The 71,504-nt window shown below is 39.9% G+C and overlaps 4 protein-coding genes across 5 annotated transcripts; 1 reads left to right on the top strand and 3 right to left on the bottom strand.

The window, feature by feature from the left end:
• The first annotated feature begins 24,635 nt into the window (after positions 1-24,635).
• Positions 24,636-33,915, top strand: siae (sialic acid acetylesterase). Its single transcript, XM_040009188.1, has 10 exons — positions 24,636-24,830; positions 25,109-25,270; positions 25,533-25,687; positions 25,885-26,023; positions 26,284-26,452; positions 26,587-26,669; positions 26,748-26,881; positions 27,075-27,229; positions 31,016-31,202; positions 32,454-33,915. The coding sequence occupies exons 1-10, from the start codon at positions 24,776-24,778 to the stop codon at positions 32,715-32,717; spliced, it is 1,503 nt and encodes a 500-aa protein (XP_039865122.1). The 5' UTR covers positions 24,636-24,775; the 3' UTR covers positions 32,718-33,915.
• A 10,394-nt stretch (positions 33,916-44,309) lies between these two features.
• tbrg1 (transforming growth factor beta regulator 1) lies at positions 44,310-51,174 on the bottom strand. 2 transcript variants are annotated; one of them, XM_040009198.1, is made up of 15 exons: positions 50,834-51,174; positions 50,554-50,691; positions 49,824-49,881; positions 49,634-49,716; positions 49,366-49,402; positions 48,948-49,010; positions 47,579-47,815; positions 46,496-46,566; positions 46,166-46,407; positions 45,938-46,074; positions 45,657-45,803; positions 45,424-45,521; positions 45,169-45,279; positions 44,880-45,022; positions 44,310-44,589 (listed from the first exon to the last, which is right to left on the bottom strand). In XM_040009198.1, exons 2-15 carry the CDS (start codon positions 50,670-50,672, stop codon positions 44,501-44,503), a joined length of 1,635 nt encoding a protein of 544 aa, XP_039865132.1. In that variant the 5' UTR covers positions 50,673-50,691; positions 50,834-51,174; the 3' UTR covers positions 44,310-44,500. The 2 variants fall into 2 exon arrangements, with proteins under 2 accessions (XP_039865132.1, XP_039865133.1); XM_040009199.1 differs by lacking the exon at positions 48,948-49,010.
• Positions 51,175-58,180: 7,006 nt separating this feature from the next.
• mmp20a (matrix metallopeptidase 20a (enamelysin)) lies at positions 58,181-63,257 on the bottom strand. The gene is made up of 10 exons (XM_040009201.1): positions 62,744-63,257; positions 61,913-62,163; positions 61,035-61,183; positions 60,825-60,950; positions 60,516-60,677; positions 60,278-60,395; positions 60,054-60,196; positions 59,688-59,844; positions 59,173-59,276; positions 58,181-58,708 (listed from the first exon to the last, which is right to left on the bottom strand). Exons 1-10 carry the CDS (start codon positions 62,852-62,854, stop codon positions 58,608-58,610), a joined length of 1,422 nt encoding a protein of 473 aa, XP_039865135.1. The 5' UTR covers positions 62,855-63,257; the 3' UTR covers positions 58,181-58,607.
• Positions 63,258-64,752: 1,495 nt separating this feature from the next.
• On the bottom strand, positions 64,753-70,728 carry mmp20b (matrix metallopeptidase 20b (enamelysin)). The gene is made up of 10 exons (XM_040009200.1): positions 70,503-70,728; positions 69,478-69,716; positions 68,496-68,644; positions 68,071-68,196; positions 67,817-67,975; positions 67,553-67,715; positions 67,273-67,406; positions 66,149-66,305; positions 65,485-65,588; positions 64,753-65,012 (listed from the first exon to the last, which is right to left on the bottom strand). Exons 1-10 carry the CDS (start codon positions 70,635-70,637, stop codon positions 64,912-64,914), a joined length of 1,467 nt encoding a protein of 488 aa, XP_039865134.1. The 5' UTR covers positions 70,638-70,728; the 3' UTR covers positions 64,753-64,911.
• Positions 70,729-71,504: the final 776 nt, after the last annotated feature.

Here is a 71,504-nt window from a genome sequence, read left to right as displayed (position 1 = left end):
AATTATTCTTGCCAATCTCAGTTCTTTTCTGGCCTACAGCAGACGGGTGGGAAATCGTTATTTTGAGTAGCATAATTTTATTTTCTCTGTAAACTGCAAACTCTGCTCATCTGACAGGTCAATAAGCCTAAATAGATACATGATTACTGCTGATAAGCTGCAACAGCGTCTCCGCTTCACCTGTGAGGGATTTGTGAAACAGATTTTATAATTGTCAGTACGACAAGAGCGGGGACGTGGTTTTGCAAGGCATGCAGGTGTGCTGAAACCCATTCTGTAATGGGAAACGCAATAGTAAGGACTGCAGCAATTCAGATAACTAAAAGACATAATCATCGCAAATGTGATCATAAAGATATTTATTTAGATTTAGTCTTTATTATTTATCTGATTAAAAATGCAGATCTATCGTGTTTGATGGAAGTTGCTTCATTCATTGCATCTCACACTGTATGTTTTGTGCAATTTCATGAGCAAAATTTTGATCAATTTAAATTTTTTAAGAGATATCAAGTGTGTCGCTGGCAACAGAGATCCTGTTTATAGCTAATTGTATCGAGAGAAAAAGGAATATTATGAGTTGTTATCATTAGCTCCTTTATACCCATAACTGATTCCATAAGTGGATAACAGAATTATTCAAATGATAATTTAGAGGAATCAACTCATATCAAAGAACCTGACCATTTAAAAATATTCACTTGTCATTTGTCCATAAATTTGACCCCCCCCCCCCCCCAAAAAAAATAAAAAAATAAAAAATCTTCATCCCTCTGTGCGGGTCAGATGAGGCTTATCTTTGAAAGCCATTTATTATAATCCCAGTGGTTGAAGCCATCCTCTCTGAAAGGCTTAAGACAAACTAAAAGGCAAAAATGTCAGCTCCTCAGTGCAGCGCATTTCCTCCACCTAAATTAATCATCCTGTGGCGAGTGACAGCTACTCTGTTTTGCTGTCATGAGAGTGCCACCTGCTGATCTGGACCATGTTCAGCATCCACTGGATGTCTCTACTGTAATGGCCCCATATGTCAAAATGAAAACAAAGAGAAATCTTTATAAGTAACAGCAGCTTCAGCTGGCTTTGCAGTTATTTATTATGTGGATTTCCTCAGTCTACTCGCTATTTATCGTAAAGCTTTTTAATAGCTAAGAGAAGAGAGAAGGTAAGAGGCAAAAAAAAAAAAAAATGCAACTGCATTAGTTGATAAAGCAATATGATTAACAACATGATTTTTTAAAAGGAAATTATGCATGACTGTAGGACTTACAACAGACAGGAATAAACTCAGGAATAAACACTTTGGCTGAAAGTGTCCTGCTTCAGCAGATAAGTTTAAACACTTGGCTTTTGAGGAGAGGTATCTGTTACACCACCCACCCAGTGAAAGGGAGAAAAAACAAGGATATAAATCTTGTAATTTGAATTAAGTAAAATAACAAACACTGTTAAAGGCAGGTTTATATGCACTCTTGTGTCTTTAACTTCACGTCCAACATGGTCTTTTGCCAAAGTGTATAGCTCAATAAACATTTTCATATCCCCTACTGCAGAGCATGAAAAGGCAGTAAATGTCAACCGAGAGCTAATTGGGAGATCATATAATTGTAGCTGAGTATAATGTCTGTGCATGCTTTGTATAACTCTGCTGGTAATATAAAACAGTTATTGTCTTCTGTTTTCATAAGAGGGAGTAGGTATGGTTACATGGCAGCACATAACAATTTAAAAAAAAATCTTTTTGATATGATTTCTTTAAAATCATATCACTGATTATCATTCTTTCATTTTATTTAATCGATAATTTAATGTAACACCACACACACCATTTGGAAATATCGCAACATCTAGTCACACTCACAGCCTAGTGCACCATTCATTATGGCATAAATACACAAGCAAGTTTCAGGATCTTACTTAGTCTGAGCCAATAAATGTAAGCATCTGGAAAAGTCTCTTCCATGACAAACAACACGGCATTACTTGTCAGTAAATTAGCATCAATGTGGACCCACTTTTGGATGGTTTCGTAGCCAGTTTGCTGCTTTGGGATTAGACCTTATGTTGCAAAAGTTCCAAGAAAAAGTTTGAAAAAATGATTCTTCACCCTCAATAAACATGAAGCAATAGTTTTGAATAAAACGTAGCAGAAAAATAAAAAGTCAGAGTTTTAATTATTCAAATCATTGAGGAAAATGTGCTTTGTATAAACTGAATAGATATTAATTAAGTATATATAATTTGATTGGTTACCCCTGAATGTAACATTTTATATTTTACCGATGTATAACAAATTTACACCTCTACATGTCACAAAGTTGTCAAGTGAATATGTACAAGCTGCTCATTTGGTATCGGCGTTTAATTAGAAAGGCACAGGAGCTGCAAACATCTGTTGATTTTAAAGAAAATGAATGTGATTTTTGCCAGAACTTAAACAGTTCTGTCTTTGTTTATACTACAGCTCCCAACGGGCTCTTTCAAATTTGCCTGATTTCATAATTGTGCGGAAAGAAAAACAAATAACACCGGAATAAAACATGTAAATATAACACTCTCAAACTGAAGCTTGAATATCCACCTGTGCTTGCAGAATTAATGTGGCAAATTTACTTATTCTACTCACATCAAAGGGAAAATCACAGTAAGTGATGAAGCAGATAGGCCCATTTATTAAACTGGCAGTCAGTCAGGATTGTTCCTCCGAGGCTTGCATCAATGTGAGGTTTGGTTTATGATCTATTAGCTTGCCAGTGAAAAAGAAAAGGTCATACTTGAATTCTGTTTTTATGTGTTTTTGATATTTCTCCTCTGGTTACTGTTTCCAGTGCAACAAGGGGTATTATAGTATTCTGTGCATTGACATCCCTGTTTACAGAATGGCAAAAAAAGTTGAAGACCACGCTTTCCCTGCTACTCTGTTTAGTTTTATTATAGTTGTGCTATCATAACAGAATTAGCCTCTTTATATATTTTTGACCATTCTACCTCCGGCTGTTTCTCACTCAGCTGTATTGAATGCAGGACAGTAATTGTCAGCAAAAACTGCCTGAAATATTGTCAGACTCACTTGTGCACTCACTCGCTGATTGGTAAACATATTTCCTGCTACACCAAAAGAATTATTAAGTGATGCTACAACACTTTAGCTCATCATGAAGCCAAGAACCAATTTAGATCTGTGTAGGAGGCGGCGAGCTGGAAGCAGCATGTAACTGCTCGTATGGAAATAACTGTATGGGTTTCTAGACATGGTACAGAGCGGTGCTGCAACACAGGAGGCCTTACAAATAAAACAAGTCTAAATCTCACTGTAATGATTGTAGTGAATGTACATTCTAGACACGTTAATAGAGATGGATGAAACTTACTATATAAACTGCCTAGGGTACCAGGATTATCAGCATCTATATAGCTTTTGGGGATTTTTTCTATAACACTCCAGTCCTTACAAATTCTATCCATTATGTTGGATAATTGATCTCTGAACAATATGCAACATTACATTTATGTTATGTTATGTACCTTATAGGTATGTTGTTGAGATTACATGTACGTTGCCTGCATGCGGTTGTTTGTACTGTAAATACATTTCCTGAACAGTTTTTTAGTGCAGAGGCACTTTGGGCTCACTGGAACATGTTCAAACACTGAAGCTCACAATTCCTTCAAATATATGTACCTTACAAAGAAGATAAAGTATAAGTATATGTGGCTATTTTTAATGTCTTTAATATTTTTAACAGCCAGAATAACATCATAAATGAACATACACATTCCTGTCTTCATACATGAGCAAAGCAAAGACATCCTGCTGGCCTGGCATTATCCATTTGTACTTTTTAAGATTTAAGCTCTGCCGCCAGAAGTCGAGAACTGTTGTTACACAATCAAGTTTGGATTAAAATGCAACTCCTTGAGTCGCTCTTCTCTTCCCTACAGCTGTGATATTTAATCTGTGAACACAGGGTCGATGGAAATGGTGTCTGTTAAAGTCAGTTGATGAAAATCTTTATTATTGGCATAGACACAAACATTACTGTGATTCTGAGTTAGGTTTTCACACTTTTGGAAGCAATCTGGCTCAGTTATTTTCCCGAAGACATCTAAACACAAGCACACAGGGTGCTTGTTACTTATCTGTGTTATTTTCTGTGGCCAAGTTACACATGAAACTCTTTTTAAAATATCTGATTAAAAATACAGTTTTAAGAACGACACTTGATTCATTTTTCTTTCTTCTACTCCAAACTGCACTTGGCCTTCCTCTGTTTTGGATCCAGTAACTGACAAACCAGTCCAGGCCTTTTGGACTCCTGTGATCAAGTCCCTGTGAGAATGTGCCAAGCTGGGTATGAAGGAAGGGGAGTTTTGGCAGATATTTGGAGGATGTGTTAATTTTAACAGCACTGATTACCTAATTTAGTACTTAATTGTTATTTAACTGTTATTTCCTGCAGCTCCTCCTTCTGTTTGAGGTCATGGATATTAATAAGCCACAGTGGCTACACTGCCAGGAGCCCCTAATATTATGATTATAGCCTGGTACAGGATTTGAATTGTCATTTTTAAGGTTGCAGATTCTAATTACTTGTCTGTACTTTGCTTTTCTTCAGTTTGGCCAATTTATTCTGTGCTATGCATGTTGTGAAGGAAAGATAAAAAGAAACTGAAATGTCGAACTGTTTTGTTGCTCTTTTATTTCCACTTCCACTCCTAAACCATCCCTCATAATCATTACTTCAATATCTTTAAAAAAAGTTGATTTATTCTTGTTTTGTTACTGCCTTTAAACTGTTCCTCTTTTGTTGAGACATTGCTGGTCAGTTAAAAGCAGATGATGCAACACAGTGTCATAATTAAATGTTTGGACCCTAAAGAACAAACCCAGACACCTACGGCAGGTTTAAGAAGTTATTTACAGGAATTATTGCACAGACAAACAGCAGGACTTGTAAACAGGCAATTGTGCAGTGAAGTGTCTCTTTACAAGCGTGAGGCAGGGAGCTTTGCTGGAGAGGAAATGGGTTAGTTTCAGCAAGACATGAGTGTTTTTAGGACGATCTTGAACGTGGATCTTTGGTCTCAGTTAATTATATCTTACATTAAGCAGCGGAGGGACACTGGTGAGCTGGAAGAAGGAGAGTGGGTATGCAGGTGTTTTTTTTACCCAGAGGAAGTAACCGTGAGCAGACAAGAAGGCAGGGTTAAACAAAGCACAGCACTAACACAAGGTAAGCACAGAAAGCACCAGTGACCACCACAGAGTCCAAAACTATCTGAGCAGGATTGGGAGCACATGGCGTTCTCTAACTACTCCTCAGGTGTGACAGCCCGGGACAAAAAGTTAGCCCACAACTCCACCTGAAAGAAAAGAGATAGTGAGAGACAAGAAAACACCCTCCAAACTGACCAGGACACACAGTTAATGAGCACAGAGTAGTGCTGCAACACAGGAGGCCTTACAAATAAAACGAAGCTAAATCTCACTGTAATTATTTAAATGTATAGATGAAACTTACTATATAAACTGCCTAAGGTACCACGATTATCAACATCTATATAGCTTTTTGAAATAGTTTTTATAACACCCAAATCCTTACAAAATATATCGACTATGTTGGATAGCTGACCACAGAACAATATGTGATATTACATTTATATTTCATGTACAGTTATGTACCTTATGGGTATGTTGTTGAGATTATATGTACGTTACCTGCATGCAGTTGTTTATACTGTGAATACATTTCCTGAACAGTTTTTAGCGCAGGGGCACTTTGGGCTCACTGGAACATAATATTTGTTTGAAAACAAATATGTATCTTGCAAAGAAGAAAAGGTGTAAATAAATGTGCTTATTATTAATGTCTTTAATATAACAATAACATTATAAATGAACATTCATGTTTGTGTCTTCATACATGAAGCCACATCACAAGTTAGCCAACTTCACCTGAGAGAAAAGAGATAGCAAGAGGAAAGAGGGAGAGAGGAAAACACCTCGCAGACTGACCATGACACACAGTTAATAAGAAAAAAACAACTTTCTCTACGTTGGACTGTTCATTAGGTCAAAGTCAGCAATGCTGAAAGGCCAATTTAATGTTGGCCATAGTGTTGAGGGTTGGAGGCAGCAGGTCCACACATACTTATAAAACTACTAAGTGGAGGTTTTTGCAGAATTTTGTCTGTGACCATTATTCACACACTGACACATTTTAACAGCACAGCAGCTCCTCTAAACTGTACTTAAAAGCTAAATCGATATCCTCAAAAGAGACTTCTTCATTGTGTGTCTCTATATGACAGCCAGGTCTGCATTAACCTAATATAATCCTGTACCGCCCCCAATATAAGGAATGATCTTACTTCATGTTGTCCCTGTATAACAACTGTATAACTCCCATCACCAGCTAACTTGTGCAAAAGTCCAAGTAAGAAAATAAGAAATCTGATGCATATAGGGGTATCTGGCCATTATTATGAAAATGGCCTTTAATAGCCTTCAATTTCACACACTTAAAGGAGTTCCTGTAGTGATAGCAAGATCTCAGGAGGTTACCTGAACAAGAAAAACATGATGCTCTCTACAGAATAAATAAATGCGAGATTATTTTTAACACATTAGAGCACATTCTCTTCCACTGATTGTTAAAAATCACATTTACAGTATAGGTGTAACATCCATTCTCCAGCAGAGTTTGTTTTGACATAAATGGGGCAAGCCAGTGTCCGATGTATTCTTATTTAGGTATTGGCAAGTGTGAAAATGTAAAAACACAATACAGTGCAGGCTGGAGAGATGATCCTCGGGCTCCTCTCATGCACCTAATAGCAGCTGAGTGACTTAAAGGGAGGCTGTAATTTCAGGGATTTATCACATGATGGATGAGAGCTGATGTGTTAAGAGACCTATGAGGGTCCTAGACAGCAGTCATAAATCTTGGTTCATGCATGAAACCCCAAACATATTTGCATCTCTCATTTCACCACATGAAATTAGCTGTAAAATGTGATGGAACAGAGCAGAGACCATTCCACGGCTCACTAGAGGACGGATAGCCATTTTCAACCCAATTTATGCTATCTAATTTGAGTACCGGCTTGGTGAAGTGAAGTGGTAATATTGAAGCATTACTCATACGGAAATGCACTGTCACATCACTTTGATGCCGTGTGCCTCTGCTTATACATGGGCATGATAAGTAGGCTAAATTACATACCTGGAGGTGCAGATGATGACACATTATTTAAATATGTCTTATGTGCTGTTGTGTACATCTGCACTGATATGTGTTATGTGTAGCACTTAGTTAATTGGCATCTGGGGAAAAGCGTGTGGGCTATAATTAGTAAAGTGGATGGTAACATGTGTTCTTCTGAATATAGGTAGCAACCATAATGGGGATTTTTTTCCCTTGTCTATCTCATGCTGATTGCCTAACTGACATATAATATTACTTAGCAACTGCAGCACAGATGCTTTCTATACGTGCTGACATGCCATCTGTAAGTTATTGTGAAATAAGATTTGTTGGGACATGATGCAAAGCTCTAAAACGTCTGTGTTTTCAGGACTCTTAAATCCTTTGTAAATAATATGATAGTGGCTTTTGATAAAGACCCTATTTCTGTTGAAAGGATATTGGGAAAATTGTCGTTTTGTTAATTGCTACCAAAAACAAGCAATTAATCTCCAGATCTCAGTGAGTCAGACAGTGATTCATTACTGAAGCATTAAAAATTGCTTTGCATTTTAAAAACTTAGCTTAAAAGTGTTCTACACAGAAAAAGTGATAATAAAAAAGCTGCATAGAGGAACAATGACAAGTGGGTAGCATTTCAGAGCCGTCCATTATTAAAAAATGAAACTAGACAGGAAGCAGGATCAATATGTGCTTGATTAACACGCTGATACAAAATGAAAAACAGACCCTGAACATTTCAGAACCTCTGAAGGAGGAATTTAAAACATTCACCTTTTTCAGAGCTATAGAAAAAAACCTTCAGTTCTAAAGAATGTGTTTTCTAAAGAAGAGGTGATGTAACACAGTGGGGAACATGGATTTCTCACAGTTCTTTGAAATGCTTTCCTGTGATTAAATTCAACATGAGTCCATAGTTTTTTTCAAAGATATTAATCAAATAAATGAAGCTGTCAGATCTTATTTGCAACATATGATTTATCCCAGTGTAGGAAGATTGTGTTGTGTGTAACTGTCAGGGTTTTGCCTGCTTTCACAATTTTACTGAACTGAGCTCAAGAAGCAGGAATAACAAAGGATGTATGGGGGCAAATATTCAGGCTGGGATAACACTCAGAAGAAAAGAAAAGTATTTTTGGAACTGTTTTGTAGAGTTCTTGTTACTTAGGGCTCCACTGCAGGCTTGTTTCCAATGGCACGCTGATGGTGGGTCAGGCAGGTATTCAGGTAAGTATTTGGCATGATTTCCAATGGGTTACTAAAGGCAGACAGAAACTCAAAAAAGCAGGTGAGTAAATGAAGCAGTGCAAGAGGTCTGGGCTTAACTGCCACTGTCAGATGCTGGGTCTATGGCCCAGCATTTTGAGTTCATTGTGTGTTTTTTGGAGTTCTTATATTATATTGAATATATGCTTATTTATGGTGTTGCCATTATTAGTTGTGATTTAGTTGAGTTTTATTCTAGTTCAGGTTCTATTTCTCCTTCTGTGAGTCCGTTCTTGTCTTCTGTGTTAGTTGTCATGTCTACATCTCGTCATGTTTACTGTTTATTTTGAAAGTCTTGTTTCCAAGTTCCGTGTGTTTTGCTTTACTTCCCCTGTGTTGTCATGCTGTTCATTTGTGTCAGCTGTTTCCTCATGTGTTTCCACTTCCCCTGATCACCTCCTGTGAATATTTAGTCTGTCTGTTTTCATTCAGTAGTTGTCAGGTCGCCTCTGTATTTTCCTTCCACGCTACGTCAGGTTAATGGATTTTCACAATTCTGTTCAGGTCATGTTCATGTTTTCACTTCATAGTTCCCTGCATGTACCTGTTCAGAATTAGCCACAGACATCACAGTTATTCTAGTTAGTTTACTCTCTCATGTTCACTTTGCTTTATTTTTACATTCTTGTTATCAGCCCTAATAAAGGCTTGTTCTTGGTTTAAAGCTCAGGACTTCTCCCGTGGTTTGCATTTGGGTCCATTCGATTAATACACTGGCGTACCCTGCCAGGACAGCCACATGGGTAAAAGAGCAGGTTTGGGAACTGTCAGTGACTCTTGATGGAGAACAGGTGTGCCTGCAGGAGACTTTTCACCACTGGACGAGAGCCACGCCTACATTCACACAAAAGGGGGAGAAAAAGAGAAAGGAGGACACGGGGAACCATGGGAATAACAAAATTGCTTAAATAAAGTAGAATTTTTTTAAAAATACAACATGACAAACGATAAAATTTACACAAAACAGAGAAGTTTAGTTAAACAGAAATACCCCAATAAGTAATACAAATAAAGAAAGTAATAACAGAAAGCCATTTGAAATCTGAAGATGTCTCTATAGCATGTTGGGATAAAATAGCTCAATAAATTGAACAAAGGACAACAATCTTGTCTTGTTTTCAGTTATGATTTAAATATTTTGCATATCATTGCATTTTTTCTACTTTTTTTGGAAATTGGCTTATAAATATTTTTATATATTGTTGGATTTTATGTGTTAGACAAATGTGCTTTTAGAAACTGAAGCACTTTTCTCTCTCAGACGACTCCAAATCTGCATGGTCTACATTATAAATACCAATTTTGCTGAAAAAGTAACGTCGGTTTCCACTTTGAACTCAAATAAAACCAGACAAGTGACGGGAAGAGTTTATTTTCATATCAATGTTTATGACAGCAGACGAGGCGTGTGAAGACAAAAATGTGACTGCTAACGGAACAACAGGATTATGCGGCATAGTTTACATATTTTAGGTACAACATGCCGTCAGCTACACCCTGAGTCAGTTCAGAAATATAATTCTCTTTCTGCTTCCTTTGCAGCACATCCAAAGTGTCATATCTTCTGTTGCACAGCTGCTCTCAGACGGCTGTGGAATTTGACAGTTGTGACAATTTGACAGTTGCAAGCTTGTGAAACTTAAATTGATAAAATGATAAAAAAAAAAAAAATCCAAAATAAGAACCAAAAAAATGCTGTGCAGTATTCATCTCACAGTTTGAATTAAGGGAAATGCCCGTACAGATTGAATGGTCGCCATATCATAACAACCTCGTGTAGCCAGAGTGACCTGAACATTTCACATCTTTGCTTTATGCCCCAACCAACAGCGTTCCCATTCTCCTGCCTATAACCATCACCTATCTTTGGCTAGTACTGACTTTTTGTTTTAAATAACATGCCAACAGGACGCGGTGTGTTCATCTGTCTTTGCTGAAGCCAAAGGTGTAAACTCCTTCAGTAAGTAAACACCTGGCTGGTAAGCTGTTGGATAATTAATGTCACACCTGCTTTCATTTTTCATGCTGTTGTTTTATTGTGTAGATGTTAATTACCATGGCATTCATGAGGATTCACCTCACAGCACCGCACTATTAGGTGTATCTGAGGAGGAAACTTTTTAATTACCTGGCAAAATGTTTCTATTTGTTTTTACATTTTTTAAACAGGATTAACTGTATAAACTGAGATCTTTGGTTTGGGATTGTTTTGTTTTGTTCGTGTTATTTTTAATGGTTATTATGCAACTGACAGCATTATGTGGGCTCGGAAGTGATCCAGTTTCCATGTTTGGACAGTTTGTCTGTGTTTGAGGAGATGAGTCACTCTCAGAAATTATGCAAGCGTGGTTAATTGTTTTGTTGTTTATTTTTGATTTGTGGGTTTTTAAGCTCCAGGCATCCTTTACAATACACTTTTCACTGGTTCAAGTTCATTAAAAATAACTTGATAGACCATTTCTTCATTCACCATGTGTATGTTTGAATTTATTAAGTTTGATTCATAGATTTTGTCCTGTAAAAGGTTTTCCCAGGTGCTCCCGTTTATTTTGGTTTTAACAAAAGTGAAAGTGGACAGTATATCCTTATTGGCTCCGTCACTAGTCAGTTAACATAAAACTAATGTAGGACTATTAGTGGAAATCAACCAGAAAATCTAGTGACGTGTGATCTTGTCTGAAATCGGACAAGATGGCACTACATACGCACTTAAAAACTGTACTTTAAAACACTTATTTTGAACATCCAGCTTTGCAGACAATGTTAGATCTGTGACATTTAAAGTGTGTAACTATTAGCAGAAAAACATACTTGAAAATAAATATAAAACAAAAGGAAAACTCGTGTCAGTATCCTTTTTTCAGTCCTGTGAGATGTGTGGCATTTTTGGATGACTATTTCTGCTACATTTGTGTATATTTGCGTATTATTGCTGCAGACTGTTCTCGCATGCCAGTTTTTTGCAGTTTTTCGACACACTTAATATAAAAGGAATCAAAGGACAGGACTATCTTAGGCCATTAGCACCCTCAAGTACCCTGCCCAGGGAGTTCAAGAAGGCTGGGTGCTCTGAACCGTCAATCAGCGCAGACGACAGTCAGGACCTGTTCCCCAACACGAATGTGCACTGAACAAGCCCTCTCATCCACCAGGAGAAACCCGAGCATACAGGCAGCAAGCTGAGGAGGATGCCAGAGACCAAGCCATGCATTGAGGTGAGCCTGACTATATCTAGCCAGTATCTGTCAAACTCACACACTAACTCTGGCTCCTTCCCCACTACAGAGGTTAGCATTCCATGTCCCAGTTGCTAGGCCCCAGTAACCCTATTCTGGGCAGGGTGAACTGTCCCCTTGATCTTATATTCATAGGGGTCTTTTGAAGCACTCTTTGTCTGTTCCCTCACCCAGGACCTATTTGCCATGGGAGACCCTATCAGGAGGCAAAAGCCCCCCGGACAACATAGCCTCTGCGATCCCTGGGACACACAAGCTCCACCACCATGACTATTAAATAACCAGGAAGTGAAACTGCTGAGAATAACAATCAGTTTTGCAAGAGTGTCCTGGGCAAACATAAGCAACATTAACATATGTTTTTCAGTGTAACAAAACAGTAAAACTTGTTGGTGTGTGTAGCTGGGAACTTGGACTTTGCCTCCTACTGTGGAGACCACATGGTGCTGCAGAGAGAGCTGTGCTGTGGGGATATCGAGGGTGCACAGGTTACCATCTCTTTGTCAGGATTATAAAAACAGCAAGCCTCACTGGTCATTGTGACAAATGGTAAGAACAGCACGTTGTTGTCAAAGACGGGATTTATCCTGACATCTGTACTGAATTCAAACTAAGTGAACCTGGCAGCAGCAGATATAGCGGGTACCTCACTTTTTTTAGGGCTTCTGTTATGTAAATGTGGTCGCCGACCTAGTAGCAGTAACAGCATGTTGTGCCTCAGATTCAGTCTCTGAATTTGTCTTGATCATGTTTCATAAATGCTACAATGTTACACACATAGCTAAAGGTTTTTGTGTACTGGTACGGTCTATTTTCTATAGTTCACGTGTCATGACTCTTTTTTAAAGGCATTTGATGAGTGGCCCTTGACCCCATTGCTGCCGATGGTCCATACAGTGTGACAGCAAAGTTCAAAACAGTAGAGCTACTTTTACAGATGTGCTGTTTGGAGACATCTGGCTGTGTGGAAGGCAGAGCAACATGTGCTTTAAGGTGAGTCAGGTACGGTAAGCCAAGTGAACAACACACCATATCGATAAAGGTTTATTTTAGGCAAGCAGCATCGTGATGCAGTGGTCGATGCTGTCGCCTCAGTGGAGGTGCTAGCCCTTTCTGTGTGTCATTTGCATTTGCTCTCTGTGCCAGTTTGGGTTTCCTCTCAGTGCTTTGCTTTCTTTCCACAGTAAAGACATTCTTGTTAGGTTAACCGGTCATTCTACATTGGTCATAAGTGTGGGTGTGGGAGTGCATGGTTGTCTGTTCTCTGTGCTGGCATTCGGGTTGTGCCTCTTACCTGCTGTCCGCTTCCTCTTTGCCAAAGTGCAAAACCAAAATATTTCATGCTTAAAAGGTATTTATTCATGTGATGAAACATATTTATTTATTAATTTACTCGCTTTGCACCCAATTTTTAATTCATCAGAGGAGCTGGCTCTTCTCACTAAGTACTCTCATATGAGGCATGTTACAGCAGTCTTGGCAGCGAGTTAATGCATCTGGCTGAAGTGGAGATTCCCTGGTCTGCGCCCACCACCCGTAAGATGAGGATTTTTTTTTTTTAAATGTGTCTTTTGTCCTCTTGATATCAGTTCTAGATTAGGCACCGGAATAGACATCTGTGCTGTTTCTCAGATACAATGGCAGAATTAGATCTGCACATTGGTGGAAAAGAGGTGAGTGATGCTTAAAACCTGATTCGAGGAAATTACCTTCCTTGATATCAGGAAATTACCTGATATGTACTTTATGATGAAATTATTAGAAGAACAACCAGCGCAGATTACCGCTTTTAACTAAGGACATCATAACCACTTTTGGGGAAAACATTGTGTATTTGATAATGAGGTTGGTAACTTTTAAATGTTAAATCCAGTGGATCAAAAAGCCTGCAACCTTCAGATTTAAGGCACTTGATGGCTGATCATCTGTACTCACTCACTCACTAGTAACAGACAAAAGTGTTTCTAAGGTGGTGGATGGAAATTGGGATAAAAAAAAAATCCAAATCATGATGTACAACAATCGGGTTCTTTATATTGCTGCAAGAGTATATTTGGAGAAATGGGCTCCAGTTCTACTTGTTGAAAAGCATCTATTCTTGCATTCAAGCTTCTTCAGAGTAAAGTGTTTCTGCTTTTGTTCTCATATAGTGCCAAAACACAGGCTGTCCCTGGCATAACTCTAGCATCAACAGATTTCTTAATGTACGAGAACTGAAAAGATCAACAGAGAAACCGATTTCTGGAGGCTTTTCTTCAATAAAAAGTATGCACATGTTGTGACCTGCTTTTGGTGTTAGACTTTTTTATTTTCTTCTGTTATCTTACCAACTGGCACATCACAATGAATTAATAATTAAATAAAATAACAACAGTTAGATTACATGGTTTTTCTGTTTCAGGATCCATCCCTGAGACAAACAGAGTGTAGCCTATAGACTGACACTGGATGCCTGAGCTGGTGGCTTATTAGAAAAAGGACATGGTCTTTCTTGAACCTTACCCTAAAGAAACTGTTTCATTGTACATCAACATTACCTATGGCTAGGCGGTCTCTGTTACTTCCTCTAAAGACATTTTAGGGCCAGCACCGATATAGTGTTGATGTTAGCATTTACACTAACTGCTGGGTTGACAGTGCAGCAAGACACTGAACCTTAAATTGGCACCCTGCAATACCAGGCCTGTCCCCAAGGGTGTGCAGATTATCTGCATGTTAATGAGATACACTTTGCAGAGCAAAGTTAAATCACTTATTTTATTATTTGCTATTATTTTTGTGGGTTGTCCAAGTTTTACGTGTAACAATCTTTAGAATCTTTAACTCCTAAGACAAAGTCATACCTTTTCTCTTCTCTTGTGTTTTTATGAAGGCTTTTGATTAGAAATTTGGGCTCTGTGTAGCTTAAGTCTCTCTAGCACTAATCAGATTTTACCGGCACTTCCTTTTATCATCAATCACTCTTCATCGAAAAGAGGCGTCTGGAAAATCTACTAACCCTGAAAATGTCAGAAGACATTTGTCTCTACGGTCAGTTGGGATAATTGGACATGGTGTGGACTGGCGACCTCTCCAGGGTTTGTAATAGGCTCAGAGCAGCTTGTCTGTTCATTTTGTAATTCCATTTGGTGAAAACACCATGAATAAAATAATAATAACCATTTCTTTATTGTTTATTACATTGAATCTGACCTTTTACTTTAAAAATAGTTTGGGTAAGTTACTTTAAATTAGTAACTTAGTTACATTACTAGTTACTTCCATCAAAAGTAACTCAGTTACTTCAAGTTACTCGTTACTTTCAAAGTAACTAGTTACCAGGGAAAGTAACTTTGGTTTTACTCAGAATTCTCTTGTTAATGTGTTGTTTCCATAACTTTGCCAGTCTTCTAGCTTGCTTACTTGCCACAAGTGCACTGTGCCACCTACCAAAAGAAAAAATAATGTGCATATTTCCACGAGAGAAATCCCACGCCTGGACCGTCGTTGACCACCGCATGATTCTAGCCTACGTCACAGTGTCATGTGCGCTTTTTACATCCAACACAAAAACTGCAGTCGTGGTGCTTTTGATTGTACTCAGAACTCAGAAATTCTGCCTTCTGAATTGGAAGATGTAGGTAACACCAGACTGCAGATGAGCTGCATACAGGGCTGGACTGGGACAAAAAAATCGTCCTGGGCATTTTGACTAGAGACTGGCCCACCATTATAGCAAAAATCATAAAGCCTTTGAATGAAAATAAACACTGTTGTGACAGTGATGTACACTGTTTTGATGGTATATATGTATCAATCTATCAATCGTTTGTTGTAAGACTCAGATAATTATTTATTAAAAGCTAGACATTTGAAATGAGAATAAGAAAGTATTTCCTTGTGCCCCCCTTTCCCTTTTAATGCCCTACATGCCCCCCTGGCAACACTTTGCTAGACCCGCCCCTGCACAGTTACCAGCTGTCAGCGTAAAAAAGGATCCTGGTGTTATTTGTCTCTCAGAAACAGTTCATAACTTCCCTTCAACTCATTTATGTCAGCTAAAAGGTAAACCTGTTTCTCCATCACAGCTCTGATGATTCAGTAAGGACATCTCCTGGTTTCATCTGGTTTCCCACTCACCAGATATACAAACCGATATCATGACCAGCAGGTTTACAGCTGGGGCTCCAGCAAACATCAGCTGATACTAGAAATTAATATTAAATAAATTCTAACAACAGCTGATCAAACATGCTGCTGTTGTTTAATGCGACATCCAGTGGTTTCCTCTTTCTGGCGCAAAGTGGACGATAAATAAACAAGAGGGAAAAGCCGATCAGCTGATCATTGATCAGTTTCATGATTAAAGTAGCAACAGGAGAGGGAGGGGGAGAGAATGAGAGAAGAAGAGGCAGCTGTGCAGCAAAGACAGAATAACTCCAGCTTTGTGTCTTCTTCATTGTAGCTGAAGTCCGGGACAAACTGTGTTTCTTTTCACCTCAATACCAAACGCGTAATAATTTCTCTGAATACAGACGATTCCGTTTTTTAGGGAACGGTTGGCAACTCTAATAATTAACCGTATGAACAAAATAAAGTTCAACATCATTAACATTATAGCACCCACCCAGATGTATAGAAACTCCGTCATGCTAGCTAGCACGCAGTACGAAAAAGTCAGCACAACGAAAATAAACTCCACCTAAACTTGGTTTATATCTGACCCAGATAGACTGCAGGTCATAACGTCTTACCTGAAATTCAGTTCACACTCGGACCAGCGGCCGCTACGGGTCTCTCCCCCTCCTGCGTCCCCTGCGCAGCAATTTCCTAATGTTGTAAACCTGCTCAACATTTGGCAATAAAACCCTTTCTGATTCTCATTCTGATTCTTTCTCTCATCCACCTGCTGGCCTCCACCACTTGCTAATTTTACTGAATCTGTGGAAGCTCCGCGATAGCCACCACACGAAGTAACGAATAACGTGCCTATCTAAATCCCAGTAACGAGTAACGCGTTCCTGATTTTGGCATAATAACTAGTTACCGTGCTCGTTACCACAATAATAACGTAGTTACTGTAACGCGTTACTTAATAACGCGTTAGTCCCAACACTGGAAATATGAGATCAGTTTTTTTGAGCAATGAAATACAAAGAAATAACCCCTTCAAGGTTTGACAGTTTGTATAAAGAAGGTATATCAGCAACAGAATGCTTTGAAATTTAATTTTGCTTTCTGTGTGAAACCAAAGAAACCCAAAGTAATCATAGTGATTACTCATGATTACGCTTCATGAGTATTTATGACAGCAGAGGAGAATGGGCAAACTGAAACTGCTAATGAAGCAAAGGGATTCTGCACAATATAGTGTATTTCACCTAGTCAATTCAGAAATGTAATTCCCTCTCCATTTCCTTTTAATCAGATCCAAAGGGCCGCATATTTCACAGCCTTTTTATTAGACGCAGTTTCACAGCTGTTCCAACAAGGTTGTCATTCAATTTGACAATTACACTGATTAACAATGGAGCTGGAATGTGATATGCAGGCCTGTTAAACTTAGAGTAAATCAATGAAAACAACATAAAAGTATATGTCTCACTGTTTGGATTAAGAAAAAAGCCCAACTGTGAGACGTACAGCTGCTGCTGAAGTTTTACATTGTGGTAATTTCAGTTTTATGTACTGACACAGCTCTTTAAAGCAGTTTGCAATGGTTGGACAGTAATGGTGGCCTCATCATGTACAGGACGTGGACATTTCACAGTTCTTCCATTACTTTATGCCCCAACCAACAGCTTTCCTATTCTCCTGCCTATAACCATCAGCTATCTGTGGTTATTACTGACATTCAGTTTTAAATAACATGCCAACAGAACGCAGTGTGTTCATTTGTCTTTGCTGAAGCCAAACAGGTAAACTCCTTTGGTAAATAAGCACCTGGCTGGTAAGCTGTTGGATAATTAATGTTGCATCTGCTTTCATTTTTCATGCTGTTGTTTTAGTCTATAGATGTTAATTACTGTGGCATTCATAAGGATTCACCTCACAGCAACACACCGTTCTGTGTATCTGAGGAGGATGTTTGAGAAACTTGTGGCACAATAACTAATGATATCTGTTTGTGGTGTGGCATACTACATGACATGACTTTCACGGCGTATAGCACACCTTGTGATGGGCTTGTGTCAAGTCATTTTTTGTGCTTTCTTTGCAGAACAGCAATCACTGTGATTTTAGGAGATTCAACCCAATTTCTCTGACTACTGTGTTTCCTTTTGTTAAAAGCATTAATGAACCAAGGCCCTATTCCTGAAAGCAGATTTAGTGAACAACTCTGACGTGAGGTTTTCTGTTCCAGAAACATGTAGTCAATCTTTCTATGTCCAGAAACATTTATGCAGGTTATATAAACCAGAACAACCTGCAAAAATGATCATTTCATTGCAAAGGCTCAAATTTTTTAAAAAGAATGAACATAAAAGGCCAGATTTAGGGTAGACCAGGATTTGAATTCACACTCTTTGCATCAATTGTTAATTACTGGAACATCCTTTAATAACCATTGCTTTGTTAAATTAACCCTTTACAGCCGATCGGAGCGGGCACGCTCTGTTTTGCGTAACTATTTTTAAATCCCAGTAGCACTGCAACCACGTAAGCTAGCGCAAAAATTTTTTTTGCATATGAAACCGGAGGAGTTGTACTTACATCTTATGCCATCAGCTTTTCCTAGGTCACGGTTTCCTTCCACATAAAGCTTTGCAAAAACTGCATAAAAAGCACTTGCAGGAACAAAAACATAATATTCCAGAAACACGCTTTACCGATCCAATCAGCTGGTCATAACACTTCCTACGTTGGAATAGACGTCAGCGCGAACTTTTGCATTTCCGCCATTACCTGCCCGAAACCGGAAGTGACGTCATTTTCGCGGAAATGTAGTCTTTTTTACTATAAGGACCTCAGGGCCTATACTCGTCTTTTTAAAAGTTATCTTTGACTTTATGACTTTCTGTGTCGTTTCTGGGATGCTTAGGACTCATATTGCACTGCTGGAAATAGTTTATTTTGATGCACATGCTGCTTTTTTGCAAATTTGCAGTATAATATTTATTTTCGTTTTTCCTGCAGTGTATAAAAATTGGTGTATTTCAAAAATAAAACTATGAAGACACTCAAAATAAATTTCCTGTGGTGGGAAACTATTTTGTGCAACTTTTTTGTATTTACAGTTTTGAGGGATACGGCTCTTAAATTTCTCTAACTACAAATATATGTTAAAAAAGCAAAAACGATTTTCAATTTTTTTGTAGTTTATTGCACTTTTTTGCAATTTATGTAATTACTATGCACTTAATGAATACATATTATTAAAATCTGGGCTATAATGGTTGTATTGATGTATAGCAACTTGAAATGCTCCCAAAAATGGCTCCACAGCATGTAAAAATATAATATAAGCTCTGGCGGACTTGGTTCTATGGTAGGTCTTAAAGGGTTAAAGCTTAAGGCACTAACTCAAAATTAGCATCTCTTTCATTTTGGCAATTAGTTCTAACAAAAGGTAATTACAAACAGCCATCCCACCTATATGTATGTATGTATGTATATGTATGTATATATGTATGTATGTATGTATGTGTACATATATATATATCGAGAGAGAGAGAGAGTCAGTCTGGTAACTGACTTCCAGGGCAAAGTGTATTACTTTTACTGTTTACTGTCTTGATAACTGATCAGGGATTCAAACCAAATGAATAAATAAATATGTTTCATCACATGAATAAATACCTTTTAAGCATGAAATATTTTGGTTTTGCACTTTGGCAAAGAGGAAGCGGACAGCAGGTAAGAGGCACAACCCGAATGCCAGCACAGAGAACAGACAACCATGCACTCCCACACCCACACTTATGACCAATGTAGAATGACCGGTTAACCTAACAAGAATGTCTTTACTGTGGAAAGAAAGCAAAGCACTGAGAGGAAACCCAAACTGGCACAGAGAGCAAATGCAAATGACACACAGAAAGGGCTAGCACCTCCACTGAGGCGACAGCATCGACCACTGCATCACGATGCTGCTTGCCTAAAATAAACCTTTATCGATATGGTGTGTTGTTCACTTGGCTTACCGTACCTGACTCACCTTAAAGCACATGTTGCTCTGCCTTCCACACAGCCAGATGTCTCCAAACAGCACATCTGTAAAAGTAGCTCTACTGTTTTGAACTTTTGCTGTCACACTGTATGGACCATCGGCAGCAATGGGGTCAAGGGCCACTCATCAAATGCCTTTAAAAAAGAGTCATGACACGTGAACTATAGAAAATAGACCGTACCAGTACACAAAAACCTTTAGCTATGTGTGTAACATTGTAACATTTATGAAACATGATCAAGACAAATTCAGAGACTGAATCTGAGGCACAACATGCTGTTACTGCGACCACATTTACATAACAGAAGCCCTAAAAAAAGTGAGGTACCCGCTATATCTGCTGCTGCCAGGTTCACTTAGTTTGAATTCAGTACAGATGTCAGGATAAATCCCGTCTTTGACAACAACGTGCTGTTCTTACCATTTGTCACAATGACCAGTGAGGCTTGCTGTTTTTATAATCCTGACAAAGAGATGGTAACCTGTGCACCCTCGATATCCCCACAGCACAGCTCTCTCTGCAGCACCATGTGGTCTCCACAGTAGGAGGCAAAGTCCAAGTTCCCAGCTACACACACCAACAAGTTTTACTGTTTTGTTACACTGAAAAACATATGTTAATGTTGCTTATGTTTGCCCAGGACACTCTTGCAAAACTGATTGTTATTCTCAGCAGTTTCACTTCCCCCCACCACCACTTCCCCTGCCAGTGGCGGACTCCCTCAGACATCGGTGCGTTGGTGGTTCTTTGTGTCTGGGGATGGGCATCCGGGTACACACCGGCTCACTCCTTGGCGGCCGCTCATCGGGGCCTGGAGCCTGGGGCTCGCTCGGGCCACTTCGGAGGTGGGGTGCCCCCGGCCTCTCGGCCTGGGGCTTGGTCACTCAGGCACAGCTGGCTGCCGGCGGAACTCACGGGCGCGTCACTGCAACCCCCCCTGGCTTCTGCTCCGCGGCTGCTGAGTGAACCCTCATCTGGGACTCTCCTCAGCTCTTTCTGGGACAGTGGCGCGGCTGCCCCTCTGTTGGTCTTCCTTGGTCTCTTGTGTTCTGGGGGCCTCTGGATGTCTGGAGTTTTGATCTCCTCCATACCTGCTTCATGCCCTGGAGGACGGGGCTGTGCCCCCCCACATCCTCTAGCAGATCATTACATGAAGGAACCTTTTAAAAAAAACAAAAAAACAAGCGCGTCCATGCTCACAGGTGTACACACGGGTGATCACACCCACAAACTACACCCTTTTTGGCTCCTACCTCAAAGCACACTGTGTTCTGTTGATCTTATGTGCTGCACAATAATGTTTAATATTTAGTATTTACTGTCATATTCCCATATACCATATACAGTGGGGCAAAAAAGTATTTAGTCAGCCACCGACTGTGCAAGTTCCCCCACCTAAAATGATGACAGAGGTCAGTAATTTGCACCAGAGGTACACTTCAACTGTGAGAGACAGAATGTGAAAAAAAAAAAATCCATGAATTCACATGGTAGGATTTGTAAAGAATTTATTCGTAAATCAGGGTGGAAAATAAGTATTTGGTCAATAACAAAAATACAACTCAATACTTTGTAACATAACCTTTGTTGGCAATAACAGAGGTCAAACGTTTACTATAGGTCTTTACCAGGTTTGCACACACAGTAGCTGGTATTTTGGCCCATTCCTCCATGCAGATCTTCTCGAGAGCAGTGATGTTTTGGGGCTGTCGCCGAGCAACACGGACTTTCAACTCCCGCCACAGATTTTCTATGAGGTTGAGGTCTGGAGACTGGCTAGGCCACTCCAGGACTTTCAAATGCTTCTTACGGAGCCACTCCTTTGTTGCCCGGGCGGTGTGTTTTGGATCATTGTCATGTTGGAAGACCCAGCCTCGTTTCATCTTCAAAGTTCTCACTGATGGAAGGAGGGTTTGGCTCAAAATCTCACGATACATGGCCCCATTCATTCTGTCCTTAACACGGATCAGTCGTCCTGTCCCCTTGGCAGAAAAACAGCCCCATAGCATGATGTTTCCACCCCCATGCTTCACAGTAGGTATGGTGTTCTTGGGATGCAACTCAGTATTCTTCTTCCTCCAAACACGACGAGTTGAGTTTATACCAAAAAGTTCTACTTTGGTTTCATCTGACCACATGACATTCTCCCAATCCTCTGCTGTATCATCCATGTGCTCTCTGGCAAACTTCAGACGGGCCTGGACATGCACTGGCTTCAGCAGCGGAACACGTCTGGCACTGCGGGATTTGATTCCCTGCCGTTGTAGTGTGTTACTGATGGTGACCTTTGTTACTTTGGTCCCAGCTCTCTGCAGGTCATTCACCAGGTCCCCCCGTGTGGTTCTGGGATCTTTGCTCACCGTTCTCATGATCATTTTGACCCCACGGGATGAGATCTTGCGTGGAGCCCCAGATCGAGGGAGATTATCAGTGGTCTTGTATGTCTTCCATTTTCTGATGATTGCTCCCACAGTTGATTTTTTCACACCAAGCTGCTTGCCTATTGTAGATTCACTCTTCCCAGTCTGGTGCAGGTCTACAATACTTTTCCTGGTGTCCTTCGAAAGCTCTTTGGTCTTGGCCATGGCGGAGTTTGGAGTCTGACTGTTTGAGGCTGTGGACAGGAGTCTTTTTCACAGATGATGAGTTCAAACAGGTGCCATTCATACAGGTAACGAGTGGGGGACAGAAAAGCTTCTTACAGAAGACGTTACAGGTCTGTGAGAGCCAGAGATTTTCCTTGTTTGAGGTGACCAAATACTTATTTTCCACCCTAATTTACGAATAAATTCTTTACAAATCCTACCATGTGGATTCATGGATTTTTTTTTTTCACATTCTGTCTCTCACAGTTGAAGTGTACCTCTCGTGCAAATTACTGACCTCTGTCATCATTTTAAGTGGGGGAACTTGCACAATCGGTGGCTGACTAAATACTTTTTTGCCCCACTGTATCATTGTGATGTTGTTTATTCTATTACTCTTGTTCTCTTCTGCTTGTTTTCTTTTTTCTTTCTCAACAGGTGATCCAGGTGATCGATATATGCATTTTTTTTTCTTTCTTTCTTTCTTTCTTTCTTTCTTTCTTTCTTTTTTTTTCCTGCCCATTCTGTTGGTTTTTGTTTTTTGCCCTTCTCCCCCGTCCCTCTTCTCAGCTGTTTCTCTTTCCCTCTTTCTTTCTCCCCTTCTTTCCTCCAGTCAAGTCTGTCCCGTATTCAGCAAGTGAAAATAAAATAAACAATAAAAGGTGAATCAAATGGACCATTATGGCAAGGCTGGGATGGTCAATTGGGTAAAGTAAATCCGTTGGGCATCTTTCTTTGCCTTTAGACAATAATTCTGATGGCAAAAGAGCCAAACGGGACAAAAAAGGAAAAAAAAAGTGATTGTTATTCTCAGCAGTTTCACTTCCTGGTTATTTAATGGTCGTGGTGGTGGAGCTTGTGTGTCCCAGGGATCGCAGAGGCTATGTTGTCCGGGGGGCTTTTGCCTCCTGATAGGGTCTCCCATGGCAAATAGGTCCTGGGTGAGGGAACAGACAAAGAGTGCTTGTCAGGTCAAATGTGTGATATTTGAATTTGATATTGAATTTCACAGCGGCCTCTACTGTTGCGGTAACAAAGCAATATGGCAGTAGCCCGCACGCTATGCTTTCATATTAAAATATGAAGGTTTTGTGAGTGATTTTGTAAATAGGGGTATTTTTAGCCACTCCATGACATGCTGGTCAGTCACAGGAGCACGTTCAGTGAGAGACTGCACCACTGAACGACACAGGAAATCTTTCCTGCCTTTGGCCATCTCCCTGTACAACGCATCCACTTAACACACTGGTTACTGCTACAACTACACATGTTTCTTTTCCAGCTATTTATTAATGAGTGACTTATGTGTGTATATATATATATATATGTATATATTGTACTATTCTTAGTTAGCCTATTGTCTGTCTTGTTAATGTTGGTTTATGTTGGTTTATAATGGAGCACTGTAACAAAAAAATAATTTCCCCCAGGGATCAATAAAGTATTCTGATTCTGATTCTGATTCTGATTTTAGTCTAGCATGATGAAAATTTCCCTGTCAAGAGGAAATTATTTAAATGCATAATGTAAATGTTTATACTAAAGTTTGCAGCAACTAATTTACTGCAGATTGCACTAAATCTAATGCTTAAAGGAAAAAAAAACATATTATGCCCATTGTGGTTGTCACAGTTACTCCTAGTAGTGTTTTATTTATTTTAAATCAGAGGAGACATTAATGGTTTCTGTAAATTTATGTTCAATTTATGACTCCAAAGGGACACAAGTGTGTTTGAAAGAGTTCTACTAGATGGAAAATTTTTCAGGGTCATATATCTGGTATTGTCTCTTAGAGCAGGGGTCCCCAATCCCAGTCCACAAGGGCTGGTGTCCCTGCAGGTTTTAGATCTCAGCCTGGGTCAACACACCTGAATCACACGATTAGTTCATTACCAGGCCTCTGGAGAACTTCAAGACATGTTGAGAAGGTAATTTATCCATTTAAATCAGCTGTGATGGATGTCTTAGTATCCAATAAATGTAAAAAAAACCCAACAACAACAACAACAAAAAAACACAAGAAGAGATTAAATAATGTGAATTATTTATCATCATAATTGTTTATCAAATTTGGACAAAATGTTTCGTGGAATAGAGCTCCGGGCGTTTCGGGATTACTAAAAACGCGGTTGCTTTTTCTGGCTTTTATTTTGAAGGATCACGAGATTTGCGCGTCAGCTGCTGGATGACGTCACGACATCGACGCACAAATCCCGAGTCCCGAAACGCAAGTGATGTTTGTATCTGTTACGTGGACTGTCGCCAACAAGACAACAAGCGCGTGACTTTTCCCCACACAGCTTTCTATTAAGGCGGCTCGTGCTGTGATCATGGCTGCTACACTTTGTGTTGTTTTTGCACTTTTAGCTTCTCTTCACACTTGTGGTGAGTGCATTATCTTTACGCTGCATATTGTGGCAGTTTTCGAGTTTCCAGCAAACCTTGACCTACTTAATGTAAATCTAACCGGACCCAATTTTTTATGTTGTGTTTTTTATTCATCTGCATAAGTTTTATGATTCCTTGAAACTTTAAATAACCAGGAAGTGAAATTGCTGAGACGAACACCATCTTTTGCAAGTGTCCTGGGCTGACATAGGCAGCATTAATCTTGCTTGTTTTTTTCAGTGTAATAAAACAATAAAACTTGTTGGTGTGTGTAGATGGGAAGTTGCGTTTTGCCTCCTACTATGGAGACCACATGGTGCTGCAGAAGTCTCCAGAGAGAGCTGTGCTGTGGGGATATGGCCCTGAGGGTGCACAGGTTACCGTCTCCTTGTTAGGTTTATTTAAACGGCAAGCCTCACCGGTCACTGTGACAAACGGTAAGTACAGCACGTTGTTGTCAAAGACGGGATTTATCCTGATGTCTGTACTGAATTCAAACTAAGTGAAATTGACAGCAGCAGATATAGCGGGTACCGCACTTTTGTTTTGGGGCTTGTATTCTGTAACTGTGGTCACTGACCTAGTAAAAGTAACAGCATGTTGTGCCTCAGATTCAGTCTATGAATTTGTCTTGACCATGTTTCATAGATGCTAAAATGTTACACATAGCTAAAAGTTTTTTGTTTCTTTTTCTTAAAGGCATTTGGCAAGTGACCCTTGACCCTGTTGCTGCTGGTGGTCCATATAATGTGACAGCAAAAGTTCAGAACGATTCAGCTACTCTTACAGATGTGCTGTTTGGAGACATTTGGATGTGTGGAGGGCAGAGCAACATGTGGTTTAACATGACTCAGGTAAGGTTGTCTGTCTCTGTGCTGACATTCAGGTTTTGCCTTATACCTGGTGTCAGCTGGGACATACCAAAACCCTCTGCATCTTTGCCCAATTACAAAAGAGCCATCAAACATATAAGGCAAAAAGCAGTTTCTTCTTAAAATGTATTTAATCATTTGTTAAAGCATATCTATTTTGTTTACTCACTCTTCACCAGATTTTCAATGCAACAGAGGAGCTGTCTGTTGTTGCTAAGTATCCTTATGTGAGGCCTTTTATGGTAGCGTTGAACACAAGTGACATCGAGTTAATGGATCTGATAGAAGTAGAGATTCCCTGGTCTGTGCCCACTGCCAGTAAGATACGATTTTATTTTCATTTTAAGTATTTATTGAGATATTGGAAAATGTGTTTATACTTAAAGGTTTTGTTTTGGATCATTGAACATTCATATAATACTTTGCATCTCTCCCTAAATTCAAGCTATGGTTTTATTGTGGTTTCAACATATGACATTAGAATATGGTCTCAGGTCAAATAAATATCAACCATGATGCATATATGCCGCTCTTAGCTTGCGTTATACTGGTTGATTAATGAACAGCTGTGTTTCCAGGTGTGGTGGAAGAGTTTTCTGCTGTGTGCTGGCTCTTTGGACGTTACATGTATGAGACCTTGAAGTACCCCATAGGACTGGTGGAGTCCTGTTGGGGTGGCACACCGGTCGAAGTGTGGTCATCTTCAAGAGCCCTGAAACAGTGTCAAGAAGTGCCAGTTGTAGACGGGTAAGGACATAAAGACACATTCTCCAGCAGTCTGACTGAAGTTAAGACAGCAGTTGTTTCTGTGTGTTTAATACCCATCAAACATGGTCTGTACTAACTGCACTATGCATGTTTTCTCCATGTCGTGATCTCAGACCTAAAACGAATTCTATTTTGTGGAATTCAATGATCCACCCATTGCTCAATATGACCATCAAAGGGGCCCTCTGGTACCAAGGTAAGACTCCTTATATCACAGGTAGGTTTGGAGTATTCAGTGACTCTCATAAACTTCTGGGGTTTATCACATTTTCAGGTGAGGCCAATGCAGAGTATAACCAGGACAAGTACAACTGTTCCTTCCCGGCTATGATTGATGACTGGAGGATGGCATTTCATCAGGGCTCAGGGGGGCAAACAGCTCCTGACTTCCCCTTTGGGTTTGTCCAGGTCTGTTAGGCATTGGTTTAACACTAACAAAGGGTAAACTTGAAACATTTTTGGTGTAGGTGCACCATTACTGTAGCACTGTAGCATCCAACAACACAAGGGCTTCTCTTTTCAGTATAAGTGTAACATAGGCCGATTTATAACATTGTTTATTGTGTTGCAATGGTGATGAGTGATTCCTCTACATGTGCAGCTGTCCACTTACATAAAGACCTCCAAAGATGATGGCTTTCCAAACATCCGCTGGCACCAAACAGCAGACTTTGGTTTTGTTCCTAACCTCAGGATGAAGAAAACCTTCATGGCTGTGGCTTTGGATTTACCAGATGCAACTTCGCCGTATGGCACGTAAGAACAAGTGAAAGCATAGAATTTTTGTTATATCTAGTGTGTACAGTGGGGGAAATAATTACTGGATCCCATGCAGAATTATTTGGTTTGTTCACTTACAAAGAAATTAAGTCTCCAATTTTTTTGGTAGCTTCATTTTTGTGTAGAGAGAGAGAATATCAACCAAAAATCCAGAAAAGGCAGTTTACATAAGTTATACATTTTTTGCATATTCTCAAGCTAAACATTAGTACTCTGTGGAAAAACCCTTGTTTCCAAACACACAAGTTTATTTAAATTCAGTCTTATTTGTATAGCGCAAAATCACAAAAGCAGTTGCCTCAAAGCACTTTGTATTGTAAGGTAAAGACAATAATATATAGAAAACCCCACCAATCAGATGATCTGCTATGACAAAGCTCTTGGCAACAGTGGAAAGCAAAAACTCCCGTTTAAATGGAAGAAACCACCGGCAGAACCAGGCTCAGGAAGGGACACAGTCATTGTGGGTAAGGGGAGGTGGACAGGAAAAAAGAGACACTGTGGAAGAGAGTCAGATATTGATAAGAATTGGACATATAATCAAATCAATCCTTATACAACAGTTGGAAGAGCTTGGTCTGTGTAGCCGGCAATAAGTCAGACTGGTCCCCGGTGGGCGTTGGACTCCGCCAGGGCTACCTTTTGTCACAGATTCTGTTCATAATTTTTATATAATTTCTAGGCCAAGGGGCGGAAGGCTTCTGCTTGGGCAGTTTCAGAATCTCGTCTCTGCTTTTTATGAATGATGTGGTTCTGCTGGCTTTATGAGATAGTGACCTCCAGCTCGCACTGAAACTGTTTATAGACAAGTGTGAAGCGGCGGAAATGAGAATCAGCGCCTCCAAGTCTGAGGCCATGGTCCTCAGCCGGAAAAGGGTGGAGTGCTCACTCTGGGTTAGGGACCAGTTCCTGCCCCAAGTGGAGGAGTTTGAGTATCTCAGGGTCTTGTTCACGAGTGAGGGGAAAGGGGAGTGGGAGATCGACAGACGGTGCTGCAGTAATGCAGATACTCTACCTATTTGTCATGTTGAAGAGAGAGCTGAGTGTAAAAGCGCTCTCGATTTACCAGTCGAGCTACATCCCCACCCTCACCTGTGGTCACAGACTTTCGTTAGTGACCGAAAGAACAAGATTGTGGATACAAGCAGCGGAAATGAGCTTTCTCCACTTCTTCATTATTTAACAGACATGTGATGCAGTTCTCTATCCAGTTGACTATTACAGTGGGGCAAAAAAGTATTTAGTCAGCCACCGATTGTGCAAGTTCCCCCACTTAAAATGATGACAGAGGTCAGTAATTTGCACCAGAGGTACACTTCAACTGTGAGAGACAGAATGTGAAAAAAAAATCCATGAATTCACATGGTAGGATTTGTAAAGAATTTATTCGTAAATTAGGGTGGAAAATAAGTATTTGGTCACCTCAAACAAGGAAAATCTCTGGCTCTCACAGACCTGTAACGTCTTCTGTAAGAAGCTTTTCTGTCCCCCACTCGTTACCTGTATGAATGGCACCTGTTTGAACTCATCATCTGTATAAAAGACACCTGTCCACAGCCTCAAACAGTCAGACTCCAAACTCCGCCATGGCCAAGACCAAAGAGCTTTCGAAGGACACCAGGAAAAGTATTGTAGACCTGCACCAGACTGGGAAGAGTGAATCTACAATAGGCAAGCAGCTTGGTGTGAAAAAATCAACTGTGGGAGCAATCATCAGAAAATGGAAGACATACAAGACCACTGATAATCTCCCTCGATCTGGGGCTCCACGCAAGATCTCATCCCGTGGGGTCAAAATGATCATGAGAACGGTGAGCAAAGATCCCAGAACCACACAGGGGGACCTGGTGAATGACCTGCAGAGAGCTGGGACCAAAGTAACAAAGGTCACCATCAGTAACACACTACAACGGCAGGGAATCAAATCCCGCAGTGCCAGACGTGTTCCGCTGCTGAAGCCAGTGCATGTCCAGGCCCGTCTGAAGTTTGCCAGAGAGCACATGGATGATACAGCAGAGGATTGGGAGAATGTCATGTGGTCAGATGAAACCAAAGTAGAACTTTTTGGTATAAACTCAACTCGTCGTGTTTGGAGGAAGAAGAATACTGAGTTGCATCCCAAGAACACCATACCTACTGTGAAGCATGGGGGTGGAAACATCATGCTATGGGGCTGTTTTTCTGCCAAGGGGACAGGACGACTGATCCGTGTTAAGGACAGAATGAATGGGGCCATGTATCGTGAGATTTTGAGCCAAAACCTCCTTCCATCAGTGAGAATTTTGAAGATGAAACGAGGCTGGGTCTTCCAACATGACAATGATCCAAAACACACCGCCCGGGCAACAAAGGAGTGGCTCCGTAAGAAGCATTTGAAAGTCCTGGAGTGGCCTAGCCAGTCTCCAGACCTCAACCCCATAGAAAATCTGTGGCAGGAGTTGAAAGTCCGTGTTGCTCGGCGACAACCCCAAAACATCACTGCTCTCGAGAAGATCTGCATGGAGGAATGGGCCAAAATACCAGCTACTGTGTGTGCAAACCTGGTAAAGACCTATAGTAAACGTTTGACCTCTGTTATTGCCAACAAAGGTTATGTTACAAAGTACTGAGTTGTATTTTTGTTATTGACCAAATACTTATTTTCCACCCTGATTTACGAATAAATTCTTTACAAATCCTACCATGTGGATTCATGGATTTTTTTTTTTTTTTCACATTCTGTCTCTCACAGTTGAAGTGTACCTCTGGTGCAAATTACTGACCTCTGTCATCATTTTAGGTGGGGGAGCTTGCACAATCGGTGGCTGACTAAATACTTTTTTGCCCCACTGTAGTATGCAACCTAACCCAACAATGTAAACTGTATTTTCATACATAACCATCAACATTTCAGAGGCCGCCTTTAATAGGCAATTTTTTCTCACAGGTATGTCAGTCACATTGTACTGTCTTAAGATGGACAGACTGTACAACTCTTTTTAGCTAATACTTTTAGCATTCTACCCAACATTCAAGAGCCACAAGGAGCTCTCCTCTCGTCAGATGCCAAGTGGGTTTTGGTGTCTTGGCAAAGGACTCTTCTACATGTGGACAGGAGAAGGTGGGGATTAAACCTCAAAACTCTAAATAGCCATTGGTCTATCCACCCTACAAGCTGAGGCACACCTGTCACATTTGGGGATGAAAATAGACTAGGTAAAAAAAAAAAAAAGGAACATACCCCTCTGATGTCACTGATTGTTTGTGGATGGTGAAAATACCAAAGTCAAGGCTAGCTGTAAATGCTGCAATTTTTGGAGCCAAAAGTGGCAATTTATGGAAAAGAGGATGGAGTTGGTAAGTGGTACTTGACCCTTACCTGATGAGAGGAACATGCCAATTTTACCTCTTGTCCATAAGGTAGGTGTCTAACCTGGTAGTATCAGTTCTAGATTAGGTACTGGAATTAACATGCAGGCTGTTTTTCACTTACAGTGGCAGAATTGGTTCTGCATTGGTGGGAAAGAGATGAGTGATGCTTAAAACTCCATTTAAGAAACGTACAATCCAGTGCAGATTACTGAATTTATCTAATGTCATCATAATCACATATGAGGAAAAGAATTGTGTATTTGATGATGGCGTTGATTATTTTTCAGTGGTACGGCTAGTGTAAAGCTAACTCTAAACAGATACAAAGTATTGAGAGTACAAATATTGGATTCTAGTTTATATGACAATCAGATTGTTTATAAAAATACTGATGTGGTTTTTCCGTTTCAGGATCCATCCCAGAGACAAGCAGGATGTAGCCTATAGACTGACACTGGGTGCTAGGGCTGTGGCTTATGAGGAAGAGAACGTGCCCTTCCTCGGACCTTTCCCCAAAGAAATTGCATCCACTCAGATGTACGTCAACATTACCTATGACCAGGCAGTCTCTGTCACATCATCCAAAGACATCTTTGAGGTAAGGGTGGCAGGGATGCAAGCGTGAGTTAGCACAAATCCTAAAACTTTAGGGTTGACATTTGTATCCCTAGACCCCTTTCAAAAGTGTCCTACAGCAAGATATCCATCCTTCCATCCATTTTGTTCTGCTTATCTGGGGCCAAGTCATGGGGAAAACAACCTAAACAGTTGGCCTCAAGCCACCACCTCCACCTCATCTGGGGGAACACCATTGCCTTCCCACCCCAGGATATGCCCAGCGTGTCCTGGGCCTACCCCAGGATATCTGCCTGGTGGAATATATCCATAACACCTCGCCCAGGCAGCGTTCTAATCAGATGCCACCACCTCAACTGGCTCAATGTGATGTGGAGGAGTCATGGCTTTACTTTGAGTGCTTTCTGAATGACTGAACTGTCTCTCAAACTAAGCCCAGCCACACTTCACTTATTTTTGCCACGTGTATCTGCGATCTTATTCTTTCAGTCATTACTTGGAGCTTGTCGCCATAAGTGAGTGTAGGAATGTAGATCAGCTGGTAAATCAAAAACTTTGCTTTTATACTCAGCTCTTGGTTCACCACAACAGATTAGTACACCCATCAATGCAGAAGCTGTACCAATCTGTCATTTTCCAGCTCCCCTCTCCCTTCAGTTGTTAACCAGACCCCAGGATACTCTACTCTACTCTACTCTACTCTACTTGGGGCAGCAACTCATCCTAACTTAATTACAACAAAGCACCTGATCTGGAGTGAGAACACCATCCCTTTTTTTTGCTGAGAACCATGGTCTCAGACTTGGAGGTTCCAGTCCAATTTGGAGGCTGCCACCCTATAAGGCTTGCACCTTTTGAAGCCAACAAATTCAAAACCAAGAAACTGGGTGAAGTCCAAGAGCCACCGAACTGAATAGCTCATAGCAGTGGGTCAGATACCCCATACTCCTGAACCCTCTCAAACAGGATCCTCTGAGGGACGCTTTCTCCAAATCCGCAAAGCACATGTAGACTCGTTGGACCGTTGCACCCTGCATTCCAACACTGTCCCTACTGGTGTGCAGGTTGTGTGTGCATATCAATAAGAAACATTGTAGAATAGTCTGCACAGCCTGGTTAAGTTACTTCTTAGATTATTTACTATTGTAGTTGTGGGTTGTCTAAGTTGTACTCCTATAATCATGCATTTAAAGAATATTTAGCTGTAGTCAATACTTGCTGTGATGACTTCTGAGTCAAAGTCACTTGTTGTTCTCTTGTCTTTTTAATCAAGGTCTGTTGCTCAGATATTTGGGCTCCATGTGGGCCTAAGTCCCTTTGGCTTCAAACTCCTATAGTGGGGTGGGATCTGACCACCATCCAGCTGTCAGCTGCTGTGTGTCAGTCGTCTGAAGTCGCTGCTGTTCGATACGCTTGGAGAGACTGGCCCTGTGAGTTTAAAGCCTGTCCCGTCTACAGCGCCAGTTGGATTTTACCAGCACCTCCTTTCATCATCAATCACTCTTCATGGAAAGGAGGCGTTTGGAAAAGCTACTAACCCTGAAACTGTGACAAGACATTTGTCTCTACGGTCAGTTGGGATAACTGGGCACGGTGTTGATTGGCGACCTCTCCAGGGTTTGTAATAGGCTCGGAGCAGCTTGTCTGTTCATTTTGTAATTCCATTTGGTGAAAACACTTTGTCTTCATGAAATTTTATGAATAAAATAATAAAAATCTCCATACCATTTCTTTATTACTTTGAATATGACCTTTTACTTTAAAAATAGTTGTATTTCATTGATCAGACACATATAGAACTAATAAAAAAAATCCCTTTATAGGTTTCACAGTACAGTACAATGTATCAGCAACAGAATGGTTTGAAACTGAATTTTACTTTCATTGTCAAACTAAGGAAACATTAAGTAATAATCAGTGATCACTCTCTTCATTTCCAAATGAGCCAATGAGCTGTATATTTCACAGCCTTGTTATTAGACACCATTTCAAAGCTGCTCCAACAAGGTTGTTCTTCAATTTGACAACTGCATCACTTAACAGTGGAGCTGGAATGTGATATGCAAGCCTATGAAACTTGAATTAAAAACAAAATACAAGTACTACAGTATATGTCTCACTGTTTGGATTAAGAAAAAAGCCCAACTGTGAGACGTACAGCTGCTGCTGAAGTTTTACATTGTGGTAATTTCAGTTTTATGTACTGACACAGCTCTTTAAAGCAGTTTGCAATGGTTGGACAGTAATGGTGGCCTCTGTCTAACATCATGTACAGGACTTGAACATTTTACAGTTCTTCCATTACTTTATGCCCCAACCAACAGCTTTCCTATTGTCCTGCCTATAACCATCAGCTATCTTTGGTTATTACTGACATTCAGTTTTAAATAACATGCCAACAGAACGCAGTGTGTTCATTTGTCTTTGCTGAAGCCAAACAGGTAAACTCCTTTGGTAAATAAGCACCTGGCTGGTAAGCTGTTGGATAATTAATGTTGCATCTGCTTTCATTTTTCATGCTGTTGTTTCAGTCTATAGATGTTAATTACTGTGGCATTCATAAGGATTCACCTCACAGCAACACACCGTTCTGTGGATCTGAGGAGGATGTTTGCAAAACCTTATCTAGCAGCTTGTTTGGTTTCGTGATCACTCGCTATGGTGGTGTAATAACTGATGGTATCTGATTGTGGTGTGGCAGACATGTTGGAGTGATTGGGTTTCTAAAAAAAAAATAAAAAGTGCTTTATAGTTTTGTTTTTCTTAGAGCTCTGGTGTTAATATGTGATCAGGCTTCCATGTTTACCTTTGTTGAAATTTGAGAAAATGAGTCACTCAAAATAAAACTGCACAAACGTTTTTAATTTGCGTGGGATTTTTTTAATTTTTTTTTTTTTTTGGGGGGTGAAGAATCATGTTCTCATTGCTGTATTTGTATATTTTTTCTTTGTTTGTGAAGTTCTTAACTAATGTTCTGTGCCTTCCTTGCAGAGCAGCAATCACTGATGATTTTTAGGTGATTCAGTCAAATTTTCCTGACTAATGTAGTTTTTTGTTGTGTGTGGTTTTTTTTGTTTTTTTTTGTTGTTTTTTTTTGTTACAAGCATTAATGAAAATGTATCAATCGTTATAAAATCAAAAATAAACATTGCACTCTTTTTGTTATCATTTATGCTTTCCCACTGAATCCTTATGTCATGTTTGAGTTTTACATTAACGAATAAAGCATCGTTTCCTGTTTCAGAACAGCTGATTAGGCCATAATTTACATGAATCAGGAAGGATGGAAAAGTAATTTCATCCCAGTCAATTCTGTCATCATCAGTGAATAAAATAACATTTTAATTTAAAGTGTATAATTTTATAATAATTCATCTGTAACCTGACAGGGACAAATTCAGGAGACAGAAACTGAAGAAAAAATCTTGAGAAACAGATCAGAGACCGCAAAAGACGGATCTTCCCCCAGATTATGACCATTTCATTGTCTGAATAATTATTCCCTAAAAATTTAGCCTATTGATGTAAAGTAGTGACCTCATATTCTTGTTTTGTTTTGCTCTTTAACATTACTGAAAAAAATGCATCATAAGATTTAGAGAAAAATTCTGCTTTAATGTTCCCCAGCTTAACCATTTATAATATCATCTAATATCAGCCTTCACTGACAAATAATGGCTTACTTAGGCAGAGATGTTTTACTGAGTTATAGTTCAGCAATAGTTCCAGATTTAACTAAAAAACTACAGAACAAGTTTTTTTAAGTCTTTGATGAAAACCTGGAAAAGCTGTTCAGTCAGAAAAATAAATAAGTTAATTAATTGGTTAATACACATTTGTTTTCTATGATACATTAAAGTACATGTTGATGTGGAACTAAATCCTTATTTGTATATGTAAGAAATGACAGGGAATGAGAGTTTATAGCAGTTAGTTTTGGAGCTGCTTCCTCTAAACCAGGGGTCTCAAACTTGTGGTCCGGGGGCCACTAGCGGCCCACGTCACCCCTACTTTCAGCCCATATATTGACGTGAGGAAATATAATGCAATTTGGCCCTTGAAGTTACTTTTTCTGTTAGGGAGGATTTGTTTGTTGTTGAGTGCAATGTTAAAATAAGTTCTTTAAAAAGCAAAAAAATGATTTAATATGAGCAGAGAGTACAAACATGTTGAGGGATTGGCTGTGTTAGTTCAGTGAGAGAGTTGTTTGTGAAAACAATTTTCACTCGCAGTCAAAAACTAATGTGTACACTTGTGTCTGCATTTTTGTTTTGTCAAATATGAACAAAATCATAGCAGCCAGAAAGAGAGTAACAACTTGTTTATTTGGTAGTTCAATGAAACACTTCAGTTAAGAGTGAGAAAAAAAACTGCGTTCACATTTGCAGTTTTGTCTTGTTACACAATAATTGAAATTTATCCATCTTCTTCCGCTTTATCCAGGGCCGGGTTGCAGGGGCAGCAGCCTAAGCAGAGAAGCCCAGACCTCCCTCTCCCCAGCCACCTCCTCCAGCTTATCCGGGGGAACACCAAGGTGTTCCCAGGCCAGCCGAGAGATATAATCTCTCCAGCGTGTCCTGGGTCTGCCCCAGGGTAAATTGAAATTTAAAAAAACAAAACACTGCATTTTCGGAAATATTTGAGGGTGTTTTCTTGTTTTTTTGTTTGTTTGTTTTTTTGTACTACTTAAACACTAAAGAGGCCCTCCAATGAGATGACAGTGCCAGCAGTGGCCCACAGCTCATTTAAGTTTGAGACCCCTGATCTATACCTTCCTGTATTTCCCTGAGGATAGTAGCTCATACTCTGGAAAAATATATGGGATGGATCACTGACAATTTTATAAATGTGATGAATCACATTTATTTCATATTTTGACTGGAGAGACTGATACTCTTTCCTAAAATTTAGGAAAGATGTTAGATTGTGTTTTTACTGCAAGTGAGTCAAGCCGGACTGCCATCCCATATAGCAAACCTTTCAGTGCTGCATTGAAAATGAAGTCTGTTAATTTCTAACATAAAAATCATCATGAACTTCCCATTTAAAACATATATCTATATAGATGCCCAAATACCTATATGAGCTAACCTGCTCTGTTGTACAGCCTTAAACACCACTGGGTCATGTACCCATATACCTTTAGGGTCAAATATAATTTCTTTCATTTTGTTCACTATGGAGACCACATGGTGTTGTAGAAGTCTCCAGAGAGAGCTGTGCTGTGAGGATATGGCCCTGAGGCTGCACAGGTTACCGTCTCCTTGTCAGGATTAATGAAACAAATGAAACAAATCTCACCATTCACTGTGACAAACGGTAAGTACAGCACGTTGTTGACATCTCTACTGATTGGAAACAGAAGTCAAACTAAGTGGACCTGACAGCATGGCGGGTACCTCACTTTTGCTTTAGAGCTTCTATTATGTAACTGCTGTGAGGGCATTCAGGCAATGATTGTAAAGTTTTGAATCAATCAATTGCATTTGGGTAAAAATTTGTATCACATTGATTTGGTAATTTTACTTGATCGCAGTTCGTGTATTGGTTTGTCTCTTTGTGTTAACCCTAAAACAGACTGGTGACCAGTCCAGGGTGGACCCTGTCTCTGGACCTATAGTAGCTGGCTCCAGCCCCTCCTTCCACGATGTGTTCACAAACATTGAACACTTACATTTTTACCAGTTGCAGCTTGCGATTTCTTAGTAATGTAGTTTGTAGATGCTAAATAAATGGAAACTAAAAGTTTCATGATGCTGTGGTGGGGCCAAAAGACAAGTTAAGCATGTTTGTTTGTCTGTAGCTCAGTAAGACGCATTCTGCTTTGCTCACCTGCTCTGCACACACACTAAACATACATTGCACTTTCAGTGTCGCCATAGGGTTGGTCTAAACATCCACAGCACTGTCTGAAAAACTGAAATTGATTTGAAGTTTTACTTCCTGTTCAAATACTGCCTGTCCCACACTCAGCCTGGAGCAATTTTCTCAATCTGGTGCCAAGTATCCTGTTCGATATCTTTCAGAGGTCCCTTCACCATGTTTTCTTTAGCCTACCTCTTTTTCTTCTCCTCACTTGTGGGCTCCATGTCAGGGCTTGTCTGGTGATGTTGTTGCCCGGTTTCCTCAGTGTATGTCTAATGCATCTTCTACCTGTATAGCTACTTGCTTTGCTTTTCCCCCACAGGTCGTGATTACAGATCTTTGGCCAAAAGGTCTCCAAAATTTTGCTTGGGCAGCTGTTGATGAAGTTCTGCATCTTATTGATGGCAGCTTTTGTCATCTTCCAATATTCTGTACCATAGAGCAACACTGATTTCACATTGGGGCTGTAGATTCTGGTCTTCAAGTATTCCTGACTTTACAGCATTTAACGGCACAAAAGTGTGAGAAAATCTTCATCTGCATCATGAGTAATTTGACTAATAAGACGCCTCATAATCATCATCTCATACATTTTAATATTTAAAAGTACAAAGTCTAAAATGTAGACATGCTTATTAAGGAAAATACAACTGGAAGAGGGATGAGCAGACTTTTCCATTTTGCAGTGTATGCATATTTTGCCTCACCTCCAAATAAGAGCACACTGTGTTTATGCATTAGAGACTAACATCCTGGCTTTACAGATGATAGCAAACACAATTTTGCACACTATTGCACATTCAATAAGCACGCATCTTGTCTTATACTGGCCAGGTAAAATAATAACTGAAATCACTAAAACACAACACAACACAACAGATGTGTCTGCATGTGAAACCAACTCTACACTTGAAAAGTGTGGGGAAGAAGGTGTGCGCTATTTACTACAAGTACGACACACAGTTTGACTTGATTACTTTTAAGAAGCTCCTGCTCAAGCATTCAGTGGGTCATTAAAGCATTTCTCATGGTTGTGGCCTGATATGCTGCCAGGACACGGTATGTCTCTGGCATGACTTTAACATCTAAGGACATTTCTTCTCTGACAAAAAGCTAAACAGGGATTTTCCATTTTCCTCTGAACTCTGCTTTTGGTTACTGTTTGATGTGTTGACTTGTTCTTGTGATCTTAGCATGGCACTCTTTCAAAAACATTAAAAATTTTTAGTCCTGCACTGTATGTTTTTTTTTTCCACAATCCATCCCCGAGATGAGTAGGACGTAGCCTATAGACTGACTCTGTGTCCCAAATCCGAGGTTTATGATGCCCATCATCGGACGTTTCCCCAAAGAAACTGCTACCACTTAAGTATTCAGTATGTTCAGGCAGCCTCTGTCACGGGCTCCAAAAAGGTCTTTGAGGTAGGACTGGCAGCAATATAGGTGTGAGTTAGCATTTCCACTAATTGCAAGTTTAGCAGTTTGAATGAGAAACACATTGCAAAACACTTCAGAGCCTGGAAATCTCTGTGCATTTGTGCTAGTAATAAATAAATGTCACAGGGTGGACTCTGAATCCCTAAGCAATAGTCTCAGTTAGTGCTATCTGGATAATATATGTACCTTGACTGCATTTAACTTCCTTTTTACCGCTGTCACAGCCAGACAGTCACATTCATTTATTCACTTAAGTGTCCCATCATTAAGTGTCTCATCCCACTGGAATGTAAAGTAATGCTATTAGACTAACACTGCTAATGTAATAGATTTGTTTTGGCTAGCTTGGAGTCCAATTCAGATGTCTCCATGAAGAAAATAAAGTATGTGTGCATCTAGGAACGAAATGATTATATCTACTTCAAGGTTTTCTGGATAATTGCTTTTTTTTAATGTATAATTTGCAGATAATTACTGCACTGTGTGAATGTAGAAAAGGATGGCAAATGTTTATTTTAACACACTGTGAATTGAAATTTACAAGACAAGTCATTTTGACTCAAAATCTGCACAAATAAATGTCTGATGTGTTGCGTTCAAATCCAACACTTTTCCTGAAAACAAGAACAAAATACAGAAACATGTTTTGCTAAATGCGAGCATAAACTGGACAAAAAAACTTAACTGTAATGTACCAGTTAAATACCTGGGCAATATGTATCCCATACATGGAAAAGCATAGCAACTACAGGGAGTGCAGAATTATTAGGCAAGTTGTATTTTTGAGGAATAATGTTATTATTGAACAACAACCATGTTCTCAATGAACCCAAAAAACTCATTAATATCAAAGCTGAATGTTTTTGGAAGTAGTTTTTAGTTTGTTTTTAGTTTCAGCTATTTTAGGGGGATATCTGTGTGTGCAGGTGACTATTACTGTGCATAATTATTAGGCAACTTAACAAAAAACAAATATATACCCATTTCAATTATTTATTTTTACCAGTGAAACCAATATAACATCTCCACATTCACAAATATACATTTCTGACATTCAAAAACAAAACAAAAACAAATCAGTGACCAATATAGCCACCTTTCTTTGCAAGGACACTCAAAAGCCTGCCATCCATGGATTCTGTCAGTGTTTTGATCTGTTCACCATCAACATTGCGTGCAGCAGCAACCACAGCCTCCCAGACACTGTTCAGAGAGGTGTACTGTTTTCCCTCCTTGTAAATCTCACATTTGATGATGGACCACAGGTTCTCAATGGGGTTCAGTTCAGGTGAACAAGGTGGCCATGTCATTAGTTTTTCTTCTTTTATACCCTTTCTTGCCAGCCACGCTGTGGAGTACTTGGACGCGTGTGATGGAGCATTGTCCTGCATGAAAATCATGTTTTTCTTGAAGGATGCAGACTTCTTCCTGTACCACTGCTTGAAGAAGGTGTCTTCCAGAAACTGGCAGTAGGACTGGGAGTTGAGCTTGACTCATCCTCAACCCGAAAAGGCCCCACAAGCTCATCTTTGATGATACCAGCCCAAACCAGTACTCCACCTCCACCTTGCTGGCGTCTGAGTCGGACTGGAGCTCTCTGCCCTTTACCAATCCAGCCACGGGCCCATCCATCTGGCCCATCAAGACTCACTCTCATTTCATCAGTCCATAAAACCTTAGAAAAATCAGTCTTGAGATATTTCTTGGCCCAGTCTTGACGTTTCAGCTTGTGTGTCTTGTTCAGTGGTGGTCGTCTTTCAGCCTTTCTTACCTTGGCCATGTCTCTGAGTATTGCATACCTTGTGCTTTTGGGCACTCCAGTGATGTTGCAGCTCTGAAATATGGCCAAACTGGTGGCAAGTGGCATCTTGGCAGCTGCACGCTTGACTTTTCTCAGTTCATGGGCAGTTATTTTGCGCCTTGGTTTTTCCACACGCTTCTTGCGAACCTGTTGACTATTTTGAATGAAACGCTTGATTGTTCGATGATCACGCTTCAGAAGCTTTGCAGTTTTGAGACTGCTGCATCCCTCTGCAAGATATCTCACTATTTTTGACTTTTCTGAGCCTGTCAAGTCCTTCTTTTGACCCATTTTGCCAAAGGAAAGGACGTTGCCTAATAATTATGCACACCTGATATAGGGTGTTGATGTCATTAGACCACACCCCTTCTCATTACAGAGATGCACATCACCTAATATGCTTAATTGGTAGTAGGCTTTCGAGCCTATACAGCTTGGAGTAAGACAACATGCATGAAGAGGATGATGTGGACAAAATACTCATTTGCCTAATAATTCTGCACTCCCTGTATTTTCACATGGTTTTCTGTGCAACTCGCAATTAGTAAGTAACGTTATAGCAATAAAACTGAAACAACTGCTGGAGCTCAGGCTTCAAAATAAAGCACAGCTATTTTTCACATACAGTAGAAAGCCAAGAGGTGTACTTTGAAGGAAGATTAACTTGACCTGAGCTGCAAGTCAGATTTTCCAATGTCACAAAACAGGCTCTTATATTTTGGCTTGATCACCATGGTAACTTGTGTTGCACAGTAAACAAAATCAGTAAATACTTAGTCGTGATTTGGTGCCAATTCTATTTTATACATTTGTATTGCGGCTGACAGAACAGACTATAAAGGTGACAGGTTTTAGTGATAACCACAGACAATATATAAAAAAGTTAATTCAATGTGGCCAAAGTCTGCATGGATTTCACATTATTATGGCAGACCTGTCAGTCCCGAAAGCACTGATGATCACATTGAAAAGTACCAAGTTCAAAGCTTTTCCTTGATTTTCTCTAATAATGTGAACCTTTCACTTTAATGCTTATTTACTTGTTGCTTTAATATTTTATTATATGTCACCAGCACACACTCAATTCTTTTTTGAGGGGATAACACTGGTGATTAAAGGTATAATTTCACTGTATTAAAACAAAAGTTTCAATGTATTTTTCAATTACAACAAAGTATATTTACCTACAAATAAATAAAGTCATAAAGTAACACATAAATAAAGGTATGCACACTACCTATAAAGGGGGGTTCTGAAAAAAAGAAGAAGAAAAAACAAAAAAATAATTACATTGTGAGTAATTTTCAGTATTGTGCATTTTCATGGTAATTTTACAGAAAAACAGGTCTCCATCTCATGTAAATATTCTGTATTTTTCAGGATGCAGGCTACATCACGGGAAAAAAAACCCCCATCTTTATCTAATAATCATTATGCTGATGTGTATGATGTATTCATCTGTCCTTTTACTTTACCAATAGTAACGGTATAATAAAGTGTTCTCTCTTACCAACTTACAAGAAAACATAAATGTCTTCAAAATTTGCAGTTCTATGAAACCTTGTAATGTTGGAGCCAACTCTCATTTTTCCCTTCACAATGACATTTCAAACATAACTTTGAAAAGGAAAAAAAACACAGTGTCCCTTCCTGTAAAATATCTGGAATTTAGGTCCATGATATAACCTGCACCACAAAAAGTACAGTGTGTTTACAACGTAAGACGGTGAATTATTGCAAAACTAACAAGAAATTACACACTAATTAAACTACTTATGCAGTACTTCAATATTTACTGTATAATTTGTGTTGCTGTTCCTGTAAAACACCTGAAGTTATGCAATACTTAAAATTACTCATGTACTCATGTATTACCAAAAATTACTTTTATTACTTAAATTTACTTACTTATGTAAAAACCTGACTTGTTCCCACCTTACCTACAGTGGGGCAAAAAAGTATTTAGTCAGCCACCGATTGTGCAAGTTCCCCCACCTAAAATGATGACAGAGGTCAGTAATTTGCACCAGAGGTACACTTCAACTGTGAGAGACAGAATGTGAAAAAAAAATCCATGAATCCACATGGTAGGATTTGTAAAGAATTTATTCGTAAATCAGGGTGGAAAATAAGTATTTGGTCAATAACACAAATACAACTCAATACTTTGTAACATAACCTTTGTTGGCAATAACAGAGGTCAAACGTTTACTATAGGTCTTTACCAGGTTTGCACACACAGTAGCTGGTATTTTGGCCCATTCCTCCATGCAGATCTTCTCGAGAGCAGTGATGTTTTGGGGCTGTCGCCGAGCAACACGGACTTTCAACTCCCGCCACAGATTTTCTATGGGGTTGAGGTCTGGAGACTGGCTAGGCCACTCCAGGACTTTCAAATGCTTCTTACGGAGCCACTCCTTTGTTGCCCGGGCGGTGTGTTTTGGATCATTGTCATGTTGGAAGACCCAGCCTCGTTTCATCTTCAAAGTTCTCACTGATGGAAGGAGGTTTTGGCTCAAAATCTCACGATACATGGCCCCATTCATTCTGTCCTTAACACGGATCAGTCATCCTGTCCCCTTGGCAGAAAAACAGCCCCATAGCATGATGTTTCCACCCCCATGCTTCACAGTAGGTATGGTGTTCTTGGGATGCAACTCAGTATTCTTCTTCCTCCAAACACGACGAGTTGAGTTTATACCAAAAAGTTCTACTTTGGTTTCATCTGACCACATGACATTCTCCCAATCCTCTGCTGTATCATCCATGTGCTCTCTGGCAAACTTCAGACGGGCCTGGACATGCACTGGCTTCAGCAGCGGAACACGTCTGGCACTGCGGGATTTGATTCCCTGCCGTTGTAGTGTGTTACTGATGGTGACCTTTGTTACTTTGGTCCCAGCTCTCTGCAGGTCATTCACCAGGTCCCCCCGTGTGGTTCTGGGATCTTTGCTCACCGTTCTCATGATCATTTTGACCCCACGGGATGAGATCTTGCGTGGAGCCCCAGATCGATGGAGATTATCAGTGGTCTTGTATGTCTTCCACTTTCTGATGATTGCTCCCACAGTTGATTTTTTCACACCAAGCTGCTTGCCTATTGTAGATTCACTCTTCCCAGTCTGGTGCAGGTCTACAATACTTTTCCTGGTGTCCTTCGAAAGCTCTTTGGTCTTGGCCATGGCGGAGTTTGGAGTCTGACTGTTTGAGGCTGTGGACAGGTGTCTTTTATACAGATGATGAGTTCAAACAGGTGCCATTCATACAGGTAACGAGTGGGGGACAGAAAAGCTTCTTACAGAAGATGTTACAGGTCTGTGAGAGCCAGAGATTTTCCTTGTTTGAGGTGACCAAATACTTATTTTCCACCCTGATTTACGAATAAATTCTTTACAAATCCTACCATGTGAATTCATGGATTTTTTTTTCACATTCTGTCTCTCACAGTTGAAGTGTACCTCTGGTGCAAATTACTGACCTCTGTCATCATTTTAAGTGGGGGAACTTGCACAATCGGTGGCTGACTAAATACTTTTTTGCCCCACTGTAACTTTACACTTTAACGTTGTAAATATAATGACATAGTAAGCTCAAATAAAATACTTTGAAATTCTATTTAATTACTGGGGACTTGTGACTCATGTTGTAGTGTGCCTAATTATAAAATGTTACTTTTTTATTTGGGGGCTCAAGAGTTGGCAGTTCGTCTTGTAGGAAGGTTGCCGGTTCGAGCCCCGGCTCGGACAGTCTCGGTCATTGTGTCCTTGGGCAAGACACTTCACCCGTTGCCTACTGGTGGTGGTCAGAGGGCCCGGTGGCGCCAGTGTTCGGCAGCCTCGCCTCTGTCAGTGCGCCCCAGGGCAGCTGTGGCTACACTGTAGCTTGCCATCACCAGTGTGTGAATGTGTGTGTGAATGGGTGAATGACTGAATGTAGTGTAAAGCGCTTTGGGGTCCTTAGGGACTAAGTAAAGCGCTACAAACACAGGCCATTTACCATTTGGCAAAACATAATCAATCAATTGAATCAAAATGAAAACACCCACTTTTACTGAAGTTTAAACAGAGCCTAACTAACAAAAAGCCACATTGGAAAGAAAGCCCAGGCCCCCTGGTGGAGGGAAAAAAAATAAGCTCCATCTTGTAATTTACAAGGAATATTTACAACAACTAAGCTCAGGTATGGCCTTGATTTCAGAGGTGCTCCGGCACAGAGCATCAGGAGCTGAAATATGAGGTCGAAGCCTTCATGGTGGGGGAGGTGAGGTGATGCTGATGAGATGAACTAGGAGACTGTGGTGTCTGTCCTGAGGGAAGATGGAGATAGAGAAGTCATCGTCATTGTCACGCTGAGTAATCATCATGTCAGCGCTGGCAAAACAAACAAAACTGCTTTAAAATCCAAGGTGTAACATCTGTGATGAATAACAAACACACTCCAGCAGAGCAAAGTACAGCTGAGTCATCTGCTTTGTTCAGACAGCAGCTGTTGACACAGTTTTTGATTTGTATCCCAACCAATGACGACCCCCCCCCCAACCAACCTGTGACTCACTGTACAGTAAACCCATCTGTCACTTTAATGGAAAGTACATGCCTGTGATATGCTCTGTCTTGATGTTCTCAAAGCCGTGGTGCCTCTGGAACGCTTCAAAGTTGATTGAGGCGTCATCCTCTGATAGGCTGTGAGGGACCTGGCCATCGCCAGGGCGACACACCTCAAAACGGATCCATCTGTAGCTAAATAAACAATTTTAAAAAACAAAAACAAAACATAAATACTATGAAGACATTTTTAAGATGTCTAGAATGCAAGTGAGCTAAACCTAGAACAGCTGAATATATCAAGCTGAGAATCCGTTGTTAGGGAGCAGAAATGCACTTACTTGCTACACTTGCGAGCTCCGGGACAACTCTGGATGAGATTCTGGATGGTGGGATGAGAGAAGCCAAAGAAGTCTGCTCCTGATGGAACAATCGACACCACGGACTTGGAACTAAGAAGAATGTGCAGGAGGATTTATTTTAACTGAAGGTGACCAAAACTAATTCAAGTTGTACAAGCAGGTTAAGTGACTGGAAGACAAAAGCTTTGTCATGTTTGCTCATTTGTTCAGAATGTGGCGGTGAAGTTGTTCTACCTCACAGACGCGATGGCCTTCAGTAGATTGGCATGGCACGTCAGGGCGGAGGAGGCCACGATCGCATTCTGAGGGTCCTCTTCAGGCACGATCTCAAACTGGAGATGGAGGGTGTTTGGAAAAAATTATTGTTTAAAGTAACAAATCTTAATCTTAGTGTCGTGTGTTCACCTAAAAGTAAACCGAATTTATATAAACATGTATCAAAACTTGCATGTGAGATGAGAACTGACCTGTGGGCCTGTTCCCCCATCCTTGATTTGGCAGGTGTAGAGGCACTGCTGCTCGGGGTTTTTCATGCTGGCAAAGATGCGCGTGCTGCAGAAGCCCACTGGGTAGATGGCACACTCGTCATGAAACAGCATTCTGTCTGTGATGATCTGGAGAGCAGACAAGAAGGATTCAATCATCAGCATTTCGAGAGGCTTGACTGTGTCCTCTAAAGCTCACTTTATGCTAAAGATTGGAACTTTAAAACCTCAGCTCAGAGGTTTACTGTCACTGAGACACTGACCTCGCCCAGACTGTAGACTGTCAAACCTCCCAGTACTATGGGAAAGACAGGACGGCCAGAAGAGTCGAGAGGGATGGGTTGCACCACCTTCCTTGAGCCATCTGCGAGTTTTCTCTTCTTGGACATCTTCTTTGGAACTAAAAGCCCAATTTCAACACAATTTAGTTGTATACAGCAACACAAGGACGTCATTTTCTGTCTTAATAAATATTTGATCGTAACACTCACGTTCATCCTTTCCATTCTCCCTCCCCCGCTCCTTCCTTTCCTTTTTGGGTTTTTTAAGTGCTCCTTCTTCGCCTGTTGGCACTGTTGATGACACACTGTGAGTAGTGGACAGACCTGAAGCCCCAGAAGGACCTGAGGACAATGCCACTGGTGGTAAAGGTAGATGAGCGCTTGAGCTGGGTGTGGGCAGTAGCTCCCCCTCTGACAGAGACTGGTATTGCAACAAGGATTTTAGTAAGAACCTGAAAATAAAAAAATGAATGAATACCATGTGCCATTAGAGCAAAAGAACATCATTCCGCATGTCACACAGCAGTCACCTGTACTCACCTCCGCTCCTCCTTTGCTCTCAGAAACTTTTCTTCTATGTGAGCAACTTCATCACAGAGAGCTGCATTCTCCTGTTGGCAAAATTACACCTCGGTGTGGTCAGATTGGATAACATACTTTTCATGTCCTAGTCTACACTTAGAAACTTTTGGGGTATCTAATAAATTTGGACCCCCTTTATCTTTCAGAGCAGCATTAATTCTCCATAACAGAATCAACAAGGTACAAGGAAACATTTAGAGATTTTGGTTCATATTGACAAGACAGCATTACACAGTTATCCATGACGTGAATATCCTGTTCTACCACTGAGGACTGAGGTGACTGAGAAGGTCATCGTCTCATGACTCACCGTCATGTTCAAGAAACCAGTTTGAGACAATCTATGCTTTTTTTGACATGAAACACCATATTGCTGGAAGAAGCCATCAGAGGATGGACACACTGATCACGAGCGCCCAAAAGTGTGCCAGAAAAAAGCCCTCATCCCACATACCGCACACCTCTTACACCACCAGAAGCCTGAACTGTTGAGACAAGGCAGAATGGATCCATGATTTCATGTCGTTTATGTGAAATTCTGACCGTACCATCCATAGAAAGACATCAAGACTCATCAGACCACACAATGTTTTTCCAAACTGTAGTGCCAATTTGTTTTTCTTATTCACAGTAGAGGAATGCTCTTCTGGAGACCTTGGTTGTAACAAGGAATGCAGATTTCTTTTTTTGTTCTAACTGAGTTAGTGCCTTCCTTTCTGCTTGAAGCAGTTTGCTCATTCTCCTCTGACCTCAACAAAGCACTTTCATGTTGAGAACTGCTGCTCATTGGACATTTTACTTTTTTGCACCATTCTTTGTAAAACTCAGCAGTTTCTAAAAGACTCCAACACCAACAACTAAATCAGATTCAATTAAAAATGGTTGTCTCGATCATATCTACATGCCTAAATGCACTGAGTTGTTGCCATGTGATTGGCTGATTTGCATTATTAGGTAATCAGGTGTACCTACTAAAGTGGCTGGTGAGTTTATATGCATGATGTAAGACTGTTTATTTTTATGGAAACATCATTTACTTACAAATATCATGGCACGAGCAGCTTTGCGCAGCCGGAGGTACTTGAGCCTATACTTTTCATTCTGGTTCTTTCGTGGACCCCTCTTCCCCTTGGCCTTATGCTCAGAGGAGGTAGTGGGAGATGGGAAGGTGGGTGCTGAGACTCCTGACCCAGAACCAGAGATGGTATTCTGCTGCGGCGAGCTGAGGAAAGACTGGGCGGTGAAAGCCTGCAGGGCCTGTTGCCGCTCCTCATCAGTCTGCAAGGAGTCAGAGATGTAGGGGAGACAAGGACAGAGGATTGTTCATTTGTAGCACGAGTTCCTGAGTGTTAGGTCTAATTGTTGAATGTTTGTCATTATGCTTCTTAAATTTGTAAGGTCTTAGTTCAATCTATAGGATCAAGACATTCCTTTGTCCCTGACCACCTCTCCAGCCACTCTGTGCTGGGGGAGGATTATTACACATCCCTTGTGAAGACTCTGTTTGATGTTTGGTAAGCTTCCTGCCCTTTTGTATGGCTTCACTGTGTTATGCATGGTGAACCATGCATTGGGTGTGGGGGGGTTACTCTCTATATGACCAGGATTTTGTTAGAAACAGCAGGAGGACACACACACACACACACACACACACACACACACACACACACACACACACACATTCTCACATGCATACAGATGTTTACATATACACACACATAGTGCCTTGTCTTAGAACCATTTGGGGGTTTTTATGGTGGGCGTTGCTTCGCTGTGATGTGTATTGTGTGAACTGTTTTCCCTATAAAAGGCAGCAAATGGAGGCCGTCATTGGGGTCATTGTGGTAGGATTCAGAGTGCTTTCTGAGACACCGGCTGGGGCCTCCCTTGCTAGCAAGTAAAAGATGTTCGTCTTGTTTTTGTCGTTAACGAGACTAAGTTTCTGAACCAGCGGGGCTTGTGGAAACACAGAGCCAACACTGAGCCTAATGCTTGTGCTTTCCTCAGAATGATGAAATGTACACAAAAAACAAAACAAAACACAGATGCAGCTTCCACTAAAAGTGCTTTTTGACAAATAACAAAAGTTCAACCAAACAAAAGATGCACAAAAAATTAAAACAGAACTGAACTCCCTGTCTCAGCTTATTTCACTCAGACACAGGCTTAATGCAAAAATGCTAGTTGTAATAATGTGAACTTTTAATTCTGTATATATGATTTTTTTCAATTACTTAGAACAGTTTTGTGTATCCCTCTACACTTCTGGGTCCGGCTCTTTTGTGAAAAGAAAGGCTTCCATATTTATCCATAACCAACAGCAGGGCATACAAAGCAATGCAAATTTGCAGCACCTTATAATATATTTAGGTTTGGTATAACAGTGCCATTAGTATCTCAGATGACTCACCAGCAGAGCAAAGACTCCGTTTCTGTTTTCAATCCTCTTGAATCTCCTGCTGCCTTTTTGTGTCTGAAACATAATGCGAGACTGAGGCCAAATGCACGGGGCAGGAAAGGCTGGGTTTGATTCACACAAGCTGGGGGTCAATTTAGATGAATTCAATCATTATAAGATCACAGTTTAAAGGCCCGCACATCAGAGCGCACAGAGAACTGTCTGTTCCGATTACAGCCCAGAAATGTCTGCCTCGTTAAAAAAATGATGCAAAACAAATAAAAGTCAAAGAAGCGGGATGGGAAAACAAAGGATGCTGACAGAAATGCAAATGGTGTTTGCACCAAATCCACTCAACAGGTGATGGTGTAATTTACTGCACTCAACAGCAGAGGCTGCTGTGAGGCTGAGTCTCAAACATTTCCCTTACCTCACGGTACATGACAGCTTCCAAGCTTGATTTTGCACTGCCAAGGAGAGAACAACGAGATGAGCAAAGTCTAAAGGATCATAGTGAATTACAGAAAACCATATCTCCCTCCTCCCTTGTACCCACTGAAAGACAGCAATCTTGCACACTCTTGGTTTTCATGAATTTGTTCTGATGCTGTCCAACTAAAGCTCATGAAAACTTATGAAACTTGACTTTCAGATATGCTCTAATAACCTAGACGGTTAAAGTGAAGAGAACACTGTACTTGGATTGAACAAGTCCCCTGTCGATGATTCTCTGTTTAATTTCCTTTATGTGCATGGGACCTCCCGCTTCCTCCAAAACAATCTATGTAAGAGAAAGAAAGAAGAAAAAAAAACTTGCTACAAAACCAAACGCAAAAGACCCTCACTGCTGTGAATGTTACTGAAATGTCACAAATATATGGCCCATACCTGCGCAGCATCGAGCCACGTCAGGTTCGGTTTCTCTGCTATTTCGCTGGGTGGTTCACTGCAAACAGGAAATAAAACATCAGTGTCCTCTGGTGTAAGTTATCTCCTTGATTTATTTGTACTTTAAAATTTTGGCATAATTTCCTGCAAGCACACCCACTTTATCTGGATACATGTTCATGTTGCTTATGCAGAGGAATGACAAAAGGAAAAGTCTATTGCCCTTTAACCTTACAGTGCTGGGAAGTGATGACTTCTTAGAAGCATTTCAATAAATTCCCATAATAGTACATTTCTATGCTGACGGTGCCTCCGCTCATAGGACTCATGGGGTCACTGAGTATTATGATTATTATTATGTGAATCACATCAACTATGGTGTATGGACGAACACTAAAGGATGAAATATATTTTAGAAACATGACACACTGAAGCTGTTCTGGCAGTATATGATGCATTAAGACCTTACTAAGACACATTTTCTCTTTCCTTGAATTTGTCAGTGATCTGAGGATTCTTCTGCTCTTAGCTGTACCCTAACTGAACATGGTGGTAAATGGACTGGTTTCGTATATAGAGGGTTTCTACTCTGCTTGAGTATTCAAAACACTTGAAATTCTATAATCTATGTCAATACTAGCATTATATTTCTTAATCCAAAATAAATGAAGTTACAGTAGACAGTAACATTTTAAAATGACGTATTATAAATCTGATTATTTTGAATCACCTCTCCAGAGTTTCAGTGGTGCCAGACAGAGTTGCAATGCTGTCCAGAGCAGGAAACAGAGAGTAGTTCCCCTGTCCATCAGCCTCCATCTCAGATTCAAACGTGTTGAGGGATTCCATGGAGGGCAGGTATGAGCATCTGCGAAGAAACGTCAATGAGAAAATATCTAGCTGCGTTTCAGTCTACAGGCGTGCCTCACTGCAGACCTTAAGCAAGGCAAACACTGACTTCTGCACAATAACATCAGGTACAGTAAGGACCAGCTACAAGCAAAACCTACCCAAATGAAACTGCAGCAAACACTTATTTGACTTCGTGCTCCTCACTATTAGTTTCCGTGTCAACCGGAACCTTCGTCCGTCCTCATTGCATTGTTTACAGTCAGAGCGGCTAAATGCTAACATCAACTAGCTAGGAGTCATTGGCTAAGAGCAGTTTCCGTGTTTAAATCCAGAGTTGAAAGAATAAATATTTCACTAGTGTGGTCCAACTCGTGAACATATTTGACGTTGGGTTAAAAAAGCGAATATCTATCACAGTTTTACTGTAGCATAGTAAAGGTATATGAGAATCAAGAAGTCTTGTACTGGAACCAAAGACGGATGAGCACTTTACCGGATATCCGGTGTACATGTACGGCTCGTCAAAATAAAATTCGAAAGTTACACTTAGAAAAAAAAACCCTTTTCCATTATTTTATTTAAATTTTTACTTATCTGTTACTACTGTACTGCACCTCTTAAGTGTTTCACAGTATGAGTGATGATATTCTGCTTTTAATCTTTTTTTTAAGGAAAATACTAATAAAATAAAAAATAAAATAAAATAAAATAAAATAAATGTTTATTAAGCAATTTTGATAGGAAATTGCTTAATTTTAGAAATTTTTTTGCTCTTTTTTGCTGTTTAGTTGTTTTCTTTTAGAATCATTCATCTTAGCAGTAGGATTTACATGAAAAGAGAAACAAATTAAGTTTGAGTGAAAATGTACATTTTTTGCACTCTCTGGTCGACTGACTCAGTGAATCAAATGACTCAAAAAACTCGATTCACTTTGGTGAGTGACTCATTAAAACTCGATTCAATAAAAAGAATCAAATTTTAAAAAAGAATGTTGTTGTTACGTTATGTTATGACATCATCATGTCATAACATGCCTTTGATCTGTGAATCCTTAAATCCGGGTAAGAAGGCCAAACTGTCAGTCCGTTTACTTGTAACACTCGAGATTGCAGCATTCAAAGGTACGCCTGAGAAAAATTTTAAAATAGTTGAATCTTTAAGACAGTCACTTCATCAACACTCTGACATGTCTCAGAGTAAACACGGCAAAAGCCAACAAGCTTACGCTGGCTTTACTACAATGGACCACCAAAATCCAGAGCCAAATTCTGATGAAACACATTTCCAGCTTCCACTCAAGAGGAAGCGAGGCCCGAATTATGTTGCACAGAATTGCAGAAGTGACGACAGCTGCTCTCCACCAAGGAAAAAAAGACGAATCTGTGAAGAAAAACTGTGTTGAAAAGACAATACAGTCAGATTTCCAAAGGCAGCAAAAACAACTCTGAGAGCTACTCTCCAGAGAGAAAGAGGATGAGAATAGAGATAGAGAAGAAAGAAACAGCAGTGAGTCCGAGCATCCAAGAAAGTTCTTCGTCCAGCATGGTCCAATTCCAAGTTCAGGAAACAAACGCACTTGTCCAGCTTCCACTCAAGACAATGCAAGGCCCGGATTATGCTGCACAAAATTGCAGGACAAGTGCTGACAGCTGCTCTCCACCAAGGAAAGAAAGACTTATCTGTGAAGAAAAAAATGTGTTGAAAAGACGATACAGTCAGATTTCAAAAGGCAGTAAAAAGAACTCTGAGAGCTACTCTCCAGAGAGAAAGAGGATGAGAGTAGACACTGAGAAAAAAGAAACAGCAGTGACTCGGAGCATCCAAAAAAGTTCTTCTTCAAGGACTATCCAACTCCAAGTTCAGAAAAAGAACAATATGAACTTGAGTGATACCAAAAACTCTCAAAACACACCAAAAGACAACAAGAAGCCAGAACAAGCAGCAGTGACACAGAACATCCAAAAAAGTTCTTTGTCAAGGTCTATCCAAGACCAAGTTGAGAAAATGGATGTTACGACCTCGAGCGATACCAAAAGCTCTGAAATCACACTGAAATACAACAAGAGGCCAGGACAAGCACCAGTGACACAGAGCAGCCAAAAAAGTTATGCGCCAAGGACTATTCAACATCTAGTTGAGAAAATGGACGTTACGACCTCGAGTGATACCAAAACCTTCGAAAACACACCAAAATACAACAAGAGGCCAGGACAAGCACCAGTGACACAGAGCAGCCAAAAACGTTGGACGCCAAGCACTATCCGACTGCTAGTTAAGAAAATGAACAATATGACCTTGAGTGAAACCTCTGAAAACACACCAAACACACCAAAAGACAACAAGAGGCCAGAAGCAGTAGTGACACAGGGCATCCAAAAAAGTCCCTGAGCCAGGACTATCCAACTCCCAGGTCAGAAAACAAACGATACGGCCTTCAGCTAAGGAAAAAAAAAAAAAACATCTCTTACTGTTCTGTTTATTTCTTTAAATGAACACTTGTACTTTTTTGTCATAGAAGAATAAGAATATTAATATGAATATGAACACCAAGGCGTTTCCAGGCCAGCCAAGAGATATAATCTCTCCAGCCTGACTTGGGTCTACCCCGGGGCCAAATGCCTGGTGGCACCCTTGCCTCCATGGGCACCTTAACTCATCACTTTTGACGCAGAGAATGTATTTTATTGACTAATATTAGTAGGCTGAAGCCTTTTACTTCTACTTACTTCTGATTGGCTTTTACTATATATTAATATGCTTTTTTAAGGATCAAGACGTGGGTGTGTTTTTCCAGCTTCATTAACAGTTGTTTTTTCAGAGATCAGATGTCCTCACATCTTCAGCAGTAACGTTAATCCATATTGCACAGAGTGCATGTTTTATATGATAAATTTTACCCATACCCTGCAGACTGAGAGACAGAGCAGCCGGGCTATGTAAAAAGTGTAAGGGGGCGTGTTCACGGTCACGTCCAGTGGGTGTGTGGGCAGAGACGCTCCACCACGAGTTACTACTGAGCAGACTCTGGCTCCAAAAGTGGAACATGGCAGCTCCCACAAGCGGGATATTTTGGCTTCATTTTTGCACAATGGGAGGAAGTGCTGTCGTGTCGTTCATCTTTTATACAGTAATTGGTTAGGACCAATCAGCAATCTTCTCCTCAAGAAATTTCAAAAATATACAAAACAATATATATTTCATAAGTCGACAAAAATAAAATCCAGAAAAATCATGTAGCTTTTCAGATTCACGATTCTTTCGGTTGCATCATAAAGATGTTTCAAGTTCAAGTTTATACACTTAACCTTAAGTTGAGGTCTTTCATGTCTCTTTAACAAAAAACAGAAACAAAATCCCTATTCAGAAATCTCTCTTCTATATGATGGTTTGTGTGTGTAAACGTGTATGCGTGTCTGTGTGTCCACACACAGTAAGCATTTGTTTGGCCTGCTGATATGGCGCCTCGAGCAAAAATCCTGGCCACGCCCCATCCCTTAAGATCCCGCTCCAAAGTCCTATTAACCTACAGATTTAGAAAGAAGACGCTGCAGGGAGATGGAGAATGAGCCTATTTCCAAAAAAAGTGGAGTGTGTTCCTTTAAATACTATATATTGTTAAAAACTCTCTCTCTCTGTCTCTCTCTCTCTCACACACACACACACACACACACACACACACACACACACACACACACACACACACACACAGAAATGTATTTTGGTCTGAAACTAATAAAGATCACACTAAAGTGATGGTTCATCATAGAAAGGAAGGCCTGAATGAGACAAACTCAGAATCTGTGTCTTTCTTTTCTTGTTTAGAGACTTCAGGAACTTCATTTTTTCCATATATGGTGATGATGAATTATGATCACAGCTGGCTCACAGCTCAGTGGACATTTAGATGAGAAAATATATATTTAACACGTTTAAATAACATTAGGCATGCTACATTTTGTTGCCCCGTTTATCATCTAGTTTAGCTGAATCTTGAAACTCTTGAAAATGACTGATTTCCAACTGTGAAAATCTTTCTTTCTGGCTTCTGTGCTTTTTTTTTTTTAATGTAGTGTTTTAGGTAAAATGTGAGGCATTTAATATATGCTGATTTAAAACTACTACGCCGCTGCAAATAGTTACAAAATAGTTGTCAGGTGTGGAAGTGGTCGTAGTACCTTTTCAAAATATATCCTGCTCCTTTTTTTCCCAGCATGTCAAGGAAGTAGATGAGAAAAAACTTTACCACTATGAAATATAATTAGTGGATTTTTTGGGGGGCAGCAGCTTATTGTGATTAAAAAGTCAGAGGTGAGTGCTTTTTGACATAGATTACCAAGAAGGCTGTAACAATGATACACCTCATGTCTGACAAGGAAACATCTTGCTGTAACTCAAATTTATAGTAATTTGAATGGCATGACCTTCTATGTTAAGGTACTGTGTTTAGAGATGGCTACCATACTTGAACTCCTTACAAGATTCCGCTCCAGCAGCTGTTTTAGATTGAGATGTGCACAAACAGTATTCCTCTCTGCTGAGTTTTCAGATAATGTCTTTACCCATTCTTCATGATGGCTTGTGTGGTTGAGACTTATTTGATGTTTGCGTGATTGTTTTTATGTGCTGAAAATGAATCACCAATTACAAGGACATCTTGCATGTTTAAATATTCCTGACTGTTGGAAATTAGAACATCTAACATGATCAGCATTTCCTGTCCAAATTACACCAGCACTACCGCCTGTTTTTTATCAAAACGTAATTGCAATAAAATGGTCAACATTCTCTTAAATCTGTTTAGAAGCAGTTCTAATCTTTTTTTTAAATAGTTTTTCTCTGTAAGACAACCAAATATTTTCTACAAATTAAAGGGTACATACACCAAGGATATCTAACCAAAGTGAAATATAGATATATTTTTTTCTTAGACGTGCCTGATTCAGTGGAAGTGAATGAAATTTCCCTTGTGGTGCGTCTGCATAATTTATAGATCATACTGTAAATTGAACAACTTTTTGACAATTATCAGAGGACAAACAGACAGTGGGGATTTGCTGTTGTGCATAAATGAAATCGACGGTACACACTTCCACTGCACTGGAGTGTCAGAAATTTTAGTAACAGATATTTTGACTTTTGGCAGTAAAGCTAAAACTCAGAGGAGAATTTTTGGTAACTAACCATCTGAAGGTCTCCTACTCTTGTGAGTTGTATCATTTGTACTGGATCACCTCATAGGCCTGTTCTTGCTCTGTGGCTCAACCATAACACATGAAACACTAAACTATAAAATCCTTAATTTATCCATATCCATGTTGAAAACGGTGACTCAGGCTTCTTCCGTTATTGGAGCTCGTCTTATGTGGCTTTACAAACTGTGTGGTCTTATTTCCGAAATTGCAGCATCTGAGCAAAGCATGTGAGCGTTTCACAACGTAACAGTTCAGACACGATCGAGAAAAAACACAGCAGCTTAAATTGTTTCCCAATGTTTTGCTGTGTCATTGCATGTTGATATATGCAACTCATATCAGTTCTGCTAGTTGCATGTTGTTATAACTAAAGAGGGCAGAGAAACTGTAGAAATTTTAGAATTGTACATCCTGTTTTTGCCTTATAGAATAGAATAAATAGAATAGCCCTTTATTCTCATTGTACACGTACAATGAAATTGTTTTCTTTTTTGTTAAGAATAAAATATGTGAAATATATATGTTTTAATCAATCACTGTACCAGTTTCCTATTTACCCTAGCAAAATATAAAGAAAAGAGTGGGGACTCAAGACTGTTACAATACTATATGTATCACATATTCTGAAACTTAGCGTCCTCTCTGTGACCCTGTTGTCAGAAGTTGTGTGAGCCTCCAGGTCCTATGAAAGGGTGTGTGTCACCAAAGATAATCCCATAAACCAGGGGATCATTTGGCATCAACACCCTTATAACCCACTAACACCATAACAAAGATACATTCCCAAATGAATTCCTAACATCCGCCCTTGAAGACGATTGCATGTTTGCTGTAACATTGTTTACCTGTTTCAAATTCAGTGGGGACATTTCTAGTTCGGGCAGCTCCTGTTTGTCTTCAAGTGTGCCACATCGATAAGAGTGATGTGAAGTAGAAGTTTACTGAGTGCCTCTGAAGTCACTGTATTATCATTACAACGGCTTTGTCAGTTTTGCCAGTCCACGTCATATTTCTGTACAATATAAAATTCTAAGTAACTAAAATATTGATTAATGAGTGAAGATGTGAGATGAAAAAGGTGATGCGTCACATTTAAGACATCACAACAATGAGCTGAGACAATTTACACAGGAAGAAATGGAAGATGATTTTTTTTTTTATATGATTACTATAATGTTGTCACAGTCCTCCTGTGTTTCTCCACCGTCTCTCTTTCTGTGCCTACAACAGCCCAGCAGAGTTCAGAGACAGTGTTTGTTACTTGGTGGAGTTTCTGCTGGGGAGACTCAGAGGATCGGGGACCTGGATTCACAGAACCTTCCTTCTATTGGATTTTGTACATATTGGCACTTTTGAACTGAGCACTTCAAAAAGACCATATAGCACTATCTGCACCAACACTGTAAATAAACTCACTGAACTTTCCTTCCCGAGTCCTCCGTTTGAGTCCGGCCAGACTGATCATGACAGATTTATTTTATAATAAATGTATAAAACCCATTTTTACATCACATTACTTTGCTAATGTTTTTGCCTTCAAGGATAATCTTCAGGCACTATGGTAAACACTCCATGAGACAGGGATAAACAGCCCAGCAGTACTATTCAAAAACAGAGACATCTTCTTTTTTGCCTGCTATCCATTATCCTCTTAAAAGGGCAGCCGCGACAGCCTGAGGTGCATATTGTTCTGATAAAACATCAATAAGAATGCACAGTAAAAAGGAAAAGCTACCACAGTGGAGAAAAAAGAGGAGTTGAGCGGCCCCTCTGATAACACAGCAGGAGGAGCTGTTATGATCTGTTTTACCTTCCTGCTAAAAAAGGTTGTTTAGATCATGTTTTTGTGCTGATGTTGTCATTTTGAGAGAGATGCTTAAATAGTTTTATCCCAAATTTCCTCATTATTTTGTCTATTTTTTGGGAGGGGGGTATAGGTACAGTGTGCTAAAGCTGCTGCAGGCGGGAGCATCCAATTAAATGAGGCTTATGTTTCCAAAACCATCAAATTAAAGCATAAACCACTCTATCAAGAAAAAATAATGCATTTGCCAACATTTTTGTGTTTTGATATTGAACATTCAATCATTATTTTTGTGTTTTAATTAATACAATAATGTTTAATGTAGCGTGAGTGTCACTAGTGTGCATTGAGAGGCTGTCATTTGCAACAACTCTTAAGAGCAATTTAGAACAAAAGCCTTTCCCCTGCACTTTTTGGGGTATTTGCATATTGTTTTTGCTAATAAGAATATGTAAGATTCCAGCATTGCAAAGATAGTCGTGGGGCACTTCACAAAAATTCTGTTTTATTGAGGTGAGTTTAATAACAAACATCCTGCTGAGTTCACTGGTAAGCTTTTTAGAGAGGTTTCCTGAAGGTGTAATTTAACTGGATGTACATTTTGAAAGAAGATTTGAGTACATGAGTTTGAATACGTGTAGAGTACTGACAAAAATGTACACCTTACATTTGACTCTCACAGTATAAGTACTTAGTATATTCATGCACAAATTAAGAAGTATTACTACCAATGTACAACAGGAACGAATGAGACACAGGATTAGTATAATCAGAGATAGGGTTAGTATAATTTACATACAAGTACACATATGCTTAAAAAATGTAGCACAACTACTATACCGCTACATGGTTATCTTAGCTTAACATGTTCAGAGGGTTTTTTTGCAATTTTATAACTGAGGAATTCTCGCTGTCTTTCTCACGTCTGTTTCAATTCAGCATCCCAGCCAAGACTTTCCTGGAATTACATTCACCACTTGTTTTTGTCTGAAGTCATACTGGTAGGATTTTGTTCCACAGAGGAGAAAGATGCTACCTGTGAAAAGAAAATCATACAAAAACAGTGAGTGGATGTATCTCAGCCCACACTATGATTTCCCCCCCTCTAAAGCATACAGAGCTTTGGTGCCAAAATCCACCCAAATGTTAAGTGAGAATGAAACAGTAAGTAAAACAGAGCGTGAGACATGGCTCCTGTAGATCCTTTAAGTGTGAGTGAGTGGAGTGTGATTGCCTGGCATGTGCACAGCCATGTTTGCCTCTGAATAGTATTCTATTTCTACTTGTCAAATTTATATCGTTCCTGAAACTAGATGGTGTTTCAAAGTGTGTTTGGTGTGGTAAACTCCACCCGTCTACTACCTAAACCTAAACTCGGTTTTAAAAAAATGAAAAAAGAAATTACAACTTCTATTTCAGTTGTACTCTATTTGCAGCTGGCTGCTAAGGTCCACATTTTGAACTTCCTGAGTCTTTTTTTCCCTTTTTATTTTTTTTTACCTTGTAACTTAAATGCAGCATCAACCCTTCTGGGGACTCCAGACCAATCGTTTCGGATGAGTCTGGGGAAGCCAGGGTCCATTCTCCTATTGTGCTCATCATACCTGATCATTCAAATATATAAAGTTGAAATATATAAAAAACATTAGTACATTTTTTAGTGTGGCAATGTCAATGACATTTAAAGCAAAAACATCATTTACTTAATGCCAGAATTAACCGTTGATTATTATATGCTGATTATATTTGTTGCTTCTTTTTGTTTATATTTTAGTAAACTGCATGTAGTTCAATTTAGACTAGACAGAAGCTTAGTGATTTAAGCTAGTGTGTGATATTTACAGACCAAACAACTTATCGATTAATGGCAGAAATAACAATGAGGTTGGGGTCAGTTTAGCTCCAGCTATAATCAGCCATATACAGGTCAGGTTGTCCTGTGACTTTCATCATGTTAAAGTATAAATCAGAACAGAGAACAATTCTAACTGTAAAGCGGCACTTTAAAAAGTTACCTGTAATAAAACTCTCCTACGAAGAACATTGTTTTCCCGTATTCGCTGACATGCACAGCAGCATCAACCCGCCTGACTCTGGAAGAGAAGCCGTACTCGTAAATGGAGCCAGCGCGACTTTTCATCTTAAGCTGTTCAACCACCCAGTACTTATGACCTGGAAAAACACAGCCATGTCACTGGATTTGGGGACACTATGAAAAACAGCAACGTACCACAATCCCTGCCAAACTCAATGAGCCTCTTGCATGAACTGCAACACTTATGTTGCACAAGGCTGTAATTTGCGTGTTCTGCTACTGGAAATCAAGCCTTGTCATGCTGACAACGTCTAAGTGATGCTTTGCAGGCTGCCCATTACTGTACCGGTGAATATGTACGCCACGCCTTTGGCTGGGATGTCATAAGCGGCATCAATCTGAGAACTGATGCTCGGTAAATACGTGGTAATGTGGCCTTGTGTTAAACGATTCCAATAAGTTGTCCTTGTTGTTCTCATCCACATGTGTCTGCAATGAAACAAGAAAAGTGAGTTGCTATCGAGAGGTTATTTAAGATGTTGTGCACCTTTAAGTGGCAATACATTGTACCTGTTTTTAAAGAAACAAATCTCATTTTCAATCAGTGTTACTGCATCAAAAAGTTGGGGAAACGTTGGGTCACATTTTTTTGAAGCCACCTGGGTTTCCATCTTTTTGTTGGGCCTACCTGTGAAATAGTCACATAGAAAACATTGTATATAATATATAATACGCTCTGAGAATTTTATTTCAGTGTTTAATGATTTATGAATTCAATATTTCAAATGTTTTATGTTTTGTTCTTTACCATACAGAGTTTGGATACCCCTCACATCATCGTTAGAGAGCGAGTACTTGGCATTGCTCTGATGTCTGTAATTGGGGTACATGATAGCAGAGGGGTCTCTAGAGTGAGTCAAACCAAGTGAGTGGCCAAGTTCATGAGCTGCAACACTCAACAGGCTGTAACCTGAAACACAGTTGCAAATAGTTGGTATTATTTCATTACAAACTGCTGGAATGCTTCTGTCTGGCTCAGAATATGTATTTAATTCCCAATTTTTGCCTAGTGTCATCTTTGGGCATTCAAACTGCATTCATGTTTTGACTGACAAACCTTGAGTCCCTGCCGTCCATGTTTCATCCTCATCAAAGTGCACATCTCCACCCATCCCCATTCCTGGCATGAAGGCATGAGCCAACACACCCCCAGGTCCATCGAAGGGAAAGAAATCTCCATGAGCTACAGGAAAACACAGGATCTGATTTTTATTAATCATAATTAAAAGTCACGATTAAAAGTCCTTAGACACGTTTTCAGAGTTACTTCTGCGAGAAAAAGAGAAGACAATATCAGCTTTTCGATGGTTGATTTTGATGAACTTCAGCGGGGTTGCATCGCTCCACATCTTCAAGGCTGAACGAACAGACTTTTCCACATCCTCTTTCTTCATGTCTGGAGTGTATCTGGCAATCCTGCATGCCAGCAATTGAGAAAAACATGAGGCATCAGGAACAACATGTTTCAACATATGTTGCTACAAATACTATCATATCCTCTGGTGGTCAAAAGAAATTTTAAGCAATTTACAAGATTATTTTCTAATTGCAAAAGTGGAATATAAACTCTACAGTATAATATTGTTAATCGTTGCTATTATAGCATTATGTAGCGTTCCTACTATATTTCATGCTAGTGCCATCAACAGTTTATTTGCTTTAGATTTATATCTATAAAAAGAAGATTCCTCGTGCTATTCAGGGCCTTCGATCTGCATATTCAAGCCTTCATATCCAGAATTCACATTCTTATTCATTCTTATTACATACATATCAACTTTACCTCTTATTACACCACACAGTTGCTGGAATTATGCTGTAAACCACATCATACATTCACAACAAGGAAGTCTAAACCCAGCAAAATGAAAAATAACCAATAAGAAAACTTCATGTTCCAATGAGTCTTTGCAGTACAGAACTATTCATTCAAACTCCCTTTCTATACATGCTTCAACAAACGAAATGTGGAAGTCAAGTAACTAATAAACTTAACTTAAAATAATAGTACAATATTGTAAGATTGTACACTACACTTGTTAATATTTTCTCTCAGAGTTTTTAATCTTTTACGCCATTTGACTACATTCACAAATAACGGCAGATTACTGTGAAATGTGGGAAACATGGAAAATGCAATCTCACGTGTATGTGATGATGTGGTTCTTCCATTTAGGCCTATTAGGGTAAAAGGCGAAGTTGTCCACATCCGGAACTCCACACCTTGCTTCCTTCATCACATTCAGGGTGTGAGGGTCCATATTTCCTGTTTCCTTCAGACCAAAGAAGTTTTGCATTTCTTGGATCTTCTCCTCCATGGTGGATGCAGACCTCACACTTCTTACTGGAGGCCTGTGGTCTCCCAGATTCAGACTGTAAAACCTCTTGAGGTAATCCTGTTGAGATGAAGAGTTGAGATCTGGACGCTTAGGACGAGGTGTGTAAAATGTAAAGCTGGATTTTATTAATAATTTTTTACATGTAATCTAAAACATATTTAATTATTTCTCTTCCTTAAACACCTAATAAAATATGTTAAATATGTCAGTCTAGCAAAGATGAGGAAGATTCCCTCCTGTTTATTATTGTAACAGCTGAAAAGAGAGAGCAAGCGAGTTTAAAAAGGAAAAGAAACTGTATCACAGATGTTGGTTCAATTCATTTTTTTTCAGATGCTTACACATAAACTTCAAAACAAGTGAAAGGGAATAAAATGCAGGACGCTTCAAATAGAAATTTTGTGAATGTATCATATGTTTAATAGCAAGAAAACACACACACTGAACTGTAGCACTACTAGTTTAAATAAACGAAATACACTCATAATTCTACCATTTTAATTGAAGCCATTGCAGTCTTCACAGTCTTACATTAAAGGTTCTACAAACATTATCTCCAACATTTCTAACTGAAACAACAATTCTAATTTATATGGTTTTTACACAAAGTTCGTAAGCCTTTCGTCCATTCACAAACCTCAGCCAGCTCCACATCCTCAAGCCTCTGCTGATCTTTGTCAATGGGTAGAGTCCACAAGATTTCCACCAACATCAGAGAGCCCAAAACGGGTATCCACAACAAATCCATGTTTTAAATGCACATTTCAACCACGCTTCACATTTTTTATATGGGAGTATTCCTGAGCTTGTTTTGCAATCACATGGCCCCAAAGTGCTCCATGATGGCTGTTAAAGCTGGGTATATTTGCCCCGAGAGGTTTTGTGGTTATAACCTCACAATGAAATGTCTACATATGTCTGGCTTTTCTGTCTATAATGGCGATAATCATATGTACGGTTTGTTCCATAGCATAGAAAACTACATTTTTTCCTGCTCAGTCAGGTAGGAGAAAAACTTAATGTACACTGTCTCATGTTTATATGCGTCTATACCTCATGTGGATTTCTTTACATCTATAAATCAAACAAACTTCATATGCTGATCAGCAAAGGCATGATTAGAAAATATGATTGGCATAGAAAAACTACAAAAATCTTTTTTTCTTTTTTTTTTTCTTTTTTTTTTGCCTGTCCCGTTTGGCTCTTTTGCCATCAGAATTGTTGTCTAAAGGCAAAGAAAGATGCCCAACGGATTTACTTTACCAAATTGACCATCCCAGCCTTGCCGTAATGGTCAATTTGATTCACCTTTTATTGTTTATTTTATTTTCACTTACTGAATACGGGACAGACTTGACTGGGGGAAAGAAGGGGAGAAAGAAAGAGGGAAAGAGAAACAGCTGAGAAGAGGGACGGGGGAGAAGGGCAAAAAACAAAAACCAACAGAATGAGCAGAAAAAAAATGCATATATCAATCACCTGGATCACCTGTTGAGAAAGAAAAAAGAAAACAAGCAGAAGAGAACAAGAGTAATAGAATAAACAACATCACAATGATATATGGGAATATGACAGTAAATACTAAATATTAAACATTATTGTGCAGCACATAAGATCAACAGAACACAGTGTGCTTTGAGGTAGGAGCCAAAAAGGGTGTAGTTTGTGGGTGTGATCACCCGTGTGTACACCTGTGAGCATGGACGCGCTTGTTTTTTTTTTTAAAAGGTTCCTTCATGTAATGATCTGCTAGAGGGTGTGGGGGGGGCACAGCCCCGTCCTCCAGGGCATGAAGCAGGTATGGAGGAGATCAAAACTCCAGACATCCAGAGGCCCCCAGAACACAAGAGACCAAGGAAGACCAACAGAGGGGCAGCCGCGGCACTGTCCCAGTAAGAGCTGAGGAGAGTCCCAGATGAGGGCTCACTCAGCAGCCGCGGAGCAGAAGCCAGGGGGAGTTGCAGTGACGCGCCCGTGAGCTCCGCCGGCAGCCAGCCGTGCCTGAGTGACCGAGCCCCAGGCCGAGAGGGGCCGGGGGGCACCCCACCTCCGAAGTGGCCCGAGCAAGCCCCAGGCTCCAGGCCCCGATAAGCGGCCGCCAAGGAGTGAGCCGGTGTGTACCTGGACGCCCATCCCCGGACGCAAAGAACCACCAACGCACCGATGTCTGAGGGAGTCCGCCACTGGCAGGGGAAGTGGTGGTGGGTGGAGATAGGCCTCCAAACCTTGGAGGGCCTGAGATGTCCCCAGAGAGGTGGCGTCTGACACCCAACCTGACATATAGACACAGAAATACAGGCACACACATATACAAACATCCATTCCCACCCTCATGCTCTCATATGCACTTACTCCACACTCAACCAACGTGGAGACAGACATAAAGAGACGCTGTACACACGATCACACTCCCCAAGCGTACTCTACAAACCGGGTCTAGGTACCCTTGCCCCTGGAGGGGGGAACTGCACCCAGACCCAGGTGGTGTTACCCTTTTCCTTGTGGTGGGGGGAGGCAGACCGCCCCGACTCCGCAGCAGCAGGGAGGCCCCACACTCCAGACCGCAGTCGGACGGCCAACTCCTCCTCCTAGCCCCCCCGCTCCAGCAGGTCGCAGAGAATGGGGGTGAGAGAAGACTCCAAAATACAAAAATCTAATAGCAAGTTTTCAATTGTAATTCTTTATTTTGACATGACATGACTACTGATAAATAGAATACCGCTAAAAACTGAGAAGTACAATGTGTTTCCATTTGCCCTCTTCAATTTAGCTAATATCATTGTTGCATGGATTTCAGACAGTACTTTAACAACCAAGCCAGGAATTTGCTTTCTCAACTCCTACAACAAGTTTCTGCGTGTAGTCGTATTTGTAGACTTGTGGTCCCACAAAGAAGTAGATGAAGCCTAAGATGAGAAAAGAAAAAAAACAAAAACAACAAAAACAAAATAAGATTTTTAATATGCAAATGAAATAATTTACATACTGCATTTCTACTTTTTCATGTTAGATTTTCTAGATTTCCTTCCTCCAGTTTGTTGATGTTGATGTCAATGATTTACACAATGAGTGTCTCATATATATCATACAGAAAATTTGTAGTATATCATACCAAGCATTTTAAGTGGTAACCACATGCTCTGCTCAGACTGAACTCCACAGAGCTGGTATTGAATTTAAATGAGCATTCCTTTGCTACCAATGATAATGAAACTTGCAAAAGCCATTAAAACACAGCCAAGCCTACATCCTAAACAATCAGACAAGATTATCACCTAGTTTGAGGACTGTTGATATGTATGTTAAGTAGTTACAGCATAAAGAAAGATTTAATCAAACAAAAAGCATGCACTTGGTAGGGTGTAATATTTTTCTCACCATCTTTATGAAGAGCTGCATTTATTGTGCTGTTGAGTCCAGGAAAGCCCTCGCTGATGAACCTTGGGTAACCAAAATCCATAACCTTTCGGTTTTCGTTGTAACTGCAAGTAATGTAACCCTGTTAGAACTCTTGACTCACAATCATCTGTTTGTCGTTCAAAGATTGGACTAAACATGTAACTTGTGCACAGTGAACCTTTTCCTCTCTCTCCGTGAGGTCCAAATGACAGAGGGAATCCTTTAGTCATATCTGAGCCCAACTTTTTAAAAGTCCATATTGACATCTGCTTTGTCATTTGTCCCTGCTATGGCATTATACCTCCATTAATACCACACAGTCTTTAAACAGCACTTTACTGTGGCTAAAATAGGAGAAGAAGAGTATAATTTGATTTAATTCAATTTGCTGTTTCCGCATACATGCATTCATCAAGTCTCTTCTTCCCCGAACTCATAAAAGAAAAACAAAGAAATGGCCCAAGGCATGATAATATAATCCTGTGGAGCAAAAGCAGTTGAGTTAAATCACATCAAATAATCAAGCTCAGCACAGTAAAATGCCCTAATGTGTGAACCTGCGTGCAAATAAAAGTTTTAATTGCACTGGAGGAAACATTTATTTGATCTTTATCAGATACATGCCATCCATTTATTGTCTTACCTCCAGTAAATATCATGCATAAAGAAGAGAGTTCGTCCTGTTTTGGCGATGTGCACTGCTGCATCTACATCCTGAACCCAGACTGGAAACCCAAAGTGACTTAGTGCTCTGGGCTTTCCCTTCACAAGAGAGCCTTTCACTGTCCAGAACATGGAGTCTGTCCAAGAAAAGAGTATCCTTATAAATATGCATTATTTGTTTATTAATATACATATGCTTTACACATAAAGATGCAAATAAAAACCTGAACTTTTTTTGTTTGACAATAATAAAATTATTGTCAAAATGATTCAATCATCAGAATTTTTTCGTGGCTTTTGCTTTTTTAAATGTTATTATAACACAGTTTAAGTGTGCATAACAATATTATTATTATTATTATTATTATTATAATAATAATAATAATTATTATTATTATTATTATATAATATATATTATTATATATAATAATAATTTAAATCACATTTAAAAAGTACTTTGTGCACAAAAACATACATAAAGAAAGTGCACATATCCCACCATCCAAGCACACAGTCAAGCTTACATTCTTACATTTGTTCATACATGCACAGACTGTGAGAAAGAATGTGAGAAAGGTTATGGAAACACTAATCTAGAAAAACGAGTTTATAACAGTTTAAGAAAACCACAGATTCAGTCAAACTGAAAAGGCACTACAACCTCCAAAGTGTGGTCACTTCTGGATTTAAAGTAAGAATGTCAAAATGCCCAGATCAGATAAGGTCTCATAGCATCTGCTGCATAAGCAGGAGCTGCACTGTAGGGCTTTTTAAGTAATTATTCAAATTTCTGAAATGTATTCAGAAATTCCCATAAAAGCAATCGAAGTTTAGCAAGCATGTTAGGCTTAACAGAGATTTACAGTGCACTCAGGAAAGCAATGGTAGGAGCCAGAGGTAACATATATAATGAATTCAGAAGTGGCTCAAGGATTGAACCTTGAGGGACTCCACATAGGAAGGAGCATATAAAGGTGTATAGTTATTACTATCAATTCTAAGGTTTCTGCAGTAGGAAAGCTATTTGGGAGCACTACATAGAATTATGGGATAGGGCACAACAGAGCCCAAGATATATTGAAAACTGTGACACTGTGTGGTTACCATGAATAAGGTAAGCAGTGGATCTGCGAGGTACCCAGAAGGCAGCATCAATACTGGTTTCAATCTTGGGCATAAAGTTTGAGATGGGACCCTCCTTGATGTCATCCTCATGATTATGCTTAATCCAGAGATACCTGGCATGAGGAAATATTGTTAGTTAATTTATTTTAAAAAATACAATGTTTCATGTTTTAAATAGTATTTTTAAATCTTCTAATGGTGCTGTGATGATTTGACTAAAGAGTACGGACAGCTTCAAGCAAATTAGTCATCAACATACCTTTCTCTAAAGAAGAAGGTGGAATCCCCGAGAGTGGAAACTGCATCAAAGGTCAAGTCTGCTGCACATTTGTCCCGCATGAGTCGAGGGAATAGTACGCTAGACAACCAGTTGTTACGATGAAAGTTTGTCAGAAGATTATTTAGATGACCTCTGATAGGACCTAACACAGGCAAATATAGATATGTTAATTGGGAAAATTATTTCACACAAAAACTGCATTTGAATTTGAGGATTACTCAGGAATACATCAAAAGTGTTTACTGTAAAGTGCTTTGATGCTGGCTACATCTTCACTGGATAACAGGTTTGCTGAACGGAAGGGTTTGTAGTTTGGAAACATCAGTGACTCTCGGTTTCTGGAATGCTTCAGACCCAAAGCATGGCCAAACTCGTGAGCTGCCACTACAAACAGATTAAAACCTGAAACAGCAAAAAGAGAAGCGCGTTCGTAAAGATGTGATTGATTTCCAGCGTTCTTTTTTCCAATTTTATTTCTAGTTTGATTGGTTCAGCACCTGTTTCTCCTGCTGTCCAGCGCTCAGCATCATCAAAGTGTGTGTCCCCGCCGATTCCTGACCCCGGACCGAAAGCATGAGCCAGTGTCCTTCCAGGCCCGTCAAATGGAAACAAGTCACCGTGTGCTAAATGATACAATCCAGGCCAAACACGAAACAGAAACCAAAGAGAAAACCATTTTCTTTCATGCCAAAAGAAAATTATAGGCTTCTCTTCACCTCATTTGAATGAGTCAGTTGAGTTTAGCAGCCAGTGCATGATGACGCTACCTTGGTTAACAATGAAATTACTACTGCAGTTTCCTATGTGTACAATTGCTGCTCTGTTATATTTGCATAAGATAATAGGATGAGAGCTGCTGAGAATTTCTTTTCTTTCTGTTATATTCCATGACTGCACCGTGTAGAACAAAATACAAACCCACCATAGCTCGCAAACTCCACCATGATGTCAGCACTGCGAGTGTTTGACCTGACAAACGTCAGACTGCTGGCTCTGGCCCAGACGCTGAAAGCTGACTCTATCAAAGAGTCCACAGTGCTGCGAGGCAAATCTCTGGTGTACCTGCCAATGCTACAAGAGCAACACACACTGATTAATATCAAACTGCACACGCAATACAAATGTATTGTAGAGAGCACCATCTTTCTAGGCCAATTCTCTATTTCATAACTTTTGAATGTGATCCAGATCTGCAGCAAAAATGAATGGTCTCCCTTTTTCTCCATCCAACTCCTCACCAAGTTTCATACATCGTGTAGTTATTGTGTAAACTTCCTGTTAAAGAGTCAAGAGAAGGGCACTCAGGGGGTGCAGTCATCCACTAAAGCCAGTGCCCTGTCTCACTGTTTTAAAGAGAGAGATCTGGAGCTGTGCCACGGTTAGGTTATTCCTGCAAGGTTTTGTGAAATAAAAATTTCCGTGATACCAAAACATTACACTAACTTGAATAAAGTCTCTTTTTTAATAACAACAAAAACAATTGTCTTTCTTTGTTACTCTTTAATTATACATTTACTCAGTATGTAATCCAGCAGGCATGCCTCAAAATGAATCTGCACAGGAATGTATAAGGATGTCTCAGACAGTGTTACATAAGTTAAAGCATGTATGGTCAGCTTGGCACTATAACAAGCCCACAGTAACCCTCAAAGCCAGAAGTCCCAAACCAAAAGTCATAAGGATTTGTGACAGTGGCTATTCTCCGTTTCAGCCAAAGGGTTTATTGTCTTCTTAAAATGATCCTCACATATTTCTGAGGTTTGGTGAAGACAGCCAGACAGTTTGTTTTTTTATTTCCCCCCTGAGTTCATTCAAGGTTAGACATGCCCACTATATAACATTCATTTCCAGATAGTTTTCATTACGCATGATCATTAAGCATCAGTGAAGACCACAGTAAATACCTGTAGGTGATGACATTCTTATTCCAGCGCGTCCCCTGGGTGTGGCTGTACTCCTCCACGTCTGGAACACCACATCGAGGACTTCTCATCACTTCCAGGGTATCCGAGTCCAGTCTTCCCGACACATTCAGCCCAAAGAAAATTTGCATGTCTTTCACCTTGGAGGCAAAAGAGGGGCCGCTTCGTTTCATGCGCCCCAGAGGATCATTTTGTAGGTGGTAATAGTGCTGGAGATAGTCCTTAAAGTAGATTTAAGATCAGATCACATCAGATAGCATTTTGCACAAAAGAGGGTTTGATTCACTCAACAACAAAAAAACAATTCTGCACCTTTAATAAACAGAAAGCAATCATTTTAAATAAAATGCAACAGCAATATATAAATCAAATGTTTATTAATTCCAATAATTAATCATTAAGAAAAATGTGGTTGGCGTAAACTGACTGAATAGTGGAGTAATTTAATTAGCTAAAGTCAGAATTTTGGATTCTTAATTTTAACCTAGTTACTGCAAAACTTTATTCTTGTATCACAACATGCATTACAGATTATGAACTGCTATAAAAAGTCTGACTGAGCTATCATGGCTTCAACATAAATGCCCTTATTTTCAGCATCAACTATCAATTACACTTGCATAAAAAACCGGCACAAGATGGAACAAAGACAAGCAACTTGCTTCAAAGGAAAAGACAAAAAAAATAGATGTAAGGAATTAAATTGGGATGAAGAATGTGAAAATGGGAATGCCAAGCAAATCTTTTAAAGGATATAATATAACAGCATCAAGGGCTGAGAGGGCAGTGCAGTTGTGTACCTCCACCCTCCACCCACATAAAAACAAATGTAATAAAAGGAAATATCTTAAAATACGCACAGGAAATAATGCATCCTTCCAAATTCTTTAACCCTGCAGTAAAATCACTGACAATTAAGCATGACTTTGCATCGTACAAGACATCAATTCACATGCAGTCCACTCTGAAAACATTTGTAAAAGGAGCTCGTGCAATTATACACTTACTGTGGCCAGCTTCAAGTCAGCCTGTGGTTCTGGTGTAGGAGTGCTTTCTTCCTTCGGTGTAAATGTGGGTGCCGTAAAACCTGGACCGGGCACAAGCAAGACCAGAACACAGCAGGAGAGCAGCATGACATGCATTTCACAGAATTAACGCTGCAGTGAATTGCAGTGGCCTAGTTTAAGCATGTGGAGATGGAAGTTCTGGTTAATGAGAAAGCCTTTTAAATGGTTATTGTGACTCATACCACATGCAAATCCCAGGGAAGCCTCTGACAGCACTACAGAATTAGGGAGGAGTTTGGAAAGGGCCAAGGACAAAAAAAAAAGAAGAAGAAGAAAAAAAAAGAAAAAATGACATTTGAACATTTTTGTCACATGACATGTTTGCACCAATGATGGTTTAAATCAAATAAAGAGCAGTGCATAGTTCCAATTTCAAAATCTTGTTTCAGTTCAGCAGATATGTGAAACCAGAGCGAGACACGGCGCAGTCGGAGTTTTTAACTTGCAACACGCTGGTTCACAGATAATCCTGAATCAATGGTGAAACTACAACATGAGGCAACATAGAGTAAAACATTCCTCACTATGTGCTCATTGCCATCGCTATGAATGGGCATGGCGTAAACATGTTTATTTTTAATTTACAGCATTAATAACTAAGCAGTGATAGAGTAATAGTGATGGAGCTTCTGTGGAGGAATCTCAGCTTAAACTCCTTCCAGACTGATGCAACGTCCCATTTTAGGTCTCCTAAAATAACCCCATCGAGGCCAGCTCTCGTCCCCATTTTAGCAAATGCATGTCACAACTGTGAATGAGAGAGTTCACAGAACAGGAGCCTAAATTGAGAGGGAGGGGATTAAAGCCTCATTGGGCATCACCCGGGGTGCTTAAACTGGCAATGGTGGTGCTGTGGTACTTTCAGGCTACAATTAAGGTTGATTGGTCATTGTGGAGCGTTATGGGGCCAACTTCAGCAGACCTTTACAGCGTAGCCTACAC

The sequence above is a fragment of the Simochromis diagramma genome, unplaced genomic scaffold, assembly GCF_900408965.1.
Source record: "Simochromis diagramma unplaced genomic scaffold, fSimDia1.1 OVJJ01000344.1, whole genome shotgun sequence".
NCBI classification, from domain to species: Eukaryota; Metazoa; Chordata; class Actinopteri; order Cichliformes; family Cichlidae; genus Simochromis; species Simochromis diagramma.
Note: the sequence above shows the minus strand (reverse complement) of the source record. Positions and strands in the feature narration are given on the sequence as shown.

Bases quoted from the DNA above. Each gene is read 5' to 3' on its own strand.
- siae (XM_040009188.1), top strand. From the start codon at position 24,776: ATGGCTGCTACACTTTGTGTTGTTTTTGCACTTTTAGCTTCTCTTCAC. The intron at 24,831-25,108 runs GTGAGTGCATTA...TGGTGTGTGTAG, and splicing joins AGCTTCTCTTCACACTTGTG to ATGGGAAGTTGCGTTTTGCC. The intron at 26,670-26,747 runs GTAAGACTCCTT...TCACATTTTCAG, and splicing joins AGGGGCCCTCTGGTACCAAG to GTGAGGCCAATGCAGAGTAT.
- tbrg1 (XM_040009198.1), bottom strand. From the start codon at position 50,672: ATGGAATCCCTCAACACGTTTGAATCTGAGATGGAGGCTGATGGACAG. The intron at 46,075-46,165 runs GTGAGTGTTACG...TTGGGCTTTTAG, and splicing joins GGAGAATGGAAAGGATGAAC to TTCCAAAGAAGATGTCCAAG. The intron at 45,280-45,423 runs GTAGAACAACTT...CATTCTTCTTAG, and splicing joins AAGGCCATCGCGTCTGTGAG to TTCCAAGTCCGTGGTGTCGA.
- mmp20a (XM_040009201.1), bottom strand. From the start codon at position 62,854: ATGGATTTGTTGTGGATACCCGTTTTGGGCTCTCTGATGTTGGTGGAA. The intron at 61,184-61,912 runs GTGAGATTGCAT...GCTGGCATGCAG, and splicing joins AACCACATCATCACATACAC to GATTGCCAGATACACTCCAG. The intron at 60,396-60,515 runs GTAAAGAACAAA...ACTATTTCACAG, and splicing joins GGGTATCCAAACTCTGTATG to GTAGGCCCAACAAAAAGATG.
- mmp20b (XM_040009200.1), bottom strand. From the start codon at position 70,637: ATGCATGTCATGCTGCTCTCCTGCTGTGTTCTGGTCTTGCTTGTGCCC. The intron at 68,197-68,495 runs GTGGGTTTGTAT...TGTATCATTTAG, and splicing joins GGTGGAGTTTGCGAGCTATG to CACACGGTGACTTGTTTCCA. The intron at 66,306-67,272 runs GTAACCACACAG...TTTCTTGGACAG, and splicing joins CACTGCTTACCTTATTCATG to ACTCCATGTTCTGGACAGTG.